General features: G+C 36.0%; 1 protein-coding gene across 1 annotated transcript; it reads left to right on the top strand.

The window, feature by feature from the left end:
* The first annotated feature begins 27428 nt into the window (after positions 1–27428).
* S1PR3 (sphingosine-1-phosphate receptor 3) lies at positions 27429–58344 on the top strand. Its single transcript, XM_021009516.2, has 2 exons — positions 27429–28022; positions 54617–58344. The coding sequence occupies exon 2, from the start codon at positions 54775–54777 to the stop codon at positions 55906–55908; it is 1134 nt and encodes a 377-aa protein (XP_020865175.1). The 5' UTR covers positions 27429–28022; positions 54617–54774; the 3' UTR covers positions 55909–58344.
* The last annotated feature ends 13745 nt before the right edge of the window (positions 58345–72089 follow it).

The raw sequence follows: 72089 nt of genomic DNA, 5'->3' as shown, positions 1-72089 counted from the left end.
ATGACAATCATTTTTAGGTCTTGAGTTACTGTTCCCAAAAACTCTAAGGGAACAGTATTGTTTCAAATCTTGGGGGTTGTACCCACACTGTGGGGCACAGAACCAGAGTTCTGTGATGAAAACAGGAGTGCAGTACCTGTCAGTCACAACCATTATTACCTTTTTCTTTACAAATCAGGACACTGGGGCAGAGATAAAATAACTTGCCTAAAATTACACAGCTAATACATTTCTGACACTGGAACAGAGAAGGGTGGGCTTACCAAAGGCAGAGGCTGGCTGGCTCCCTACCTCATATTGCCATGCTAGTCACTGCTGGGGGTACCTGGACTCTCCCACACTGACTGACCGGGCTTCGGGGGTGTAGCAGAGGGCACTGCTTAGGGGCTGGGATGGTTGATGCTAGTTTGCATCAGACACACAGTTCACATCCAGTTCTAATAACACAAAATTTACATTTCTACCTGACCATGCAACCTCATATATATGGAAGTTATCATTATAAACTAGTAGTTAGTTGAAACTCACATTTATATAGTATTTTCTGGTTTCAGAGTACTTTTATATAGATTGTCTCACTTTAGGGGTATTAAAAATTATGATACAGAAAAAACTATGATAAGTACATAAGAAAAAAACAGACAAGGTATTATGAGAATTCACAGGAAAGAGAATTTCTAACTGAAGAGAAAACTTAATAACATAACCCTTCTTTCTACATAAAGAATTAACAACACTTTAACATTTAATTAATAACTATAACCCATATGAGGAATTGGATTAGACATTATTATCTATATTTTATAGCTAAAGAAACTAAACTGCTGTATGACTAGAGAGGCAGTATGGTTTAGTGGATAGAGCGGCTAGGCCTGAAATCAAAGAGATCTGGCCTTATATTCTCTCTCCAGCGTAAGTTATAGCTAAGACACCTCATCTCTCTCAGCCTCCATTTCTTCTATAAAATAGAGATAATAATACCAGCAATATAGGGTTGTGTTACTCATGTGAGATAATGTATGCAAAGCATTATATTAACATAAGCTCATATTATTGTTCAAGATAGCAGCAATGAATCCAAGTTTCTTGACTAGCAAGGCCAGGTACCTCCAGTTCTGAGGGAAACACAATCTTATTTCACTGTTCCTTCTAGTTTCTACTATGTCCTTTCAATTCCATGCAACAAGCATTTTCATAAACACTGACTATATGCAAAGCATTATGCTGGCACTAGAAATACCAAGACAAAAGTGCTGTGGTCCTGAAACTTACATTTCACTCTTCTATTTTTTTTTTAGGGCTAAAGTTTTTGAACACTTAATCTATACCCAGTCTTACGCATGCCTACCCTAGTTCCTTGCCTTCTTTAAACTTCATTAAGGCTTTTATCATAACTTGAGCAAAATATTTTTCGCTGGGTCATCAAAGGACATTTTCTTATCCAAATTTAACAGCTGCCTCTCTGCTCTCTTTCCTTGGGACATGGTAGAGCAATAATCTTTTCCTCCTTAAACATTCATAGTCTTAGCTTCAGGAGCACCATATTATTATATGCCTACTTTTACATTTTTAATATAATGGAAAGATCCTTGACTAGAGTCAGAGGACCTGGCCTCTAACATTTACTACTTGTTCCTTGGTTTCCCTGTGCCTCAGTTTCTTCATTTGTAAAATGAAGGGGGTTAGACAAATTATCTCTGAAGCTGTTTCTACTTCTCAATCTTTGCTCTTTGAATTCTCTTCCTCCCCTGTCTTCTTTGCTGACATTCTCATCCATACAATTTACTTCCTAGCCACAGCTATAATTAGTTATAAAAATGTTCTTCAGTTTCTGTTATCTGACTGTTTGCAAATTTTCATTTATTTTTGTTGTATTGCCTCTTGTTAATGTTTGTGAAATTAACTGGACCTGGCATTGTATCATAGACTGTTCTCCTAAACCTGGGAAAGTTTCAACCCTGGCTCTGCTATTTCTAAGACATGCAACTTTGTTCAAGTCACTTCTACTCTTTAAGTCTCAATTACTTCATGTTTGGGGTTGGCATTAGATGATTTATACGGTCCTTCAGGCTTTAAATAATGGGAATATCTAGGCATGCAACATTCAGAGGTGAATTCCACTCAAATAATTATTGCCTTTCCTTAAATTTTTATACCTTTTTTTAAAAAAAGTTATTAATTTAACCATAAGTAAAACAAACTCTCCTCTAAGAGTTTCCACTAGGCAAAAAAAAAAAATTTACAGGCTAAGTTATTTTAATTTTAAGACCTTATCTTTTTAGTAATGTCAATTTAATGCTTTACATTAATCATTTTTGTTTTGAGGAGATAAAATCACAAATATTAGAGAAGGAAGGGAGATTATGTAAAATTCCTCATTTTGCACATAAAGGAAATTGACATACAGAGAAGGCAAATGACTTGCCCAAGGCCCCATGAAGAGTAAATTGCAGGGCTGAGAGCTGAACCTTGGTCTTTTAAGTCCCAAGGTAATAATGATCCTTAGGCTTCATCAGATGAATATAGGAGCCCTAAGTAAGAGCCCCAAATGTCATTATTTCATCATGTGGTTAAGTTATTTCTCTTTGGGTCTTAGTTTCTTCATCTATGAAATGTAGTTAGTAAGAACTGATAACATACCATTGTGCCAGCTTTCTCCCTTTGCCATCAGATTCAATCTCCACCCTTAATAATCGAACAAATTTGATAGCTCTAGAAACTATTCTTTTTCTCTTTGAAATATAGTTCTTTGAAAAGGCACACAAGTTCTTGCTAGCCATTGGTACAATATAGTTTACTAAAAGGAATTATCAGGACCATAAATTATATGGTTAATGGATAAAGCATTAGCTTGTGAGCCAAAAGGCCACATTCAAAGCTTGTCACTCACTAATTATATGATCTTGGATAAACACTTAACAAGGCTGTCATCTAAAAAATAAGGATAACAATCTGGACTTTCCATATAGGTTTTATAGGGTTGTCAAAATTGAATAAGATAATGAATAAGAAAACACTTTGTAAAGTGCTTGTGACAATTTAAGATTATAATACTGGTATTATCCATTCTGTCTTACTTTAAGTAAGATGACAACACTAAAAAATTCCCTCAATTGTTTTTTGTTTTAATGAAAAACATTAAAAATTGAAAATAATAGACATATGAAGCAATATTTCCAGGAATATGGAGTCAAGGATTAAATATGAGAATTTTTTAAAGGAAAATTAACTGTGATGTAATAGCTTGGGAATTCTAAGATATATCAGGAGATGTGGGTTCATATCCCACCTCAGATTTTTTTGTCTGTGTGATCATGGGGACATGATGATGGCAACCCTTTGGAGCCTCAGTTTCCTATTCTTTAAAATGGTGATAATATTTGCCCCACCTACTTCACAGGGTTGGTGCAGACAGATTGCTTTGAAAACTTTATAGTGCTGTATAAATGTGAGTTATTACTATGTACTAATGAGTAGGGTTATGGGATGCTTGAAAACATTTCCAGAGCCAGTTGGAGCTATGACACTTGTACTCTACTCCTCAAATCCTTTGAGGACTACACTACTGTTTTCCATAAAAGAAGCCAGTTATCTTAAATCTAAACAGAAAGAGCTGGGCTTTTAAAGGTTTGTAAGAGCAGTGCATTCCTAATTTCTCACCATGATAAAAGTTTATAGAATCTGGGGAACATACAAAACATGCATGTGTCTGTCCATTTGTGGAAGATGCCTTTAATGAAAAATTCATTTAATTTACAGACTAACTTGTCTCATTTATCCAAGATCCTATAGACGCTTATCTAATTTCTCAAATCTTACCTCAAAATATCAAGTTTATCATGCATACAGGATTGTGATAGCTGACTAAAAAAACCTTGCAACTGGAAGGGACTAGATTAGTTATGTCAATGCTGCCATTTGTCCTTCGTTCTTGAAGAGGACCATGACAACAGGGAGGCGATGCCATGACATGCAAATGAATTGGATTTAAGTGAGGAAGGGCTGGACAAAGTCACCAGCCTCACTTTCTCTTCTAGAACTATCTGGGTCCAGTAGCTAGATATGAATCAGGACAACTGGATATGGCTTATGCATTTGCTAAAGGACAACAGGCTCTCTGACATGCAAACAAAGAGGAATTCATGGCGGTTTTCAGTATAATACAAAATGAATACCCAAACAGCTAATGGAAATATCACTTCAGTCACATCACTTATCATCTTTGCTTCAGTTTCTCAATCTGTGCATTGAAGATGATATAATTTGTTAGTCAATGGTTTGTTATCATTGGAAGGCATTCTGGAAATCCAAGGGTAGAAATCCCATTTCAAATGTCAAGTTAATGCTTGTTTCAAAACCAATGATGGATACCTAGGCTAGAGCAAAGGATTGTATTCTCCCCAGTTCTGTTTCTATTTTTTTTTACATTATAATGCCATGAAAGTCCCTTTCTTCTGTGTCTGCTTAATGCAACAGTCAGTTGTCAAATGAAAGTTTATTTCAACTAAATTGGGTATTTGGGTTATGCAATCCCAACCATCCTGATATTTTCCGGTCACATAACTGTGCAGGCATTACATAGATGAATTTCAGTTTTGATTTACTGGCCAACAGAAAAAAATGTTTTGATTAATGTCTGTCGGTTGTATTAAAACCCTCTTATTTTTTAAAATAATATTTTATTTTCCTCCAATTTCATGTGAAAGGAATTTTTAACATTCATTGTATTTTTTTGTAAAGTTTTGAGTTTCAAATTCTATATCTCCCTCCCTCTCCTCCTCCTTCCCTGAGATGGTAATCAATCTGATGTAGGTTTTACATATGCAATCATGTAAAATATTTCCATATTATTCAATTAAAATCCTCTTACAAAAAATATACCCCAAAAAGAAAAATCCCATATATGGATTTTTGTGTGTTTGTATGCACAGGCATGAATATTCACAGCTGTAATTGTTGTGGTGATAAAACTTAAAACAAAGGAGATATTCATCTCGTAGAGAATGGTTGAACATATTGTATTATATTAATGTTTGTAATACTATTGAATGGTGATAAATAAGGAATTAGAGGAATGTAGGAAAATTTGTATAAATAGATACAGAGCAAAAAAAAGCAGAACAAAGAGAATAATGAAAACAATGGCTATGATAATGTAAAAGAAAACAGCTCTAAAAGGCAATCAAATTCTTAGCCATCACCAATCTTGGTTCTAGAGAATAAATAATGAGACATCCTTCCTTCCTTGAAATACAGATGATGAAAACATGGTTACGGATGGTGTCATACACTGCCTTTCTGTCTGCCACTTTTCCTTAAAATTTTCTTTTCAGCAACCTTTCTGCAAGCTTCCAGTACTGAGGAGATAATCCTTTGAAGGAAGGGAGTTGGTGGCTATAGCAATGCAGGGTCAGTTTTCCCTCCACCCATCTCTCAAGATCCCCCCAAAACCTCAATTAGCCACAAGATATCTATCTTGCCCCCCCAAATCCCACACAACAATAATCATCAGCCCTCTCCACTGAGGCAACCATCTCATTCATCCATGGAAGTTTGCAAGAGGGCCTACATTTATTACAAGAAAAGATTCAAGAAGGAAATGACTATGCTATAAAATAGAATAAATAAATACATAGGTCACAGGAAAATCCATAGCACATAGAATTACTTATTTGCATGCCATCATAAATTGGAATGGTAGGAAAGTAGCAATCTTTAAATTCAACTCTTCCTCAATCTAGCAAGAACTCATCTTCTGGCTAGGTCAGATAGACTTCCTCAATGTCCAAGTCTCATGACTTCCATTCCAATGTGTTTTTCTGGCTGTTTTAAATGATATGTCAGATTGATGCTTTCAAATATTTACTCCACAGAAGAAAATAATGATAATGAGGAAAATATAGTCTTAAGTCCCATCCACACGAAGATAAGCCTCGAATTTAGACTGTAAACTCCTTGAGGTTAAGGGCCTTGTCTTTTCTAAACTTTGCATCTCCCCCAACAGTATTTCACATACATTAGTCAATAAATATTGTATATGGTATTGATTATTGTATTACATTGCATTGTGGTGTATTGCTTTGTTGGAATAGAATAGTTTGTTCAGGAATGGGCACTAAATTGGGGATTTTTTTTCTTTTTCTTTTTTAGTCACAAGCTTTATTTTCTCTCCTTCTCACCCTAAACTGGAAAAAAAAAAAAGAAAATCAAAACCTTTATAACAAATATGTGCAGTCAAGCTAAACAAAACTCCATCTTGATCATGTCCAAAAATGTGTGTCTTATTGTGCATATCACCTCTCTGTCAGGAAGTCTTCATCATCACTCCTTTGTTATCATGGTTAATCACTGCATTGGTCAGAGTTCTTAAGTCTTTCAAAGTTGCTTGTTTTCAAAATTCTGTTGCTATAGTACAAATTGTTGACCTCATTCTGCTCACTTCACTTTGCATGAGTTCATTCAAGTCTTCCCAGGTTTCTCTTATACCATTCTTTCTATCAATTACATTCATATACCCCTATTTCCTCAGCATTTTCCCAACTGATTTGTTGTTGTTTAGTCATTTCAGTCATGTTCAACTCTACATGACCCCATTTGGGGTTTTCTTGGCAAAAATGCTAGAGCTGCTTGCCACTTCCTCCTCCAGCCTATTTTATGCTGCCGTTTGCTGCTTTTTGTCCTTCATTCTCAAAGAGGACCATGACATCAAAAAAGTGATGCTGTGACATGCAAGTGAATTGGATTTAAGTGAGGGAAGGCTGTGAAAAGTCACCAACCTCACTTTCACCTCCAGAATCATCTGGGTTCAGTGGCCAGATATCGATTAGGATGACTGGAGATGGCCCAGGATGCAGTGGGAATCCTTGGCCTTTTCAAGCTAAGGTCCTTAACAGGTCTCAGTTTGACTGCGGCAAAGCCTATTCAGTGATTAAAGCTTAAGAAATGAAGCAAAGATAGATGAGAAACTGAGGCAAACTGGGCTAAGTGACTTCCCAGGGTCACATGAGCAACTAGTAAGTGTCTGATACAGGATCTGAATGCATGAAGATGAGCATTCCTGATTTCCTAGCTGCTCATTTCCAACTGATAGATATACCCTTATTTTCCAGTTTTTTGATGCCACAAAAATACTGTAATAAATATTTTTATTTTTTAATATTTCATTTTTCTCCAGTTATATGTCAAGAAAATTTTAGCATTCATTTTTATAAGATTTTGAACTTCCAAATTTTTCTCCCTCCCTCAAGTCTTCTCTCCCCTCTTCTGAAAATAGTAGGCAGTTGGAAATAGTTTATTCATGTGCTTTTATGTGAAAATGTTTCAACATTTGTCACATTTGTGAAAGAAACAGATTAAAAGAAAAAATGTGAATAAAGTAAGCAAAAAAATATGCTTCAATTTGCATTCAGAGTCCATCAATTCTTTATGTGGATATGGATTAGCATTCTTCTTCATTAATCCTTTGTACTTGGATCATTGCATTGCTGAGAAAAGCTTAGTCATTCATAGTTGATCATCACACAATGCTGCTGTTATTGTGTACAATGTTTTTCTGGTTCTGCTCATTTCATTTTGCATCAGTTTGTACAAATCTTTCCAGGTTTTTCTGAAATCTACCTGTTCATCATGTCTTATTGCACAATAGTATTCCATTGCATGTTCATAGACCTCAGTTTGTCCAGACATTCCCCAAATGATGGACATCACTTCAATTTCCAATATTTTTCTACAACAAAAACAACTGCTATAAATATTTTTGCACATGTAGGTCCTTTTCCATTTTTTATTATCTCTTTGGGATACAGACCTAGTACTGGTATTGCTTGATAAAGGGCACACTCAGTTTGGTTGCCCTTGGATACATAGTTCCAAATTACTTTCCAGAATAGTTGGATCAGTTTGCAACTCCACCAACAGTGTATTAGTGTCCCAATTTTCCCACATCCTCTCAGCATTTATTACTTTTCCTTTTCTGTCATATCAGCCAATCTGATAAACGTGAGGTGGTACCTCAGAGTTCTTTTAATTTGCATTTCTCTAATAAAAAGTGATTTAGAACACTTCTTCATATGCCAATAGAGAGCTTTGATTTCTTCACCTGAAAACTGCCTGTTCATATCGTTTAACAATTTATCAATTGGAGAATGGCCTATGTTCTTGTAAATTTGACTTAGTTCTCTATATATTTGAGAAATGAGGCCTTTATCAGAGACACTTGCTGTAAAGATTGCTTCCCATCCTTCTACTTTCCTTCCAATCTTGGTTGAATTGGTTTTGTTTATACAAAAGCTTTTCAATTTAATATAATTAAAATTATTTATATTACATTTTATGATGGTCTTTATCTCTTGTTTGGTCATGAATTCTTCCTCTCTCCATAGATGCGGCAGGTAGACTATTCCTTGCTTTCCTTAATCATGACAAAGACATGTCATATCTAAGTTTTCTAATATTCCATTTACCTGCTTAGTTTCTTTCTTGTATATTTTTGGTTGGATTTATCAAGTTCTGAGAAGGGACAGTTGAGGTCTCCCACTAGTATAGTTTTGCTGTCTATTTCTTCCAGCAACTCACTTAACTTTTCCTTTAAGAATTTGGATATTATACCACTTGGTGCATATATGTTTAGTATTGTGTAACTTCATTGTCTATAGTACCTTTTAGCAAGATGTAGTTTATTTCTTTTAATTTGGTCTATTTTTGCTTTTACTTTGCTTAAGATCAGGATTGCTACATCTGTTTTTTTTTTCTTCAGCTGAAGCATAATAAATTCTGGTCCAGCCTTTACCCTTACTTTGTGTGTGTCTCTCTGCTTCAAGTGTGTTTCTCATAAGCAACGTATGTTAGGACTATAGTCTTTGATCACTCTTCTATGTGCTTCTGTTTTATGGGACAGTTCATTCCATTCACATTCACAGTTATGATTACTACTTGTGTATTTCCCTCTATCCTATTCTTTATCCTGTCTGTCCTTTCTCTCCTTTCCCTTTTCACCAATGTTTTGATTCTGTCTACCACTTTTCCTGATTTGTCTTCCCTTCTGTCAGTCCCTGTTTCCCCCCTTTACTTGATCTCTTCCCCTCCTACTTCCCTCTCAGGCAAGATCAATTTCTTTGTTCAACTGATTGTGTGTATTACTCTGTCTTTCAGCCAATACTGACAAGAGTAAGGTTCAGATGATGCTCATTGCCCACTCTCCCATGTTATCTTCCCTTGTAATAGGTCTTTCATAGTTCTTCAGGTGAAATAATTTACCCCATTCTACCTCCCCCTTCCTTCTACACCCATTGTATTCCTCTTTCTCATCCCTAAATTTTTTTTTGTTATTCCCTCAAATTTGTCTTATACCTGTATCCTCTGTCTATGTATATTCCTTCTATCTGTACTATTAGTGATACAATTTTTAAGAGTTAAAAGTATCATTTTCCCATTTAGGGATGTAAATTGTTTAGCTCTACTTAATCTCCTATATTTTCATTTCTCTTTTTACATATTTATGATTCTCTTGGGTCTAGTTTTAGAGGTCAAATTTTTGGTTTTGTTCTAGTCTTCTCCTTATCAAGGCTTGAACTCCTTAGTTGAATGACCATTTTTTCCCCATGATGTAGTATGCTTAATTTTGCCAGGTAAGTGATTCTTGGTTGTAGTTGTAGCTCCTTTTTGCCTGCTGAAATATCATGTTCCATGGCCTCTGATCCTTTAATATTGCAGCTGCTAAGTCCTGTGTAATATTGACTATGACTCCCCAATATTTGAATTGTTTCTTTCTGGACACTTGTAAAATTTTTTCCTTGAGCTGATAGTTCTGAAATTTGGCAACGATGTTCCTTGGGGTTTTTATTTTGGGATCTCTTTCCTGAGGTGGATTCTTTCAGTACCTATTTTGCTCTTTGGTTCCAGGACATCAAGGCAGTTTTCCTTGATAATTTCTTTAAAAAGTGCTGTCCAGGTCCTCCTTTTGATAAAAAGTTTCAGGTAGTTCAATGATTCTGATATTGTCTTTCCTGGATCTATTTTCCAGGTCAGTTGTTTTTCCCATGAGGTATTTTATATTGTCTTATATTTTTTCATTCTTTTGAATTTGTTTGATTAATTCATGATGCCTCATAGAATCATTAGCTTACACTTGTCCAACTCTAACTTTTAAAGTGTTATTTTCCTCAATTAGCTTTTGTACTTTCTTTTCCATTTGGCCAATTTTACACTTTAAAGAGTTGTGTTCTTCAGTAGATTTTTGTATCTCCTCTTCCATTTGGCCAATTCTACTTTTTAAGCAGTTTTCTAAGCTGTTGATTCCTTTTTCATAATTCTCTTACATCACTTATTTTTTACCAATTTTTTTTTTCTTCTACCTCTCTTATATGATTTTAAAGCTCTTTTTTGAGCTTTTCCATGAGTTCTTTCTGGGCTTGAGACTATTTCCCATTTTTCTTTGGGGTTTTGCCTGTAGGCATTTTGACATTGCTCTCCTCTTCTGAGTTTGTGTCTTGGTCTTTCTGGTTACCATAATAAGTTTCTATGGTCAGATACTTTTTTGTTATTGTTGTTTTCTGCTCATCTTTTTTTGGCCTTTTTCTTTTCTTTTAAATTTGGGCTCCACACCTGTGGGGTGAGGGATAGAGAAGGAACATTATCTCTGGTTTCTTGTACATGGCTACAGCCCCTGACTGTTTACCTGGCATTGTGCTATTGCCCTAAGGTGCACAAGGGACCTTTGTAACTGGTGCTGTGCTGAAGGGCTGGAGTGGTGGTTGGCTAGCACTGCTAGAAGCTGTAGGAGTCTGGCCATTTACCTGGTGCTGAGCTGGAGTCCTAGTGGTGGTGTCTGGTGTGTGCTGAGGCTTGGTAAGGTGTTTCTGTGTTTCCCCAGGGCTACACTGAAGTATGTGGAGGTCCAGCCACTGGACAATGCCTGTTTGCCTGAGGCTGTGCTGAAGTACATGGAGGTCTGGTCACTGGGGGATGCCTTTTTGCCTGGGACGACACTGAAGTACATGGATGTCTGACTTGCTTTCATGTCATGCTGGGGGATGCCTGTTTGCTTGGGGCTTCACTGAAGGAAGGGGGGATCTGGCCACTAGAAAATTCATGTTTGCCAGGCTATTATGAACTACTTGATGGTTCTCAGAGCTAGAGTCTGCCAGTTCCTAGGCTATGCTAAAGCACATGGAGGGTCCTGGTGTTTGCCTGCTCTACCACACTGGGACTCAGGATCTTCCACTGGTTTGCTGAGGTGGGGCTTGCTGCTTGTTTGCTGGGATGCTTCCAGTTCTGGAATGCTTCTACCCAAGTGAGATGAACCTTTCTTGCTGATCTTTCAAGTTTCTTGGGCTGAGATTTTTCATCCTGTTTTTTTGCTGGCTTTGCTGTTCCACAATTTGTTTTGGGGAACTATTTTATGGTTGTTTGGAGATGAACATGGGAGAGTTACAGTGATTTGCTGCTTGCTTCACCATCCTGGCTCTCAATATAAGTATTTTTGTACATAAAGGATTTTTTCATTTTTCTTTGATTTCTTTGTGGTGTAGGCTTAGTAGTGTTATCTCTAGGATAAAAAGTATGTACAGTTTAGTGACTTTGGGGGCATATTCCAAATTGCTTTCTAAAAGAGCTATATTAGTTCAAAACTACACTAACAATTCATAAGTGTTAGCACTTCCAATATTTGTCATTTTCCATTTTTGACAACTTGATGCCAATCTGATATATATACACACACACACACACACACACACACACACACACACATATATATATAAGTTGAAACTCAAGAACTGCTTTAATTTACATTTCAACATATTTACATTACATTAGTCATTTGGGGCATTTTTTTAAATATGGCTACAAATTGCTTGAATTTCTTCCCTTGAAGAATATCTGTTCATTTATCTTTTTCTCTCAAAGAAATACTTTTAATCATTTATCATCAGGACATTTCTCTTATTCTTATGAATTTAAATCAATTCTTTGTATATCTTTGAGATCTTTATCAGAGACATCTTCTACATTTTTTATGGGCATTGGATTTTTAAGAGCAAAACTGGACTAGATGCTCACATGATAGTTTTTCAGCCTCTGCAAAGTGAGCTTCCAGACAAAACAAGTTATTGAACTCTAATGAAAACAGTGACATGGTATATTGGTGTGTTCCACCCCTTCTGAAGCAAATGACTCCTTCTTGACTTTGTGCAAATATGACCAGACTGATAGTTATTAACAATGAACCATAACTTTGGAGCTACCACTTTGGAAGAGGCCAGGCCAGCTTTATTGGGTTCAGGGGAGGTATTAATACATTCTCTGCTACCCTATAAAGCTTTTTCCAATAGTTTTAGAAAACCCACCTATGCAAAAAAATTTACTAGCTTTCCTACCACCTTAATAAACTGAAATATGGCCCTTTGCCAAGTGTTTTTACATACATTATTTCTTTGGAGCCTCACAACAGCCCTGTGAGGTAAACAGAATGGCATTATTATGCCAGTTTTACTGGTAATAAAACAGAATTAGAGGGGTTATGACTTGCCCAAGAAAACATAAAACATAAGCCAGGATGGGAAACTTGGCTTTCTGACTCCTTGTCAAATTATGTCTCCCTAATACCACTTGCAAGTTAGAATATCAACTAACCATACCTTTTCTAGCAAATATCCTTCCTCTCTTAGTCACACCATCTCTTTCCAGGCTTTCTCTCCAAACTATCCTCATCTTATCCAAAGTCCTTCATATTAAAGATTGATAAGTTCACCCTTCCATGAAGATGCTACCTGCTGCTGTTAGAGCCTGTAGAATTAAAAGAAATGTGAGCACAGACCTAATGGGGAATTAAATTAATGAAAGCTCTCTGGATTCAGAGGACCTGTTAGTCCAGCTCTGCTACTGTCACTTACAAGATTTTGGGCTAGTTACTTAAAAAAACAAAACAAAACTTAGGACCTCTGAAGATTTAGAACCAGGGGAGACCTGTTTGGCAATCTGGTGAAATCTGTACATCCCTCCTCAGAATATTATTTTTTAAACATAAGATTACAAAGGAAACTAATTACATTGAAAAAAAGATGTACTTGTTTTCCATCCACATTCATAGACATGTCTGAAATCTGTCCATAGATAGTATATGACCTCAGATTAAGAACCCTGACCTAAGAGGTCACTTATTTCAACTCACTTGTTTTTCATATAACTTTGCTTCTGCCTGACATGGTTTCTCTAAGGGAAAGCTCCCTGCTATGCACTGCTTAAACACAGGAAGATGTGTCCTATGATTAATTGAAGGAGTGTTAAACACAACACAGTCCTTTACCTGTGTAAAGGACTTACTGAGTTTGTTTCAAAAAAAGGTACTATGGAAACAGGGGACACGCATGGAAAGAGGATCTGGGGTGAGGTTCAGATACTTTTCAATGTCAGGCTAGGTGGAGCCTTCAGAGCCATAAACATGTATAGGAACTCACCCCATCAAATTATTTAACCTCACAGGGCTTGCAATGCTAGAGAATACTGAGATTGGACTTCTGAAGTCAATCTCCATTTCCTAACTTGTGCTATTCCTCTATCTCACTTCCAGGTGAAGAAATCAATTATTCTGACATACTTTTTGGTATATTCTAATCACAAAACATCTCCAAATTCTGACTGATATTTTGTTTAGCAAATTATGTTTACTCGCTATTGTTATTAATGATAATCTTTTGTATAACTGACACTTGTTGAGAAGGGGCAAATTTAAGCTAAAGAATACTTTCCTTCAACCCTCAGAGGAGACCAACCAAGATGATGGAATAGGAGGAAGCACAGCAGTTCACTTCCCCCACAACTATTCTATAAATATCTAAGAAGTGCACAAGACTAAATATTGAGTGGGAAATCTAGAAGTAAACACAGAAAGTAATTTTTTTTCAAGTCAGAGAGCAGGATGGAGCCAATCAACAATTGTATTTCAGAGTTGGGTTGTTGTTCTAGTAGGAAGAAAAACTGTAATGAGATTCAGGGCTAGCCTAAAGTTTGAGGGTGGTTACGGATCCAGCAAGGACTGAGTATATTCTATGTATTGTAAAGGAAGTAGGAACAGGAACAAAAAAAAAACTGCATTGCTCTGATCCTAAAACTGAGGTGAGGATCCAGTGTCAGCTCAAATGAGCCAGAGGCTGTGTACTGGGCAAGGTTCAAGTACTTAGAAGCCACATTCAGGATTGCATAAGACTTAATAGCTATTACCACAAAGACACAGAGAGCTTGGAATACAATAGAGAAATCTAAAAAGAGAAATAAGAGTGGATCATCAGAAAGGATTATACAAGGATGGAGTGTTTATATTTTAATGGAAGAGAAGATATATATTTCCTCAGAATCTTAAAGTGAGACAGAGAACCTGGAAGTGGTTATAGTAAGCTTTGATTATATTAAAAGAAGAAAGGACAGAGAAAAGGGAATGAAAGGATGAGGAATGCATTATCTCACATAATCATAGTGTATAAGTAGAAAACTATACAAACAAGGAGGAAGAGGTAAGAACATGTGTCATTTGAAACTCATTTTAATGTGAAGTGATCAAAGAAGGTTAGAAAACACAAAAACACAAATAGTTTGGTGTAGAAACAGATTCTATTCCATGGGAAAAAAAGAATGGGAATAAGAGGGATTTAGATCAAGATTATTCATAAGCAAAATAAATGCTACACTGGGATAGTGGATTGGGAAAAGGAGTTCAAAAGGAAAAACAGAAAGGATAAGAACCTATATAATCTCTGGGTGAAGAAAAGAGAAGTGGGGTATGGGAACAGAAGTATACTGTATCAAGCATGGAGCACTGGTGCTGAGCATGTTATTCCATGAAAGTCTCCTTTTTCATAAGAGAGGTGGAGTCAAGATGGTGGAGTAGCGGCAGCAACTCAGCTGAACTCTTCCAACATTTCTCTCCAAAATCTTTAAAATAATGAATCAAATGGAATTCTGGAGTGGCAGAGCCAACAAAACTTAGTTCCAGTCCAAGACAACTTAGGAGGTCAGCAAGAGAGGTCTGCAACACTAGAGTTGGAGCCTGCCCAGAACACACACAGCAGCAGTACTGGTGGTGGTCCTTGGAAGTGGCTGTAACAGAGTCAGCAGCTGTAGGGACTCTGCCTATAGATGGGAAAAGTGTTAGACAATTGGGCAGGAAGAAATTACAAGGGACCCTGGAGCTGAAATTGGGCACAGGACTTTGTTGCATTAACCATACATGGTTCTAGGGTATAGTTCCAGAGCAGAAATAATTTAAGAATTATATTGGACTACCTGAAATCCATAATAAAAAAGTTTTAAAAAATCAAGAAATTATAAAGGAAAATTGCCCTGATATCCATTTCACATCTATCAGATTGGCTAGCATGATTAAAAAAGCAAAAGGAAAATGACAAATGTTGGGTGGGTTGTGGAAAAATATTTGTAGCAGCTCTTTTTTGTGGTAACAAAGAATTGGAAATTAAAGGGATGTCCATCAATTAGGGAATGGCTAAACAAGTTGTGTTACGTGATTGTGGTAGAATACTGTTGTGCTATAGGATATGATGAGTGGGATCATTTCAGAAAAAAACTGGGAAAACTTATGTGAATTGATGCAAAGTGAAGTGAGCAGAACCAGAAAAACATTTTACATAGTAACAACAATATTGTAACTATGATCAACTATCAATAACTAATCTGAACAATGCAATGATTCAAGACATTTCCAAAGAATTTATGATGAAAAAAGCTATCTATCTCCAGAGAGAGAACTGATGAAGTCTGAGTGCAAATGGAAATATACTTTTTTCTACTTTCCTTATTTTTCTTGCTTTCTTATAACATGGCTAATATGGAAACCTATTTTGCATGATTTCACATGTAAAATTGATAACTCATTGCTTGCTTCTCAACTAGTGGAAGATGGGAAGGGAAGAAGTAGAGAATTCAGAACTCAAAAAATTTTAAATGGAAGGCAGCTAGGTGGTGCAGTGGATAGAGCACAGCCCTGGAGTCAGGAGGACCTGAGTTCAAATCAGGCCTCAGACACACAACACTCACTAGCTGTGTGACCCTGGGCAAGTCATTTACCCCCAATTGCATTCCTAACTTGCACTATTCTTCTATTTTACTTCCAGGCGAAGAAATCAAAAAGATTTAAATGAATGTTAAAAGTAATTTTTTTTAAAAAAAAAGAAGGGTAAGAGGCAAAGAGAGGGAAAAACAGAATAGAATGACATGTAATATATAATTAACTTCACAATTGTGCATCTGAATGATGTGACATCACCCATAAAAAAGAAAAGGAGAGATTTATTAGATGGCAGAATCCAACTATGTATTGTTTACCAAAAACACATTAGAAACACATAGACTAAAACATGATAAAATATGAGGTTGGTACAAGATCTGTTATGTTTTGTGATCTCTCTCAATTGTTGAATTGGAATAGGAAAGAGTATGCATATTTCTTAGTTCTATATGGCACCTTCACAAAAAATGATCATTTATCATAGCATAAAAACCTCACAAACAAATTAAAAAGCAAAAATGTTAAACACTATATAATAAAATTCATGTTCAATAAATGGCCATTGAAAAAATGATTAGTATATATAGACAGAAGGCACAGTTGTGAGTTGAATATGAAGGGATGATATCTAAAAAATAAAATTAAGGGGTGAGAGATGAATGTACTGAGAGAAAGAGAAAAGGAGAGTTAGAATGGAGTAAATTATCTCACATATAAGAGATAAGAAAAAGTTTTTACAGTGGAGGGGAAGAGGGAGGAGGTGAGGGGTAGTGAGTGAACCTTACTCTTATCAGAATTGGTTCAAAGAGGGAGTAACATACAAATGCAATTGGGTATAAAAACTTATCTTACCCTACAGGAAAGTAAGAGGGGAAGGAATTAAAAGAAGGGGGGTGATAGAAGGGAGGGGAACGTGGTAGTCAGAAGCAAAACACTTTTGAGAAGGGACAGGGTGAAAGGAGAGGGAGAGAATAGAATAAATGGTGGAGAGGATTAAGATGGAGGAAAATACAATTAGTAACAGTAATTGCAAAAAAAAAACCTTTGAAGCAATTTTTTTCTGATAAAGGCCTCATTTCTCAAACAGAGAACTGAGTCAAATTTATAAAAATAAGAGTCATTCGCCAATTGATAAATTATGAAAAGATATGATCAGTTTTCAGATGAAGTAATCAAAGCTATCTATAGCCATATTTAAAAAAATACTCTAACTCACTATTGATTTGGAGAAATGCAAATGAAAACAATTCTGAGGTACTACCTCATATCTGCTAGATTGTCTAATAGTACAGAAAAAGTAAATGACAAGTTTTGGAGGGGATGTGGGAAAAATGAGATATTAATACACTATTGATGGATTTGTGAACTGATCCAACCATTCTGTAGAGCAATTTGGTACTATGCCCTAAGGGCTGTAAAACCATGCATATCCTTTGACCTAGCAACACCATTACTATGTTTGTATCCCAAAAGAATAAAACAAAAAGTAAAAGGACCTATATGTACAAAAATAGTCATATCACCTCTTTTCTGGGGCCAAAGAAAGAGAAATTGAGGGGATGCCCATCAATTGGGGAATGGCTGAACAAGTTGTGCTATGTGATTATGATGGAATACTATTGTACTATAAGAAATGATGAGCAGAACACTCTCGGAAAAAAACAGAAAGGGCTGATGCTAAGTGAAATGTAGTGTGTGCAAAGGAACAGCAGTATATTGTAAGATGATTAGCTGTGAATGACTTAGCTATTCTCGGCAATACAATGATCCAAGACAACTCTGAAGGATTTATGATGAAAGATGCTATCTATCCTCACAGAAAGTACTGATGGTGTCTGAATAGAGATCGAACCATACTCTTTTTTACTTTATTATTCTTGAGGGTTTTTTGTCTATGTATTCTTTACAACATGGCTATTATGGATATGTTTTGCATGACTACACCTGTATTACCTGTATCAAATTGCTTACCTTCTCAATGTGTGTAGGGAAAGAGAAATGGAGAGAATTAGGAACTCAAAGTTTTAAAAATGAATGCTAAAAATTATTTTTACATGTAACTGTGGAAAAATAAAATACTAAATAAAGAAAAAAAATGGTTAAAATTAATTAGCTAATAACTTAATTTTAAGCAATTAGTGAATAAATGAACAATCACAGATACCATTTTATATATATATATTTTTTTTCATTTAAAATAGTGATGGCAATAAGTAAATATACTGTGAGTTTTAGGATGCAGCCAAAGCAATCCATAGAGGCATATCAGAACATCTTCATCAACAAAAAGGGGAAATAATAAATTAAATAATTGAATGTGCAACAAAATAAGCTAGAAAACCAATAAATTAACTCTAAATTAATAACAAAATATATATTTTAAAATCAAAGGAGAGAAGCAAAAGTGAAAGGAAAAAAAGCAATTGAAGTAATATAACTAGGAGTTGGTTTTTAGAATAGACAAGCGATTAGCCAATTTGATTTTTTTAAAAGAAGAAAACCAAATTATCAGCATCAAAACTGAAAAAAGAGAATTCACAACAAATTTAGAAGAAATACAAGAAATTATGAGAAATTATTCTATGGAACCATAGAAGTGATTTAAGCTTTGTATGTATAGACTGGGGGACTCTGTTCTCATTAAGCAATAATGATCAGGAGTTTAATTTGAACCAGGGGTGGGGAATCTGTGGCCTGAAGGCCACAGGTGGCCTTCTAGGTCCTCAAGTGTGGCCTTTTGACTGAATCCAAACTTCACAGAACAAATTCTTTTATTAAGATGATTTGTTCTGTGAAGTTTGGATTCAGACAAAGGACCACACTTGAGGACCTTGAAGGCCACATATGGCCTTGAGGCCACAGGTTCCCCACCCCTGGGCCTTGAATCTAAAGATTATTTCCCCTAGAATAATAATATTTAAGAGAGAAGGTAGATATAATACTGGCCCAATATCCCCTCTTTCTAAGTAGAGCAGAGTAGCCAACCTCTGGCTCTAAAATCTTGTTTCCTCTTCTGGCAAGAATCAGTCTCTCTTGGAGAAAAATAGGGAAAGAGTTGCTAGATATATTTATTCTTACTCCCCTCTGCCGGGAAGAATATCTATGGACATACGTAATTCATATGGAGAAACAACAATATACACAAACTCAGAAGAAGACAACAAAATCAAAACATCTGCATTCAAAGCCTCAAAGAAAAATGTGAATTGGTCTCAGACCCCCAAAAAAAAATTCCTAGAAAAGCTCAAAAAGGATCTTAAAGATAAACTAAGAGAGGTAGAGGGGAAAAAATTGGGAGAAGAAATGAGAGTGAGCCAGGAAAATTAGAAAAGAGGGTCAACAACTTTGTAAAGAAGAACAAAAAAAAAAACTGAAGAAAATAACACCTTATAAAGACAAATAGGCCACATGGCACAGGAGGCACAAAAGCTCATTGAATAAAGTAATTCTCTAAAGATTAGAATTGAGCAAGTGGAAGCCAATGACTCTGCAAGATACCAAGAAAAAAATAAAACAAAATCAAAGAATGAAAAAATAGAAGAAAATGTGAAATTTCTCATTGAGAAAACAATTGACCTGGAAAATAGATCAAGGACAGATAATTTAAGAATTACTGAACTACCTGAAAGACATGCTAAAAAAGAGAGAGAGAGAGAGAGAGAGAGAGAGAGAGAGAGAGAGAGAGAGAGAGAGAGCCTGGACATCATATTTCAAAAAATTATCAAAAACTGCCCTGATATTCTAAAACCAGAGGATAAAATAGAAACTGAAAGATTCCACCAATCCCAAAAAGATTCCAAAAGGAAAACTTCAAGAAATATTATTGTCAAATTCCAGACTTCCCAAGTCAAGGATAAATTATTATAAGGAGCCAGAAACAATTCAAGTATCATGGAGCTACTTTCAGGAGAATACAAGATTAGGTAGCTCTATGTTAAAGGATAAAAGGGCTTGGAATATGATATTCCAAAAAGTAAAGGAATGAGGATTAAAACCAAGGCTCACCTACTCAGCAAAACTGAACACCTTTTGGGGAGGGGGAGAATGGATATTTAGTGAAATAGAGGACTTTCAAGCATTCCTGACCAAAAAAAAAAAACAGAACTGAATAGAAAATTTGAATTCCAAATATGAGACTCAAGAATGCATAATACAAGGTATAAGAAAGTAAACAGGAAAAAGAAATCAGAAGAGATTCAATAGGGTAAACTGTTTACATTTCTATGTGGGAATATGACACATGTAACTCCTAAAAACTTTATCATCATTAGGCAGTTAAAAGGAGTTTACATAAAAAAAAATAAAAGAACCTTTAGGAATAATCATATGTTTGAAGGATCAAAGTGACATGTATACTATTTACTCTTTTCTATTTTTTTTTAGTTTCCACTTCTTTTGTTCTGTTGGCACACTACATGGAACCAACTAACACTAAGTAATATAACCTGATTACCATGATACTTATAGTATCAAAAGTATTGAACATTATCTCATTATTTTAATTTTCTAGTTCATGTTCTTTGAGAATCCAATTTTTTAGGATTATTTAATCTACATTTAACATTGAATCCTTTCTTCAAAGGCCAATTTATTAGAATTTTTGTTTTGTTGTAACCAGTAAATGGCATATTTAACATTTATGCTTTTCAGCATTTGTTCATGACTTTTTATACCACAGCACAGTCATTTTTTAAAAATATTTTATTTGCTTTAATCAGCTAATATCCACCTTCTAACCCTCCGACTCACCCAACTCCACTGAGAACACAAGGAAAACAAAACCCATTATAAACATGTATACTCAATCAAAACAAGTTTCCACATTGACCATCTCCCCGTCACCACAAAAAAAGTCTTATTCTGTGTTCTGAGTCTTTCACCTTTCAGAATGTAAGTAGCATGTTTTATTATTGGTCTTCTAGAATCCTGATTGGTTATGACACTGTTAATAATTCAACACGATAGCATTCCATCACATTTATATACCATAACTTACTTATACATTCCCCAATTTATAGACACCCTCTCAAATTTCCATTCTTTACCACCTCTAAAAAAGCTATAAATATATTTGTATATCCCTAGAGTTTGTTTTGCTTAGGACTTGTCCCCCTGTTACTGTACCCTCCATCTAATTCTTCCCTTTCCCCTTCACCTCTTTCCCTGTTAGGTAAAATGTATTTCTATATCCAACTCTGTGTGTGTTTCTCCACAGCTCTAATCATTTCATCAAGAATGCTTAGTAGTCCTCTATTTCATTAAATATCCATTTCCCAACCTGTTCCATATAGTCCCCTACATCATTCTCAGTTTTGTTGTGTAAGTTATTCCTAGCTATAAGCCCATATCTTTTGCCTTCTGCAATATCATATCCCAACTTCTCTCTTTCTTTATAGTGGTACCTACTGAATTATGTGTGATCCTCACTATAGTTCCTTAGCACTTGAATTCTTTCTTTCTGGCTGCTTTCAGTTTTTTTCTTTGACTGGAAGCTGTGGACTTTGGCTACAATGTTCTTGGGAGTTTTCATTTTGGGGTTCCTTTTAGGAGATGACCAGTGGATTCTTTCTATGTCCACATTGCCCTCTGGTTCTAAGCAACCTGGGAAATTTTCTTTTAAAATTTCTTGAAATATAACATCTAAGCTCATAGTATTCAGAAAGTCCAATGATTCTTAAAGAAAAAGAAATTTTTCTTCTCCTTGATCTGTTAGTTGTTTTTGTATGAGGTACCTTATCTTTTCTTCTGGTTTTTTTTTCAGCCTTTTGGCTGCGTTTCAATATTTCTTGTTGACTCAAGAAGTCTTTGGCTTCTATTTGTCCCATTCTAATTTTCAAAGAAATTGTTACTTGAGCGAGGTTTTGTACCTCTTATGCCAATTTGTTAATTCCCTTTCCAATTCTTTCTTCCATGACTCTCATTTCTTTTACAATTTTTTCTCAAAAGCTCTAACTCCATTTATAAAAAGAGTTTAACTCATTAAAAAAAAACTTCTTGATTCATCTTTTCCAGGAATTCCAGTTGAGTTTGTGTCCAAACCATGTATTTCTGATCTATTGCTTGTAGATCTTTTAGGGTCATTCTCTTCTTTTGTGTTTGTGTCTCAAGTATCCCTGTTACCATAATAGTCCATTATTGAGGGGTTCTTTTTTGTTTGCCCATTCTTCCAGTCTACTTCCTAACTTCATACTTGGCTGGGCATGGAATACTTCTGGAGGGAAGGTCTGTGCTAGTCCTGTTTCTGCTTTCTTAGGATTTTGAGAGTTGTGTCATTCCAAGATCTCAAGGATAGACAGATTTCAGTGCCCTCAAAATGGTCTGATCCAGAGCAAGTTTTGTTTGTTGCTCTGCTAATCTGAGCTCTGCAAGTTCCTGTCCTGAGTTTCACTCTGTGCAAGAGTAGCTTGCTACTGGACTCCACCTCTCTGAGCCAGCTGGAAGCTCTGTTGGTTCAGAATGGCAGAATTGTTGACTCCTAATTGGTCTGGGATTCCTGTCTTGGTTATTCCTCTGCAGACTGGGCTAGATTCTGGATGTGGACCTTCCTGTAGGATCTGAGCCACACCACCACTGCTACTGCTATATTTTGAACTTTCTTCTTTCTCTGAACAGAGTCCAGTAATTCTCTACCCAGGGCGCCACTCCCTTCTGCAGTTCACCTTAGTCTTCCCTGGAACTGGAATTTAGTTTTTAACTGGAACTGGGTAGTGGGTGACAATACGGGTAGTCCACAACTTTCTTCTAGTTTAGGTATTGGGGTGCTTTGCACATTTCTGGGAACTTTTCTTACACTGGTGCACAGCCTTTTCCTGAGTACTGGAGTGCTCTTCATTTGGCATGCTCCTGCCCAAAAGCCATTCCCAGTGTACACAGACCTCCTTGTCTGGGTACATGGGCTGAACAAATGACTCCCTATGACTTTTTTCTGGATTTCCCCATAAGAATTCAGTGTATTTTATAGATTTTTTTAGAGAAGTTTGTGGAGGGTAGCTCACCACAAGGCTTCCTATCATTCTGCCATCTTGTCTCCACTCCCATCCTAAAGCCACCTTGTCAATTTTTGTATATGTGTCATGCGTAGCTTATGTGTAGTCCTTTCTATTTTTTCAGTAACTGCCAGAGAATTATTATATACAAATTTTCTAAAATTCTGTTCTGGATGAGTATAGTGGTACATGCCTCTAAGTAAAACTACTGTGGAGGTTGAGGCTGGTGGATCTCTTGAGCTTAGAAGTCTGAACTACAGGGGACTAAATCAATGGGGGTAATAACACTAAGTTCAGCATTAATATGGTGGGCCTGTAGGAGAGAGGAGCCACCATGTTGCCCAAGGAGGGACAAACTGGCCCTGGCTCTGAAATGGGATAGTTCAAAGCTCCCATGTTATTCAGGGCAGGACCAGTATTTACAGCTTGGGCAATATAGGGAGACCTAGGCCATAGATAGATATAGATAGATAGATAGATAGATAGATAGATAGATAGATAGATAGACAAAAAATGAACAAATAATTGATAAATAAATGAATGAATAAGTAAGTTTACATTCTGTTCCTTGACTTTTTCCTCTTCGTTTTGGTTATGTTTCAGTTTGAAAGGGGTACATTGAGATCCCTAACCATTATAGGTATGTTGTTCATTCCTCCTGTTACTCAAACCTTTTCTTTCATTACATAGATGTTATTTCTTTCAGAATCATTTATATTAATGCAACAACCTGTGACCCCACCATTGCGCTAAATGTTGGCATTGTTTAGTTGTATATTTTTAAGCAAAATATAGTTCCCATGTTTATCTCCCTTAACCACATCTATTTTTATTCTTGCCTTATCTAACATCATGATTTCTACTCCTGCTCTTTTGTTGATAATCATTTGGTTCCAGCCACTCATTTTAACTCTAAGCTGTGTTTCTTTTTTTAATTCTTGGATTTTTTTTTCAAGCTTTAATTATAACAGTAAAAGCTAGTCAATAAATCTTTAGACTTGAAAAATTGTTGAGAATCCCAACATCATCACTGGCATTTCCTTTACTTTCTTTTTTTTTCCTTTTTTGTTTGTTTTCACAAGCATTTATTATGTTTGTCTCCTACCACCACCCTCAATTAAATGATAAGAAAATAAAAATAAAACCCTCATAAGACATAATCATAATCCAGCAAAACAAATTTCTACACTGGCTATGTCCAAAAATGTCTTTCTCAATTCTGCTTTTTAAGCCTATCACATCACTGGCAGAAGTTGGATGGCCTGTTTTATGTTCTGTCTTTTGTACTCATGATTTTTCATTACATTGATCAGAGTTCTAAAATCTTTCAAAGTTGGTTTTTCTCTATAATTTTGTTGCTATTTTATAATTGTTCTTCTAATTATGATCACTTCACTCTGCATTGGTGCACCAGTTTTCCCAGTTTCCTTAGAAACTGTCCATTTTGCATGGCACAACAATTTTTCATTAAATTCATATGCCACAATTTTCTTAGCCATTCCTAAATTGGTGGACACATCATTAGTTTACAATTTTGGGCACAGAGATATTATAAACAAATATAAAAAAGCAGAAATAATAAACATCCTTTACAGGACACAATGTAATAAAAAGAGTATGGCGTTCAGGAAGCACAAACAAAAGACACAAGAATAATTTATCCTACAAGACTGAATGTAATCTGGGGGGGGGGAGTGGCTCTTTAATGCAACAGAGGACTTCTAAGAATCTCTAAGGAACAGAGCAGAGCTGAGTAGAAATTGTAAAATGTAAACACAGAAGTTAAGAGAAAACTAGAAAGGTAAATACACTTGAATAATTGAAGGGTGCTAAATGATGAAGTGCTTACAATCTAATAGGGAGAAAAGATAAGAGTTCCTGTTCTTAATCCTAATGACTTCCAGTGTCACAGACACACAGAAAGCTTGCAGGTGATTTTGTTATATTTTGATAGTCTTAAGAGAGGGGAGAAAAGGATGGAAAAAAGAAATACACAAGGCAAGAAATCAATTAATCAATGAGTATTAAGTGACTAATATGTGCAAGCACTATGCACTATGCTAGAAGCTGAGGGTACAAGTACAAAGGTTTTACAAAGCCAGTAAATGTAAGGTGGATTAGGAGAGAGGAAATGTGTGGTTGTGGGCATCAGGGAAGACTTCAAGCGGAAGATGGTGCCTGAGCTGCATCTTAAAGGAAGAAAAGAAAATGAAGAAGAATCAATCAATAAATCAACAAGCATTTATTAAGTATTTGCTATTTATGAGATACTCTACTAAGTACTGGGGATACACTCCACTACTTTACAAATGTGGGACAGCCACAAGTGTGGTACCTTGTACATAGTTATAAATATTTTTTTCAATATATTGATTAGTTCTATTTAGCTTTTCTCTTTTTGTCTTTAAAAATACCATTTGTTGTACGGGGGCTCTATGTGGGAGTAGGGGATGAAAAAAGAGAGGGATGCCAGGAAAAATTTTGAGGGTAAATTTTTTAAAAAGGCAACAGGCAGATAGATGGTGCAGTGGATAGAGTGCCAAGCCTGGAGTCAGGAAGACCTGAGTTGGTTGGTCAGGAAGAGCTGAGTTCAAGTCCAGATACAGACACTTACTAACTGTGTGACCCTGGGTAAGTCACTTCACCCTGTTTGCCTCAGTTTCCTCATCTGTAAAATGAGCTGGAGAAGGAAACAGCAAACTACTCCAATATCTTTGCCAAGAAAACTCCAAATGGGGTCATAACAACAAAAAGCAACAATAAATGTTTTTGGTTTTGTTTTTTAAAGAAAGAAAAGGCACTTTCCTTTTCTGCTGATCTCAAGATATTAGGATAACTCCCTGAGTTCCAGATAGGCAGTTGGGAGTCCAGTGAGTGCAAGGCCACTTAGGCAATCCTGTGTATGGTATCCTGCCTCCCATTTCTATTTTCTTTCCTTTTTGATAAAAGACCTTGGGAGATTTCAAAAGGTCAGAAGAACTAGCAGAGGTTCAGTGGCTGAGGCCGTAAATGAGCCAATCCTGAGGAGTAACCTGCTTGAGTCATCCCAGCAGTGGATTGACTCAGCAGGTGAGATACCTTTATGCAAGAGAGCATCTTGTCCATTGCCTCTATTGCACCAGGAAGTGAACTCAGTGGGAATAATGTTTGTAGCAACTACCTTAAACTTGAGCCTAGTTTCCACAGGGATTGAGTTGACAGAAGGGAGAACGAGCTTTAGTTTGGGAGATGTTTCTGCATTTTGATTCTTGCTATAACTTTTCAATCAATATCCCTTTTTGAAAGGTAACTAAGGTTAATTGGTTAATTGATGTGGGGAAGGGGATACCCAAATGGGGACTTGAGCTGAAAGCATTAGAAAGATACCTAACCCCCTTAGTCCCCTCTGTGGTCCTGACTTGCCAATGTGGATGGGAATTGAATTAAGGAGTCTAAGTCTATGTAAATTACAGTGGAAAGGGACTAGGTTATAAAAAACTTTAACTGCCAAAGAGAGGAGTTTATATTTGATCCTGGAAGCAGTAGAGAACCTCTACAACTCTTTGACCTATACTATAAGAAAATTCCTTTGTTAGCTGAATGAAGACTGAATTAAAATGGGGAGAGACTTAACTCTTAAGAAGATAAAATAGCCTTCTAAGTGGCCAGCACATATCTAGCAATTAAAAAATATTTGTTATATAAATTTTTAAAAACAACTGGACCCTATTTTGTTACCAGAGAAAGTCTAGATATTGTGATAAAGGAGTCTCTGTGATTTGGACTTTCCATGGATCCTCAAAGGAAGAGGGTCTATCAGCTCACAGGGAAAAAGAACTGTTTTGTCACAGGAACAAAGTATAGAATCTTCTATATGGAAAAAAAATTTTGAAAAGACTCCCACTAACAATGCATTTTAATTTTGAATAAAAGTGCTCCAGAGCACTGCAGAAAAGCAGAGTCAACACATCTTTGTTATTTTTCCCCTAAGGGTTTTTATACATAGGAGCAATCCCCATCCAGACAGAACCAGCCAATGTAAAAATAATAATAATTAAAAGTGATCTCTGATTTGATCAATCCAAAAAGCTGCTCTCCACTTCCTCCTCCCACCCGCACTGTTAATAGCCTGTACCTATGCCCTGACCAGGCACTCTTCTGGCACCCTTTTGAAACTATAACTTGTGGCAGCCACTAGAACCAGGTTACAAAGGAAAAGCAGGCAACCCAAACTAAAAACAGCAAGATCTTGAGGCAAGAAGGGAGAAAGAGTTTGGAAGGAGGAGCTGGGGAGAATTGAACAAGCTATTGAACACAGTACAAAAGGTGGTAGGGAAGGAGGCATGGAAGAAGGTTCAGCAAATAGGAATGGATTGAGGAATCTAAAAAAGAGAAGGAAAAAGAGACGTAAGGGAAGCAAGGAAAGCAGAAGTGGGGGAGGAGGGTGAAAGGGAAGAAGGGAGAGAGAAAGACAGACAGAGAGACAGAGAGACAGACAGAAACAGAGAGAGTATTGGAAGAAAGAAGTGAAAGAATAAGTGAATCTGGGGTAAAGGAGAGGGAGGAAGAAAGGAGTTTGGATTGAAAGATGAATAGACTGGAAGATGGAAGTGGGAGGTAGCTTAATAAGGGAGATAAATAAAACAGTAAGAAAAATAGAAAGGAGACCTGAAGAGTCCATGCCCCGGGAGAAAAGGAGGAGGAGGAGGAGAGCATGCTGTGCAGCTAGGGAGGTGCTTGAAACAGCTTTTGTGACTCCTCCCCTGGTAAAGCTCGGCTCCCAGCCTTCCAGAGCAAAGTCAGTCCAACTGACTCCTACTGGCTTTGAGACTGGTTCACCCACTGGACAGGACTTAACAAAAGCGGGGACAAAAGCAAAGGGTTTAACCTCGCGCCCGCCCGTGCTCCGCTATCGTGATCATTTCAGAACTTCCCGGGACTGTTCTCTACCTACCCACTCCCCAGAATCTTCTGACCCAGAAAAAGAGAGTGGAACCCCTCCTCCCAGGATGCCTGCAGTTAAAGTGCTTCCCAAAGCAGAGGTGAGTCTGAGAGAGATAGAGAACAGTAATGTGTGAGGTGGTGGGGGTGATTTCTAGTGAAAGCATAAAGTACAACCGCTCACTTGGAGATTATTAACTTTGCTTTGGTCTCAACCCCAATTCAAGAAATGAACCCCAAAACCACAGGGAAGCATGAACTTTTCTGTAGTCATTTAATTTCCCTGGGCGCCTCCACAGCACACTCTTGCTCAGTCTGCATGTACCGAGTTTCTTAGTCGTGAGTTAATATTCATTTTTTAAAAAATCATTAATTAGTTGTAAGTGTTGATGGACAGCTTACCCTGAATGGAAAGCGAGAGGGCATCCTCTATTTGACCGAGAACCTGGTCTAAGAGACATTTGGTTTTGACATTTTTAAAAGTTGCTGGCTCCCTTTGAAGCACTTATTGTTATGTTGTTACTTTCCTAGTGAAATCATACTTTAATGAAATTTGCCTCAAAATCTCTTTTAACCTTTTTATTCTTAATAAGAGGAACTGCACCCGCTGGATCAAGAGAGATGGTTGGGGGCTTACTGTAAGTTAATAAGGTCCCAAGAGAAAATATGTGAGGAAGGCAATTGTGCATTTAGATTTCTTTTTTTTCCTTATCAATTTGGCTTTCTGTGGTTCTTTAGGGGCCATTGAGCCGCTTTTCATGGCGAATTACTTGTCTTTTTTTTTAACTTATAGATGGGAAGGGGTCAAAATTGAATTTGAAGGTAACTTTTTTCAATACTTTTTTTAAAAGAAAAAAAAAAAAGAATGGGGCTTTTCCAGTGTTGGCTAACAGTCCCATAAGTACTGCTACAGTAGTCTAAGTTTAGAAGTGGGTTATCACAGTTAATCTGAATTCTTCTAAGATTCTTGCAGTGGGAGGTGCAAATTGATTGTTAAAATGATTTTTAAAAAAAGAAGTCACATTACTTTTTGTGATTATTTTATCCATAGTCAAAGATTAAAAATTTTGCAGATGTGGATGAAAGATTTAATTTCCAGGAATAAATAATATGTCCTTTAGGCATGCATTTCCAATTTAGGTTAGCATGATTTGGTTTGGTTTGGGATTTAATGACATTCCTATCCTTGACACAGAAACCTACACTGGCATTAACATCGGAATTTGTGACATGGAAGAACTATAAATTATGGTTTTCCCTCCTTGTTCTTGGCTTTTAATGTTACTTTTTTCTTTTTTTAAAAACAGAATACAAAATTTAGATGAACTCATTTACGATCAGAGGAATAGATTAAATGTTTCTTTGAGATAGTTTTATTGCATGTACACATTATTTTGTCTTCACACAGTTTGCTGAAAACACGGGTCTAAAAATTTCATGAACTGAATACTTTATTTCCATAACATAATAAGAACATCTTAATAGAAAACTCAAGTACAGAGCTATGGTCTGGATTTTATTTTTATTTTTTTGCAACTCAGAGTAGTGATTCTCAACCTTTTATAAGGTGTACCATCCTTTTACTTTATTTAGTAACATTTGTCATCCCACCTTAAAATTGAATGCATTTATCATTAGTAGTATTCTTTGTTTAACGAAAATGAATTTTGTTTGAGAATCTTTGAAGAGATGGACAATGCCTTCTGAGATGACTGAAGATAGTACAGCTACCTCAAAATCAGGAATTGGATCCTTTATCTTTGGTGACTGGGACCATCACCTTTTAATATTCTAGTTAAAATGAGAATTTTGAAATCTATTACAAAGATTAGGCTGGAATGGTTCAACTATTAGGTAATCAGTCTGCTTTTTGCATTAGTGGGAAATGTGTAATTTCCATTACCTGTCATGACATCTGAATTTTTCTTGCATTTGATCTCATCAATTCTGAAACCACTGTCATCTATCAGGCAAAGGATATTGTTTTGAGGGCTATTTCATCTGATTTTGGAGTCTCTGAGATATACAAATAAAAAGTAAGGTAGGGTAAAGTCATGATATAATATGATTAGGCTTCTATGCATTTATAAATAACACATTTTTCTATGTTATTGACCATCACCACCCTGTACATAATTTTTTTCAGTGTGGTACAAGGGGGAAAACACAGAACCCATAATTAAAGTAACTAGGTTCAAATCCTTGGGTCACTACTTTCTATTTGACTATGGGCAAGTTCCTTTACACCTCTGAGCCTCAATTTCTTTATGGGTAAAAATGAAAAGAATGTTTCTACTACTTCTCTTAGAAGCTTGCTGTGAGTCTAAAATGAGGTCATGTACATTTTTTTTAATTGGAAGATAGACTGAGGTTGTGATTTCATGGATTTATATACTTCCTGTTGTGGAAACTCCCTCTACTGATATATTCCAGCAACCAGCCTGCAATTTATAGTCTTGGAAAGTTATTTGGGGCCACTGAGAGGCTATGATGTGCCTATGGTCACACAGCTGATATGTGTCAGAGGCAGCATCCCTTGAACCCAAGTCTTCCCTATTCCAAGGCTAGATCTCTGTCTACTGAATCACACTGCAATGACTGGCACTTTAAAACTGTAATGCACTATGGAAACGTAAGCTATTATTTCCACTATTTCTAAAGAAGATACAGAGAGATTAAAGCTCTTATGACACCAAAGTCAATTGGGAAGGAGAGGTATAGTGTAAGGTCAATAATAATCATTATGGCTAGTATTTATATAGTGCTTTAAGGTTTGCAGAATGTTTTACATACATTAACATACCTCTTTTTTCTTTTTTTATTATGATTTAACAAGCATGAACAAAAGTGAACATTTCAATGTGAATGGGAAAAGAGGACTATATATAAAATTTTGAAATTTTATTGCATGGTTTTAAAGCACACATTAAATGTAACATAATGGTAGCAAAAATGCCATACATATTTACATCTTCTTCTAAACTTCTTAGTGTTGTTTCTGTGAATTTTAATATTTCATTTACACTCTTTTCTTTATTTTTTTCCCTTCTTTCTTTTTTCCATCACTATTGTTCCTCACTCCCTGCTACTATCTTCCTGAAAATAAAAACATACCCTCATAATAGGTAAATATAGTCAAGTGTAGCCTTGATGTGTGTACTCATGATCGGAGGGCTACTCATTCACCCAAACTTGAACTCATCCTGACAGGTGTGAAATTTCCAGAGCAAGGTACAACACACAACTAAAACAATCCTCTCTAAGGGTACTAGGAGTGACCTTGATAGAAGGGTAAGGGGTATAATTCTACTACTCACCTCCAAGGCTCCTGAATCCCTACTGGCATGCTTCCCATTTATGAGAAATCAGTCACCATGACATCATTTATTCTTAATCACTTTCAAAATAAGACAAAAGCACAAAAAAATCACAACTTTTACTCAATAGAAGCCCAAATCAAGATTAATCCAAATGAGATGCTAAATAGAAAGCAAATGGAAAATTCATTAAAAACACAGCATCCCACCCATAAACCTGGATAATATTCTCTCACCAGTATACACAGTGTTTGTGGGAGGAATTGGGGACAAAGTTATAGAAACATATCGAAGAGACATATGCATGAAGAAACTCATGTGTCAATGACAACTCACAACTCTAGACTACAGTCTTTGATGCCCCCTTATTCTTTGCTTGGGAACAGTCTACACCACAGAATGCCATGACTCTGCCAGCTGTTCTCCTTCTAGTCCTCACTATTCTCCTTCTAGGAAAAGCCACCTGTCTTCTGCTCTTGATCTCAGGAAGCAGTAATAAGCCCTTTTCATTCACAGCCTCCCTTAGCTGGATGTTGAGGGGAAAAGTGCTCTGCCCTTTCAGTGATATCAGATGTTATTAAGATTTTTGATCTTGCCATTACTCACAAAGGTGCCACTTCTGTTTATAAACTCTGAAATTCCCTCATATGATCACAATCTGTTGTCAATCTACCTTTCTTTCACTCTTTCAACCCCAAACTCTGTTCTTCATCATCACAGTAATATCTGATACCTTAATCCCTAAGTTCTTTCAAACCCACTATAGGGGTTATTCAATTCATAACCTCTGCAGTTGCTACACTGTCCTTCTTTCCCCATCTTGACTTCTTAGTGAATTAATTCAGGTCTACACTGTCCTCTTCTCTTGAGTTGCTTTCTTTATTATCCTGTTACTGATCTTGCCCTGCTGAGCTTCACAATTGGATTACTGCTACCATCTCTTGGTTCACACCTCCTCACATAAAGCTGAATGCACCTGGAACAAAATCACAAAGCCAAGCTGACGATCTACTACAAATTTATGTTAAATAATTCTATTTGACCTTATTTTAACAAGACAATTCTTTTATACTTCCCTAATCAATTCACTTTCCCGTTCACCATTTTATCTTTTCTAGACCTTTTCATCCTTCCTCAAACCTCCTATTACTCCATTTTCCCACTCTCTCAACTGAGAATCTTGCCTCATCTTTCACTGAAAAAAAAAACAACCAAAAACAAAAACTGAGGGCATTCACCAAGAGCTCCCTCTTCTCCACTCTCCCTCATCTGTCATCAACCAGATGTCCTCTGCCACTATTTCCTCATTTACTGCTCTCATGTGACAAAATGGCCCTTCTCCTTGCCAAAGCCAACTCTTCTAATGTACAAGTGATCCCATTCCTTTCTGTCTTCTCTAGAAGACTGTCTCCTCAATCATCCCCACTCTCACACATATCTCCAATCTCTCTGTATCTACTGGCAGCTTCCCTATTGTTTACAAATATACCAGGTCTCCTCCATCCTCATAAATAACCTCACTTGATTTGTCCATCCCTGCTAGCTATTGTCTCATATATCTCCTGTGGCTAAACATCCTGAGAAGGTCATCTATAAGTACCTCTGTTTCCTCTTCACTCATTCTCTTTTCAGCCCTCTAAAATCTGGCTTCAAACCTCACCATTCCACAAAACTTGTCCCTCCAAAGTTGCCAATAATCTCTTAATTGCCAAATCCAATGGCCTTTTCTCAATCCTCATTCTTCTTGACCTCTCTGCAGTCTTTGGCACTGTTGATCACCCACTTCTTCTTGATACTGTCTTCTTTCTATGTTTTGGGGACACCACTTTCTCTCTCCTGGTTGCCCTCCTACCTATCAGACTTCTCTTTCTGCCTCCTTTGCTGGATCCTCCTCCAGGTCATGCCTGTTTACTGTAGGTGTCCCACAGATCCTATCTGGATCACTCTTATCTTCTCCCTCTGCTATTTCAGTTGGTGATCTTATCTATCTACTATCAGCTCTCATGGAGCTGATCCCAATCTCCATCCTCTTTCCTAACGACTAGACTCACATCTCCAACAGCCTATTAGATATCTCTAACTAGACCCCCTACTGACAATTTAAATTCAACACGACCAAAACTGAACTGATTATCTTTTCCCCAAAAATTTCCCACCACTGAACTTCATTATTACTATTTTTAAATTGTTATTTGTTTTATTCTAGGCTTAAGAAAGAAAACAAGCATTTGCATAACATAATAGAATAGAAAAAATCGGTTGTAAATGAAACTGCAAATCTATTATGTACAACTTGCTATTCCTTTTAAATATATAATAAAGTTATCATGTAACTTTATTTTTTCCCCTTTTTTTCCCTCCCCCCACCCTGCTCTAGAGATGGCTACCATTAGACACAAATATGTATGTGTATATGTATGTATGTACATATATATATATATATGTACATACATACATATAAATGTGAAACCATTCTATATATACTTCTATTTATCAGTTCTGTCTCTGGATACAGTCAGCATCTTCCTTCATGTGTCCTCAGTAGTTAATTTAGGTATTTATAGCAGTCAAAATGATTTAGTCACTCAAAGTTGTTCTTAAAACAATATTGCTATTACTGTATACAATGTTCTCTTGGTTCTGTTCATTTCACTTCATTATTTCGTGCAAGTCTTTCCATGTTTTTCTCTAAAACATTGAGCTCATCATTTCTTATAGCATAGTAGTATTCCATCATGATCAAATATCACAATTTGCAGAGCCATTTCCCAAGTGATGGGCATCCCCACAGTTTCCAGTTCTTTGTCACTAGAAAGATAGCAGCTATAAACATTTTAGAACATACAGGTTCTTTTCCTTTTTCCGTAATCATCTTGGGAAACAGACCTAGTAATGATATTGCTGGGTCAAAGGATATAGGAAGTTTAATAGCTTTTTGGGCATAATTCCAGATCATTCTCCAAAATGGTTAGATCAATTCACAGTTCCACCAATAGTGAATTAGTGTCCCAATTTTTTCACATCCTCTCCAACATTTGTTGCTTTCCCCTGCTATCATTTTAGCCCATCTAACAAATGTAAAATGATATCTCAAGGTTGTTTTAATTTGCATTGTTGAGGCTATCACCTCACCACTAAAGCTTACTCTTCCCTATTCCTAATTTGTTGCCAATTGCTATTGATTTTACCTCCACAACATCTCTCATATGTACTCCTTTTCTCCTTTGCTGCTGCTGCTACTACTGTGGTACAGGTGATCAGCACCTCATGCCTACTACGTTACTCTCCCTGTCTATAGTCTCTCACCATTTCCTTCCATCCTCTATTTTGCTATTAAATTAAACTTTAAAAAGTGTGGTTATGATTATGTCACCTCCCTATTCAATAAATTCCAGTGGTCTCCCTTCACCTCCAGGATCAAATATAAAATAATTTGTGTGGCATTCAAAGCCCTTCATAACTTGGCCCCCTCCTACCTTTTCAGTCTTCTTATATCTTACTTACCCCATATACTCCACATTGCATTAATACTGGCTTTCTTCCTGTTCCTCGAATAAGACATTCCATCTCCCAACTCCAGCATTTTCATTGGCTGTCCCTCATGCCTGGAATGAATGTTCTTCCTCTTCAATCCAGCCAGCTGATTTCCCTGGCTTTTTTTAAGTCTCAACTAAAATCCCACCACTTATAGGAAGCCATCCTGAGCCCTCTTAATTCTAGTGCCTTCCTACTGTTATTTCCTATTTATCCTGTTTATAGCTTGCTCTGTATGTATTTGTTTTCATGTTGCCTCTCCCATTAGATTATAAGCTCCTTGAGGGCAGACATTGTCTTTATATCCTTTTGTATCCTATCCATTGTTATTGATTCATTATACGTATTTGTTTGCATGTTGTCTACCCCATGAGACTAAAAGTTTCATGAGAGCAGAGGCTGTCTTTTTGTTTCTTTTTCCCCTTTCCCCACCCCCCCAGCATTTAACACAGCAACTAGAACATAATAGGCACTTGATAAATGTTTGTTGACTGACTGACTGGAGAGCTACCAAACTCCTCAGATCTGCAAACAGAAGAACACTCTACTTTGTCCAATCAACTCCAGTATTTTTCTCACAGCAAAGCACAACCAGGGACCCCCTCTTCTAAGGCTATACCTGACTCTAGAGAACAGTAAATTAGGGAGCTCTATGCATAGCAACAAGTTACAGATTATAACAACAGGTTATGGCTTCTATCTGAGATATACATAGCATGTGTGTGTGTGTGTGTGTGTGTGTGTGTGTATTCAAAAGAAGGAAAATATATACACACATATATACATATATGTGTATGTGTGTGTGTGTATATATATATATATTCAAAAGAGGGAAAATATATGCACACATATATATACATATATGTGTATATATGCCATCAATCAATAAACATTTATTAAGCACCTACTGTGTACCAGACACTATGCTATGAGCTAGAGATACAAAAAAGGCAAAAGACAGTCTTTCCCTGAAAGAGCTTACAATCTAATTGGGGAGACAAAAATGCAGGCAAATTTATACAAAGCAAACTATATACAGGATAAATAAGAGATAATTAAAATAGGGAAGGCACTGGAATTAAGAGGGGTTGGGGAAGGCTTCCTGTAAAAGGTGAGATTTTAATTGAAACTTAAAGGAAGCCAGAGAGGTCAGTAGTCTGAGCAGAGGAGGAAGAATGTTCCAGGCATGGGAGACAACCAAGATGATGCCCAGAGATGTGTCTTGTTTGTGAAACAACCAGAAGACCATTGTCACAATAGAAGAGCGTGTGTTGGGAAGTAAGGTATGAGATTACTGGAAAGGTAGGATGGGGCTAGGTTATGAAAAACTTCACATCAAAGCCTCGTGGTGGGTAATGACTCATTTATTTACTTATGAGATAAAATGTCAGATATCCTCCCTTCTTTCAGACAGGAACCCAACAGTCCTTATATATTCATCCCATAGTGCTTAAAAAGACATATGATTTCCAATATTGTCAATTATAAACTCTACAACTCTAAAAATTAATCACATCTAAATGAGCTGTTGGACCATACATCTTTTATGCCATGTTATCTCAGTCAAACCTGCCATTTCAGGGCATTTATGTTAAGGGAAATTGTCTATCTGGTCCTCTGGATCTCTCCTCAAAAATTTATCACATATTGATTTTTATGAGTTTTTCTTTATACAAATATTCACTGTACCTTTAAGCAACCAGATTATATACATATGAAAGGGGCAGCAAAACACAGCCCACAACAAAACAGGGGACAAGCCTGTCTTGGCCCTCTGTTTTTCACTCTCAAGCCATAGAGAACACAAGGAAAACAAATTCACACATTGACAGTGTCTGAAAACATGCTATGTTCTGTATCTATAGTAAATTAACTCTGTACCAAAATGGGGGAAGCATGTATAATGGAGGCTTAGTGTATGCCCAGACCACCTAAGCTAAGGGCATCCACTTGAGACACACTTGGAAACTGCTACTGGGGTGCAGTAGGACCGTCATAGGCCTGGACCTTCTGGTTGACATGGTTGGGAGCAAACTCTTTCCATTGGCTGCAGTTTCCTTTCTCTTTAAAGGTACCTGACTGAGGCACAGTTTCTCGCTGTTTCCAGCATGTCTAGTGGTGGAGGACTCCTTAACTCACAGTGGGGAGGAAGATTTTAGGGTCTTCCTTTAGTCTGGGTGGCCTTGAGAAATGGGCTTAGGTGATGCAGAGAATAGAGTTCCTGACCTGGAATCTTGGTTTCTGGTTGCAATATCTGGCCTGAATCCTGGGCCCCAAGACTCCCATGTGTGAAGTATAAAAGATTAAAGAGACATAGTTTCTGGGGAATTAATCATGTAATTAATCATGCTAGCATATAATTAATAAAAGGGGTCAGTGCTATTCTTGAATACCAAAGACCCCTCATGAAACCCACTCAACGCTTATATGGCCTTCGAAGAATAGGTGTTCCCGAGGGTGACAATCAATTCTGATTGGTTAGCAAGTAATGAGAGAATGAATATTATAATGAGAGGTGAATCTATTCTAATGAGGGACTGTGGGAATGTGACTTTGATTATGTCATTTACTTCCAGACCACCCCCAACCATGGGCAATCTAGGCAAAGAATTTATCCCCACTAGAGCCTGAATAGAGCACAGTGGGCTGGAATTCATCTTAGATTAAATTCTTTTTAAGGTTCTCTAGTTGTGTGGGGCAATAAGTCCAACACTTTATCTCATCATTCAACCTGCCCTTCAGAGAACTAAGCTTTGACTTAATCTCCAAATGAGAAAAGGAAAAATCTAGATCTCCCCAAGATTTAGTTATTTAATAATAATTTCTCTCACATACTTGAGCTCCCTAGTTGGGGTCTTCAATTCCTGCAACTAGAACAAAAATGACAAATGAAGCAAATGAAATTTCAGCCCATTTCTCAGGGTTACCTCGACAGAGGCCCTCAGGCCTTCCTCCCTTGTCTCATGGTGTCAGTGAAATGCTTCCTGTGAGTGAAAGAGTCCTTGACCACTGGAAAGAATGACTGTGCCTCAGTCAAACAGATTTTAAAACTCAGAAAGTAGCAGCCAATGGAGAGAGACTGCTACCAATCATGTAGTAAAGTCAACCCAGAATGTCCATGTCTTTGCCAGTCCTCATGTATACCGAAAATAGGTTCTGTGGGTACCTCCTTATGAGATGGTTTAGGCATGTGCAAGGTCCCTGTTGCACTCATTTTATCATCTGTCTTTTTGAGCCATAGTTCATCATTTACTTGTTTAAAGTCCTTAATTCTTTCTAAATGGTTTTCCTTTTGATCATTATAACCATTGTAGAAATTCTCTTCCTGCTTCTGTTCACTTTACTCTGCATCAGTTCATTCAAGTCTTCCCACTTTTTTTGAATCCATGACTTTTGTCATGTTTTACAATTCAATGTTTTTATATTCAAATTACAAAAGTTGTTCAAACATTCCCAAATTGTTGAGCATTCACTTTGTTTCCAGCTCTTTCCTACAAAAAAAGTACTAATTATTATTAAATCATTGGTATGAATTATTAAAGTACTTATTAAAAGTAATTATTAGTATCATTTTTCCATTTTTGCCTTCTTTGTCCATATGATGGTTATGAGGTGAAGCCCTAAATTCTTTTAATTTCTGGTTATCTTTTTATTAATAATTGTAGCATTTTTAATATGACTGTTGGTGTTTTATTTTTGTACTTTTAAAATTGTCTCCTTTGCCCATTTACCTATTAGGGAGTAGCTCTTATTTTTATCAAACACTATTTCATCTACTGTGCATGTACTGACATGAGCATGTAATTTTTATTATCCTTGTTATCAATAGGGTCTATCATGTTTATAGTTCTCCACATATTGAATCAACCATGAATTCATGGTATAAATCAAACCTGATCAAGCTGAATTATATCATTAAAATATTGGCTTTTGCTAATATGTTATTCAATATGTGTATAGCAATATGCCTCAGAAATATTGTTTTATAGTTTTATTCCTCTACTTTATCTGTCCCAGGCTCAGCTATCTTATTTATGTCATGCAGGATCTTTTGTAGGAAGTCTTCTTTCTCTTGTTTTGCAACAACAAAAACATATTAAAGTTCAGAATGTGGGAGTGAGGGAGTGTCATAGGAGGTTTTGGGAAGGAGGAAAAGGTTTAGAAAAGCTACTGTGATAAATAAGATAGTGAATCATTCTGAAATGAAGGTTCAGTTGAGATTATGTAACATAAATTTATAGTGAATCCAATCAGCACAATTTTGAATTTTTCTCCATGTTCTTTCAACAGCATATGAAGTGGTTACTAGAGGTGTTATCATTTCTCTTTTATAAATGAAGAAAATAAGACTCAAAGAAGTTAAAGAACTTTGCCCATCATTACAGTTAAACTGACTAATAATAAACTTACTAATAGCATATAGCCCAACCAATCCATTGATTTTCCATTTTTCAATCAAAATTTTGTTTTATGCTGACACAGCCATGGGAAGCAAGCAAGATCACCCCTTTTATCAGTGAGTGAATTCCAAACTTAAGTCTTGAGGACACCATTCCATTACTCATCATGAAATTTCTTAATAATAGCCCAAGTAGAGCAAGTCATCTTAATATCTTCAGTTAGAATAATGTCACAAGGAGCAGGATATTTCTGCAGAAGAGCTAAAGTTCCTGCCACTTTTTCAGGTTAAGGATTCATAAAGAGGGTCTGCACATTTAGAAACTTGAATCAGAGAATCCTTAGGGATCATCTAACCCAAACACTGACTAGATGTATAATCTTAGACAAGGCATTCTCTGAGTCTCAGTTTCCTCATCTGTAAAACAGGGATACACATTTTAAGTAATGATGTGCCCCTTTGTAGCTCCAACTCATTATGCAAATATAAGCTTTTATCATTACTAAATATAATTGATGTCAATATTCAATCTTACTTAGCCACCTAAGTAGAGCCACCATAGAATTGTCTCTAGTTCCTGTTTAGGAACAGGAGACTTGATGAGATAGAATACATAATGAGGCATTGAAGAAGAGAAGAAGAAAATACCATATGCTCATTTTCATTGAATTATAATTGTGATGTCAACGACCAAAGTTTAGCTCATTAAAATGCTATTTCAAAGATCAAAGTTTTTAAGAAATTTGACATTTATGCATGTTATTCTTTTCTGAGAAAGTAGGGAACAATCTTGTTAATCTTGTTAATAAAAGCAAAGTTATGTCTTCTAAGAGAGAAACCAGAAACCACGATTTAGCCATTTTTTAAAAGTTACATGCCAATACCAATTTTTTATTTCTTTTCAAAATTATGTGAATTAAATGAAACAGAAATAGCTTATTCTAGCTTTCTAGGAAACATTACTTGGGAGCTATTGTTGATATCCTAAGAGTCTGGATGAGCTGTTTAACTTCAGATAAAGAATGAGGCCCTCGATTTCTCAGATACTTGTCATTTTCTGACATATGTCAGCCAAAGGATATTTTCCCATCATTTCATAAGCCTTTTCATTTTTTGAAGGAACTGGCTAAATTTTAAATAGAAATATTTGTCTTTCCCTCCTTTTTTGGTTTGTTTATTATTTTAAGTTGCCCCATATAGAGAAAATGAACCATTAATACATAATGGAAGATGGACATCTGGAATTGATTCTGGATAAAACTATTCTCCTCTGCCTGGCTTTTCTTTTCTCAGGATTTTAATTTAAATTTTTTGTTTTCTGAATGTGACAGACTTCAAAAAACATGAACATATCTATGTACAGAGGAGAACTGTGAGAAAAGATTATATATGAAACTGCAAATCTCTTATATACAGCTTGATTTTTGAAGTATAAAATAAATTCAACATCTTTGTTCCAAAGCTATGTTTTGTCTCTCTCTGAACTTTCATTTATTCCTTTCTGTGCATTTAAAAAAATATATTTCATTGATATTCTTTTCTTTCTTTTCTATTTATTTGGTGATGCTTTCACTTTTCACCTCTTTCTCAATTCTCTGCCCCTATCTCCTACCCTCTCTCTCTCCTCCCAAAAACTGCCCTTGTAACAAATAAATTCGGTGAAGCAAAACATATTGGTCTAAAAATATATGTTTCATTCTAAACCTTTAATCTATGGCATTTCTGTCAAAAGGTGGGAAGCATACATCATCATCAGTCCTCTGGAGTGCTGCTATAGCATTAATCAACATTGCATTTCTTTGAGCTCTTAAGTGTTTCAAACTCATTGCTTGCTTAGAACTGCATATTTGACAAGTTTAACCATACTGACTTTTCAATTAAAGGCTTCAGACCAGCATCCCCCAGCCAATTAAATAGCTAGCATTTATATATTGCTCTGATGTTTACAAAGTGCTTTACATATGTCATCTTGATGAATCATCATAGGTCAATGTTATTAAGATCCCTAATTTACAGATGAGGAAACTGAGGCTGAGAGAATTTAAGTGACTTGACCAGGGTCACAGAACTAGTAATAATTTGAGACAGGATGTAAACTTGAGTCTTCCTGAGTCCAAATCTAATTCTTTATCTGTAATTACATCTCCCACCTGCCCACTCTAACTGGTTTTCTTGCACTGTGTTGTCATAACTTCTATTCCCCTGATGCTCTGTATTCCCAAATAAAATGACTTTGGCCATACTTTCATATCCCCGTAGGTTTGCTGTAGGCTCTTTCTGTTGAGTCAATGTGACCAGTGGAGGTTTCCGCCTTTCCTTCAGTGGGCCCTCCACAAGAAATTTTCCCAGGGGTACTTAAAGCTGTGTTTTCCTGAGTGTCAACACTTTTCCCACAACCAAACCAGTCATCAAGGTTTTCAATTTTTCTTATCAACTGCTTACAAGTAAATTGTTTGTGGACTTTGATAATACTTAACAAATGTGTTGCCAAGGCTTTGGTCCTTGCAAACCTTTGTCCACATATCTGACCTTGTCTACTTTTGCAATTTTACCACATCTCCTACTATAAGTCTCCTAGATTTGAGTCACAAATTCAGCAGACCTTTCCCTCTGTGCTACGTGGTTGTGGTTGAGACAAATGAAAAACCCAAGAAATAGAGTTTCTGGGTAATTAATAATCAATTTATTAATTAGACTAGCTAAAAATAAATCGATGGTCAGTGGTTTCTCTTGGTAACCAAAGATACCTAATGGAGACACTGAATGCCTTAAATATTTTTTGAAGGGGAACATCCCAACAAGAGAAATCAACCTGGATTGGTGGACAGTTAATGAAAGGGTAGACTTTTCTTTTTGGCTAGGCCATTGGGTCAGATTTGAACTCAGGTCCTCCTGATTCCAAGGCTGGTGCTCTATCCACTGTGCCACCTAGTTGCCCTGAAAGGGTAGACTTTTAAATGAGAAGGTGGGTTAAAAGCCTTCAGCTCCTCCTGCTGAGAACATGGTTCAATCATGAGACTCAGTCACCTCCAGTATTTATTATTCTTATGGAATATATACACAGATAAATACAGATATACTTATATGGATAGGTACATGTATATGTGAGCTTGTAAACATATTATACAAAAATATTCAATTTGAGAAACATTTATTATGTACCTACTATGTATCAGGCACTGTGCTGGAACCAAAGCAACCAAAGATTGTCCCAGCCTTCAAGGAGCATACAATCGTATGTGTGTGTATGTGTGTGTGTGTGTGTGTGTGTGTGTGTGTGTGTGTGTGTAATGTATGCATAAATATATAAACATACACACACACACACACACACACACATACACACACACACACACACACACACACACACACACATACAGACACACCTTGAGGGGAATTTGGAGAAAGAGTAAACTATTGACTGGAAACTTCTGTCCAAGTTCTTTGCTCTAAGATGCCTAGAAGGACCTGGATCTTTCCTTTCTCTACCATACTTGAGTCTTCCCTTTCTCTCTGTCTTTCTATCTCATCTGTCTCCATTTTTCTAGACCTTGACTTATTGAATTCCAGGTAGGGCTGAAGACTGTCATTTTGCTTGGATCATGCAGTTCCACTTCCCTTCCTTCAGTTCATCCCCTCACAAAACGTTTATATAATTTTAAAATTCATTGGTAGTTCATCTTCTGACTCAGAGATCATGATGGTCCAAATCACTTTCAGGACTGAGAAGCAATGCTTGTTCCTCTGAACCCCAAACCCCAGAATGACAATCACTTCTGCATGAGCCTCTGGAAACAACAAGATTGTCGTTCTCCTCAGGAAGGTCCTTCCTCTATTGTATCAGAAAATGAGGTCGAAAATCTAGTGAGGAGGAATGATAAGCATTCACACAGCCAATATTCTGGGTGAGTGATTTGATTGCGAGTTGGACAAACAAAAGGAAGGAGGCAGAATGGAGGCTAGACAAGCAGATTAGAGATGGGAAGTGACCTGTGGGTTTGGTATTGGAGAAGAACTAGGCTCTACTGTTGCCACAGCAACCTTTATCTCAGATAGAATATGAGACCGATGCTACCTCTAACAGAGAATAGCAGATAGTAGACAAACTGAGATCTGGGAAGGACCTTCACTTAAAAAGGTCAAGGTCTCCTACTACATCCAAGCCATGGCCAGTTGTCCTGACCTATGTCTTGCTACTGGTCTCTAATGACTCTGATGACTTTCCACACGCAGCTCTGCCTCACTTAAATCCAATTCACTCTCAAGTCAAGATATCACCCTCCTGATGTCATCGGTCCTCTTCAAGAATGAAGGACAAATAACAACATGCTGATGGTAAAGTCTCTCCCTCTTTTTGTCAGAGATGGCAGATGTTAAATCCATGTTAAATAATGTGCACATTATTATTAAAGTCTATGTGCACATTCCATTTTAATTAAAACCACTACCAGATTCAGTGAAGATTTATCATCAGTCTTAACTGGTTTTGATCTATATGCTTCACTGTTGTGTAGGGAAAGCCACAGGGAAAGATGCTGTGATGGCTAGGTATACAAATGAAACAAAAGGGGCAGAAGTTTAGATCCTAAACCTCTCCCTTGGGCATAATCCAGGTAAAACAGTGGCCTTAGGGGAAAGAGCCTTGGAAAACAAAAGAATGATTCAGGCAAGTTACATATATGTTCAGAGAACTTCAGAAATGGGAAAGCATCTTAAAGGTTATAGATGAAGGAAGAAGCCAAGAGAGATTCCTTGCAATATGACAATCATTAAGTCCCTACTGTATTCAGAACACTCTACTGGGAGCTGGCTGATGTTCAAAGCTTAGATAAGACATGAGTCCTGGCTTTAATGAATTCACGATCGTTATGATATGATTATTAATTGCTTCTTATTTATTCCTTCACACCTTTTCAGAGTGTCACAATAGGTCTCCTGAAGTTCCACAATTGAAGTTGTCTGAACTTGCAGGAAAAGATGTTCAGTTAAAAAGCAATGAAGCTTTTGGAATTCAGAAATCCTGTAACCCTACATTGTGACTGATGAGCATATAAACACCAAAAAGACCAGAATATTTTTACAAATTCGTAAGTGACCTAGAACAAAGCCCCCACTATATATCTAATTTTTTTAATTTAATTTTTTTTTTAGGCAATTGGGGTTAAGTGACTTGCCCAGGGTCACACAGCTAGTAAGTGTCAAGTGTTTGGTCTGAGGCTGGATTTGAACTCAGGTCCTCCTGACTTCAGGGCCGGTGCTCTATCCACTGTACCACCTAGCTGCCCCTCCACTATGTATCTAAGAATGACCTTGGCATAGCTTTATAAATCCTAGTAGGGTTTTATAGACCATTAAAACCTGTTGGGTTTTTCCTTTGCTTCTAATGCCCTCAGCCTGAATCAAAATATAAGACTCTTACTTCCTTCAAAGGGAAATCAGTAAAGTCATTATAAAATTGGCAGTCATTGAAATGCCCTATACTTCTCAGTGATGGTGGTGACCTCAGTGGATGAAACCTCCAAATCTGGCATATTTTAAAAATGCCAGGCCCAGCAAGGAAAGAAGAGTCATCCTTGTGACTATGATTCAAATTCAAGGCCTCAGTTTGTACAGGCAAGAGTTCTGTTAGAGCTAGTAGTTAACTTCTTTCATCATAATACACAGTGGGATGTTTCAGGGTAGCTTCCTTTTGTTTTAATTCAAATTCTAAATACATAAGGGACATTAATTTAAAATGAGTCCTTTTTAAAATATTTCCCTTTTGATGGATATGCTATGACACTAATACTGTATTTATTATTCTGCTCACCAATTCTGTGAAAAAAATGCATTATTTTATCCATTCAGTAGAGGAAACAAAGGGGATTAGGGTGGGAAGTGCCTTACTCAGGGTCATAAAACAAATCTATTGTAGAACTAGAATTGTAGTAAGTCCCAGTACTCGTTAATAGCCTACTTACTAGTGGGCTTCCTTCTCGTATTTTAAAAATGAATTTGAAGGTACTTTTTTCAGATTAGATGATCTCCTTTTTTGCTTTGTAGTTATATTTGCGGTTCATTATGGTCATTTTTTAAAGTGCTTAAACTGAAATTTGAGTGATTTTACTTAAGACTTTGGCATCTATGTGACCTTGGAAAATAACATTCCTGTTTCTAGGCATGATATGTAAATTTAGCAGCTTAACTAAATTACTTTCCAACTCTAAATGAGGTGATCTTGTACTCTAAGGTAAATTTGCCTTTTTCCTCCTTTAATCTTAAATGGTAATATAATATGGTATATTACATACATAGCATATGGCATAATATAAAATGATAATATAATATAAATTTCATTTTAATTTTTACTTTTTTTTTCTCCACACAGTTTTAGGGCTAATTCTTAACCAACATTACTAGTGTCAACTATGGAGGACCCACAATGGTTCACACTAGCAATCAAGAAAGCAGGCAATATGAAGGAGTTGAGTCTCTGGATGCCTTTTTCTCATTAAGTAATGTAGTCAGATATAAACACAACAAATGCCATATTAACTCCAATATACAGCCCATCCATCCATCCATCTACAATGTTCTATCTTCAGGAATGGCATTAGATGAAATGATATATTAGATGTGAAGCACCTCTGGAGAACATTATAGCATTTTTCAGCTTTGTACCTCAGCACCTACAGCATAGTAGATGCTTAATGAATGTTCATTGAATTTTCCTGCATAGTGAGTGACGTGATTTCCTGCATTATGTCACCTTAAAAGTTTAGGGGTCTGTGGCAATGATGCGTTGTTACTGTTAATTCTTTGAAGTGGAGCACTAAGAGTACAATGTACATGGATTTAGTTCCCATCTTCACTATTTCTTTGATATGAGAAAATCTTTCATTTCTTTCTTTGTGAAATGGAGATGATAATTGCCAGCTACCTCGGGGGTATTCAGAGGATTAATTAGGTAGCATTTGTAAGCTTTGAGATCACCAGATGAAAGGCTCTATTTAAGTGTGCATGCCATTATATGATTAAATGGGCTTGGCACTCATACTGTCAATTTCCCAATCCAGAGCAGCTCTAGACAGCGATACTAAATTATGGTTAATGGCATCCTTCAATCACCTATAAGCTTGATGTGTGTGTATAAAATAATTTTATTGATATCTTTTGTTTATACAATACCTTTGTTCCAAGTATGTTACTCTCTGCTACCCACACCCACAAAGCCACCCCATTACAACCAAGAATTAAAAGATGGGGGGAAATAGCAGTTTAACAAAACCAACACATCAATCAAAACCAACTTTATAAGCTATATTCTACCTCCATATTCCCCCATTTCTCCAAAGGAGAGAGAGAAGCATGTTCTGGTTTTTCTTATTCGGGAATCAAGGATAGTTATTATAAACAGATATTGTTTAATTTTGATTTTTGTTATTCTTTCCATTTACATTACTGTAGTCATAGTGTATAATGTTTTCTTTGTTCTGCTTGCTTTGCTCTGTATCATTTCATATTAGTATTTTTGAAGTCTCCCTGTATGCTTCTTATTAATCATTTTTTAAGGTACAATAATATTCCATTAAATTCATGAACTATTATTGACTTAGTCATTCCCCAGTCAATAAGTATTTACTTTGTTTCCAGTTTTTTGCTACCACAAAAAATAATGCTATAAAATTTAGATATACATAGGGCCTTTTATTTTTGTCATTGACCACCCATATTCTTGGCAGTGGAATTTCTGGGTCAAAGGATAAAAAACATTCTGGTAATTGAGTAATTTAAAATTTCTTTCCAGAATGGTTGGATTGAATCACAATGCAGCCAACAATTTGTGTGTCTGTCTTCCTAAAACTTCTATAGCATTCACTATTCCCATCTTTTGTCACGTTGGGGCTCTTTTTGGAGGTTTGAGGTGAAACCTCAGAAGAGTTGTTTTGATTTGTACTTCCCTTGCTACTATAATTTGTAGCAACCTTACATATAGTGGTTAGTATTTTTCAATTCTTTTTTGAGAATTATTTGTTAATTTATTTTGGCCACTAATTCTTACTTGGCCACTTACTGACCATTGTGAAAAGGCTTTTTGGTGTTATATATTTGTGTTCTTTCCAATATGTATATGAATAGTAGATACATATCAGAGACAAAGGATGAAATTTTTTTCAGTCTCCCCACTTCACTTTTTAATCTAGATGTCTTCACTCAATTAATGGAAAAGCATTTCAATTTCATGTAACTGAAATAATCTTTTATCCATTCCTTGCTTATTTAACAATTCCTTATTTACTTAGCAATTATTCTCCCAAATGAATTATTAACCAAGCAAGAGTTAGAAGTAACCAAAAACCATTATCCAATATATATGGGGCCAAAGAATATGAGTAGTTATCAAAAATTGCAAAATATCAACATTCATACGAAAGAATGCACCAAATTACTGGTAACAAGAAAAATCCAAATCAAAACAGTGCTGAGGTTTCACTCTACATTGACAAAGATGAGAGTTGTGGAAAGATACATTAACGCATTTTGGGCAGGGCTGCATATTTGTCCAACCACTCTGGAAAGCAATTTGGAATATGAAAAGAGAGTGTTACTAAAATATCTATACCCCTTGACTCAGTGGTTTTACACCTAAATGTATTAATAAATCAAATTGTTATTGAGTGTATATATCAGGTACTCTATTAGGCACTAGGGATACAAATTCAATGAATGAAATAATTCCTTCCTTCAAGAAATTTATATCCTATTGTGGGAGACAAGAAGACAATATGTGTCTGTGTATGTGTATTAATATTTTCTTAAATTTTTATTCTGTATATTTACATATAATCACAAAATAAATACATAGAGAGTAAAAATGGAAAAGTACAAGGTAGTTTAAGAGGAAGAACACTAGCAGTTGGGAAGTTCAGGAAAAGTTTCATGTAGCAGGTAAGGTCTTTGTGCTATGTTTTAAAGAAGAGTATTTTGTGGGGTGGAGGTGAGGAAGAAGTGCATTTGAGGCATAGGGAAAAGCCATTTCAAAGGCACTGGCACAGGAGATAGAATACTGCATGTAAGAAACAAAAAGAAAGCCAGTTTAAATGAATAGCTCAAGCTTCAAAGTACTTCAGAAAAGGTACCGGAAAGTCTATGCTTCTGATAACTCAGAAATTAGGAGCTGAGAAATTGCACTAAATGAGAGGTACCTTCTCAGTGTGCCTCAGTCCCCTCCACTTGGGGGTTAGATCCTAAAGATGGCACTGAGTGTGAATCCAACCAAGCCTGCAAAGAACCTATCACCACAGTACGTCTTGAAATTCATACAGTCAAAGCCAAAAGAGGGACTGCTTTCAAGGGGCATCATTTTCATCTGAGATTCACATCCTCATAGTGCCAAAGGAGGAATTTCTTCCAGAAAATCAAGACAGCCTAAGCCCTAGGGCAGCAGTTCCAGCATCAAGAGGAGACCCTTCAAGGAAAGGTCTCCAAAATCTAATGGTCCACTGCAGCAGCAGGCAGGTGGCTAGAAAGAATAAATCAGTGTGTAAAAACTTCATTCAGGTTGTATTCCAGTTTTCTGAGGTACAGCCCTTATAGTAAGTCTAACATTGACTTGGGGCCAGAGGAATGTTTGTGTTATTTATTGTTCTTGCTACCAGTGTCTCTTTTCTCCCCTCAAAATTTCTTACTGCCCCCACATCCACCATATACCAGAAAGAGGCCAATGTCAAAAAGAAAGGAAACATATCCACCCAAATATTTACAATAGCCATTTCAATGATATCAAAGAACTGGGGGAAAAAAGATGCCTTTCAACTGAGGACTGGCTAAACCAACATTACATAAATATAATGGAATAGTATTGTACCTTGAAAAGTTATGAATAAGATGAACACAAAGAGGAGTGGAAAGCATTATAAGAACTGATACAAATCAAACAAAACCAAGAAAATATCATACACAATGACTAAACACTGTGCATAGAAAGAATTACAACTTCTCCAAAATGAAACTGAATGCTTTGAAATTTTTATGATCATTTTTGGATCCAAAAAAGACATTTGAGAAGACATTTTCCCCTTTTCAGGGGTAGGGAAGCCACCAGTATAAAACATTAAATATAATGTTAGGTTTGGGGTTTTTTGACACATTTTTTAGTTTGGGTGAATTTTTTGCAATTATTTTAAGTAATTAAAAGTTATTTTAATAACAGAAGATTTTTTTGGACATCATAGGGCGAGAAGATACAGTAGAAAATGTGGGTGACATAAATAGAATTCTCTTTTCAAGCCATAACTGTGAAAGATGCCTGATCAAGTTATCTTCTAATTTTTTATGGTATGATCCTTAATATTTAGGTCACATACAGATTTTGAGATTATGGTATATAATGTATATTGTTTGTCTAAATCTTATTTATATCAAGCCTCTTTCCATTTATTCTACCAATTCTTGTCAATTAGGGAGTTCTTATTCAAGTACTTTTATCTTTTTCTCTACCTCAGCTTATTGAATGCTTTTTGTCAGTCAAATCAGTCGGTAAACATTTGTTAAACTCCTACTTTGTGTCAGGCACTGGGCATAAAAGAAAGGCAAAAGATAGTCTCAGCTTTCAAGGAGCTCACACTTTAATGAGAGAGACAATATACAAACATTTCTGTACAATCAAGCCACATACAGGATAAATGTGAAATAATCAACAAAAGGAAGATACTAGAATTAAGAAGGATTGGGAAAGGCTTCCTGAGGAGAATAGTATTGTAGCTGGGACTTGAAAGAAGCCAGGAGGCAGAGATGAGGAAGGAGAGGATTCTATGGATGGGGGACAGTCAGTGAAAATGCATAGTAAGGAAATAGTCTTATTCAAAAAACAGAAAGCTGGTGTCACTGGATTGGAGGGGCAGAGGTGTTACAAAGCATAAGAAAATTGGAAAGGTAGGGATGATGGGGGTGGTTGAACACTAAATGGAGGATTCTGTATTTGATCCAGAAACAGGAAACCATAAATGTTTATTGAGTAGAAAGGTGGCATGGTAAGAGCTGCTTTTCATGAAAGTCACTTTGACAGCTAAGCAGAAGATGAACTGAAGTGGGAAGAGACTTATGGTAGGTAGAGCTGCCAACAGGCTATTGTAATAATCCAGACATGAGATGAGGGACTGCACCAGGGTGGTATCTGTATTTGCAACAGTTAAATTGACAGGCCTTGGCAACAGACTGGATGTGAAAAGTAAGAGAAAGTGAAGGGTTGAAGATGACACCTAGGTTGTGAGCCTGGGGGACTGGGAATATACTGGTACCCTCAAAAATAATAGTGAAGTTTGGAAACAGAGAAGGTTTAAAATTGAAAGATTATGAATTCAGTTTTAGACAAGTTGAGTATAAGATGTCTAATAAGCAGTTGAAGATATGATACTGGAGGTCAGCAAAGATTAAGTCTGGATAAATAGATTTAAGAATCATCACCATACAGATGACGATAATTGAATCCATGAGAACTGAGGAGATCACTAAGTCAAATAGCATAGAGGGAGAAGAAAAGAGGACCCAGGGCAGAACCCTGTGAGACAAACATGATTAATGGGTATGACTTGGAGAAAGATCCAACCAAGGAGACTGAGGTGCATCAGATAGGTAGGAGGAGAACCAGGAGAGAGAATCGTTCCAAAAACCTAGAGATAAAAGGGAATAAAGGAGATCAATAGTGTCAAAGGCTGCAACTATCTCAAAAAGTATGAGGATTATCAGTTCAGTTTTGGACATGTTAAGTTCAAAATGTGTACCATACATACATTTCAATAGGTCTTTGGTTGTTGAGTTCAATTGTTTCTAACCTATCTCAATCTAAACCATTCCATGGGTCTGGTTTTCTATTTTTAAACCATCTCCAAGTAGATTTGATGATTACTGTTTTATCATATACTTTGACATGTACAAGAAGGAAGGTATCGTTCCCCTTTCATTCCTACATTTTTCATTATTTCTCCTGAAATTCTAGTCCTTTTTCACTTCAAAATGAATTACTTTGTCTAGCTTTACAAAATATCTCATTGTTAGTTTAAATAATATATCACTAAATCTGGAAGAATTGTAATTTTTATTATATTGATGTGGTACAGCAATTAGCAATGAACATCCTTTTAGTTATTTAAGCCATTCTTTACTTCTTTAAAAAATATTAATCATATCTATTCTAATCTTGAGTTATGACTTAGTAGATTGATTCATATATGTTATGTATTTTGTACTTATTTTAATGTTAATTCCCTTTCTCTATTTCCTTGTGGGTTTTGTTATTGGTAGATAAACTTTGCTATTGATTTTTTCATGTTTATTTTGTTACTTATCACTTTACTGAAGCTATTAAATTTCTGAATTATTCTTTTTGATGATTCACTGGATTTTGGTTTTTTTTTTAAGTAATGTAAACCATCATTGGAATGATGCCATTGGAAAACAGGTGTAAATTTTTTTCTTTTTGTCTTTACCTACATTTATTCCTTTAATTTCTTTCTCTTCTGTTATACCTGTTGCTAACATTCCTAGGACCATATCAAATGACAACAAAGGAAGCTTTTCTTTTTACATACATAATTTTATCATATTAACATATTATTCTGTACTTATGCTTTATGAAATTTTTAGCATGCATGCAAATTTTACTTTGTCAAAGGTCTTTTCTGCTTCTATTAATATAATTGTGTGGCTTTAGTTCCTTTTCATATGATTGACTTTTTCCTAATTCTATCTGTGATTAAGCTGTCTCTACATATCTGGTATAAATTTAACTTTAGCACAGTGAATAACTTTTAAAAATATTGCTATTGTCTTTTTTGGCAGGTTTTTAAATTATTATTGCTATTGCTAGCATTTATATAGTGTTTAAGATTTGGTATCTCATTTGATCTTTACAACAACCCTGTGAGATAGGTGGTATTATTACCCCTATTTTACAGATCAGAAAATTTAGAATGAAAGAGGTTAAAGTGACTTTCCCAGAGTGATACAACTAATAACATTTGAATTCAAGCCCAGGAAAGTCTTCATGACAGCAAGTACTCATGCTCTATTCATTGCACCACTTTTTAAAATTGATATTCATCAATGACACAGACTAACTTGGATATGAAGATTATATTTATCTGATAATGGGTGCTTTGTAAGTGTTTCTTGTTTTTTGAGGATAGTTTTTATAGTACAGGTACTAATTATTCTTTTTTATGTTGTAATTTTTATTTATTTTATTTTAATTAATTAAAGCAAGCATTTCCATAACACAGTAGAATAATAAAAAGATGATTGCACATGAAACTGCAAATCTATTATGTACAACTTGCTATTCCTTTTAAAAATATAATAAATTTATCAGGTAAATTCCTTTTCTTCTTCTTCTTCTTCCCTCCTTCCCACCCCATCCTAGAGATGGCTACCTTTAGACACAAATATGTATACATATGATTTCACTTGTAAATCCACCTGGATCAAAGGTAATAGTTCCTTTATTATTAGTTCATTTACTTTCCACAATTAGATTGTTTAAATTCAGTATTTCATGCTCTATTAATCTGGTTATTTTGTATTTTTGTAGGTACTCTTACATTAAAAAACATTTTTAATTTTGTTGACATAATTGTATAAAGTAGATTCTGATAATTCATTTTATTTTCTCTCTGTCTGATGTTATTTCACTGTACACTTTTTTTATGACTTAAATTTCTTCCTCTTCTTTTAATTAGTTTAACTATTTTAATCAATTTAACTATAAGGTTTTTTTAGTCTTTTCAAAGAACCAGCTTTAAATTTTGCTGACTAATTCTACAGTTTAGTTTTTAATTTATTTCTCTAATAATTAAAAATACAGTTTGTTTTTACCTTGAATTTGTTGATTTTTAAAATTTCAGTTCATTAATTCTCCCTTTTTCTATATTTTTAATGAGTGTTCTCAAAAATATGATTTTGTCTCTAAAGACTGCTTTAGCTGCATCCCAGAAATTTTAGAATGTAGTCTCATCATCATTCTCTCTCAAATAGTTATTAATTGTGTCTATGTTTTGTTCTTTGACCCACTCATTATTCAGCTTTCATTGAGATATGTGTTCGTTTGTATGTGTTTCTAATATTAATTACTACATTATTCCATTGTGGTCTAGAAAGTGTTTTTGATTTTTTACATTTATAAGGTGCCATGCCATACTGAAAAACATAGTATATTATTTAATACTCTTTCAAGTTTAAATTCTCCAACAGTTTATTTAGCTCAATGTTTTCATTTTTGTTTATCTTTGTTATATTTGTCTAGCTCTGAGAAAAGACTATTTAAAATTCCTACAATTATTTTTATAGCTTTTTTCCATTCAGTTAACTCTTCTTTTATAAATTTATTGTCAGTTAATACGTATGTTTAGTGGTCATATTGATTCATTGTTCATGGTTCCTAGAACTACGGTATTTCCCTGTTTGCCTCATCTTATAATGGGGACTTTAATTTTGTTGTGCCTGATGGAATGATTGTAACTTCTGCTCTTTTGTATTATTCTTAGGCATAGTAAATTTTGTTCCAGCCTTTCATTTTCATTCTACATGTGTGTATTTGTTTTTACACATATTTTTTGTATACAAAAAAAAATTGTTGGGCCTTCTTTTCTGATTCATTCTGTTACACTTTTCAACGGGTTGTTTCAACCACTCACATCTAAAGTTATTACTATTATTTGTATTGTCCATTTATTTATTTTGTATTTTGTCCTTGCAATTAATTTTGCTTATACTACTTGGACATTCATCTTTAACAATCTCTTCTCCCCTTGCTTCCATTTGCCCTATTTAAAGCTCTTTGAATTTACCTAAATTGTTCTGTTTATTTGGTTTATATATTTCCTCCCCTTTCCTCATTAAGCTAAGTGACTAGTCCAAAATGGTCGCTACTCTTCCAACCTCTTTCTTATCTTTAATTACTTCTTTTACTACTCTTTTAAAAGATGTGTTCCATTACTTTGTGCCCATTATTTCTCTTCCCTTCCAGTCTAATTCTGAATTTATTTTCTGATTCATAAGCTCTAGCCTTATTTGTTCCTTTTTTATTCTCTTAGTGTCCCTAAGTGGGGTTAAAACTTTTGAAATATTAAATTCAAAATCCCTCTTTAATTTCTGTTAGTGTCTTTGTAGATTTTGCCTCAATCTCTTTTTTTCCTGCTGTGCTTTACTCTAAGAATTATTAGTCCACACGGAGAGCAATTTCAGATGAGAGCAATACTACATAAGCAAGATAAAGATCTTGCCTTCTGTCATAAAGAGTTTTCAACCCCAAAGTTATATAATTCTTCAAGATTGAGATATGTTTTTAGCAACCTTTAAATGACCAGTAAATTCCCGTTTTTCTAAACTTGAGTATACATATGTACAACTTGTGGTTCTTTAGTGGTATTTTTTTTTTAAATTCTATCTGTGGTTTTCCCCCTTTTTATAGGGTCCTGGTTTTACTGGCACTGCTGAAATTTGAGCCGCAACACTTACTGAAGCTAGAGCTACTATTGATTTGCCTTGAAGGAAGTGTACATCTTGGGGAATGTTACATAAGCTCCCTGCAGTGTATACAGTCTTCAAAAAAGTACTTGAATCAAAACAATGGCAAATGCCCCTCCTCCACTCAATAATTCCTTCTATGAAAATGGGACTGTGTCACTTCATTACAACTATGTAGGAAAACTGAAAGAGAGATTAAAGGACAATGAAGGCAATGAGCTGACAGATGCTATTTTCCTAGTCATCTGCAGCTTCATTGTCCTGGAGAACTTGATGGTTTTGATCGCCATTTGGAAAAACAACAAATTTCACAACCGCATGTACTTTTTCATCGGTAACCTTGCTCTTTGTGACTTGTTGGCTGGCATAGCTTACAAAGTGAACATCCTGATGTCTGGAAAGAAAACCCTGAGCCTGTCGTTAACAGTCTGGTTTCTGCGGGAAGGCAGTATGTTTATTGCACTCAGTGCTTCCACTTGCAGTTTATTAGCCATAGCTATTGAAAGACACCTGACTATGATTAAAATGAGGCCTTATGATGCCAATAAGAAGTATCGGGTATTTCTCCTCATTGGGATGTGCTGGCTTATTTCCTTTTCCCTGGGTGCCTTACCCATCCTGGGATGGAACTGCCTTGGCAACCTTCCTGACTGCTCTACAATTCTGCCCCTCTATTCCAAGAAGTATATTGCATTTTGCATCAGTATCTTCATAACCATTCTTGTGACAATTGTGATTCTTTATGCACGCATTTACATTTTGGTGAAGTCCAGTAGCCGTAAGGTCACCAATCACAACAACTCAGAAAGGTCCATGGCACTGCTTAGGACAGTGGTGATTGTAGTCAGCATTTTTATTGCCTGTTGGTCTCCACTGTTTATCCTCTTTCTTATTGATGTTGCCTGCAAAGTTAAAGAGTGTGCTATTCTCTATAAGGCCCCATGGTTCATTGCCTTAGCTGTTCTCAACTCTGCCATGAATCCTATCATCTACACCCTGGCCAGCAAAGAAATGCGGCGAGCTTTCTTTCGCCTTGTTTGTAACTGCCTGGTGAGACACAAAGTGACTCGCTCTTTGCCCAGCCAGCCAGCTCTGGATCAAAGTAGAAGTAAATCATGCAGCAGTAACAACGGTAACAATATACCAAAGCCAAAGGAAGACTTCCCACAAATCAATGCCTCCTCAAGCATCATCGAAAAGACTGAATCTCTATACAATGGGATTTTTTGCCAGTGAAGCACCTGTTTTGAGAAAAGAACAAAGAGAAACCCTTTCCAATTTCTGCAGACTTCAGTCAAAAGGGGAAACCCTATCCAGCTCTTTGACTGTTTCTATTTATTGCATGAATCTCTTCAGTTTTGTTTCTTTGAAAGTTATGACTCAGGAAGATTTGCTTTATTATACCCAAAGCCTATAAGCTGTGGGAATATGTACGTGAAGGAGTTGATTATACACTATTGACTATCTAGCCAAATGTAGGCAATGTCAGTGTTAGCATCGCTCTCAAGGTTCTTCCAACTTTAATATGCACTGCAGACAACAGTGGAAACCGTACTCTATATGCCGCACTGCACTGTTTATTATCATCTGGGGACAACCTCAATGTATCACATAATATACAGTGCATTTCGTGGCTTGCCTCTAGCTATTGTTCTGATAACATCATACGACACTTACTCCAGAAAGTATAACTGCTCATATTTGTACATTAATATGTTAAATAGCAATTACACTACAAATGTTTACATTATGATACATATAATATTGTAGCACACAGTGTTTGTTATGAAACAGGCCATACAAGAATATTGCTGTTTTAAATAGTACGTATGACTATATAGGAAGAAATAATTGTGAACTTAGTTGGCAAGTACCAGCTTATAAACTGCCAGAGATTAGAATTCACCAAAGAGGGGCAGCTAAGTGGTGCAGTGGCTAGAGCACCAGCCCTGGATTCAGGAGGACCTGAGTTCAAATCCGACTTCAGACACATAACATTTACTAGCTGTGTGACCCTGGGCAAGTCACTTAACCCCAATGCCTAGCCAAAAAAAAAAAAAAGAATTCACAAAAGAAAGCTTGCCTGGTCTCTCAGACTCAATATGGAGGCTAGGAAGCACAGGGAATAGAGATTTGGACCTAGTGTCAGGATCAACTGTTCAACTCTAGCCTCAGATTCTTAATAGCTGTGTTACCGTGGGAAAGCACAGCCTCTGTCTGACTCAGTTTCCTCATCTGTAAAATGGGGATAATAATAGCACCTACCTCCCATGATTGTTGTGAGGATCAAATGAGATGATATTTGTAAAGTGCTTTGCAACCTTATATTGCCATGTAAATGTTAGTTTATCCCCATGTTATAGTTTAGTCAAGCCTAAATCTGGTGATATGTTTATATCCTGGAACAGATCTGGTCATATTGTCTCTGCCAGAACCCCAGCCTGACCCACTTGTTGGAAGGTAGATGAAGAACATAATATGGTTCTGGGATTATTTTAGGGCATAATGTCATCTCTTGGCAGACCCAGGGATCCAGGTCAATCCAGAATTCACAAGGGTTGCCTAGGAACACATCCAAACCCCAACAGAAGTTTTGAAATCAGGGTAGAGACAGGTATAAACGAGTCTGTATACCTCCCATGCCCCTTTGCCAGACCATCTCAGAACAGAATGGAACTAGTTGCTAAGAAGATGAGGGCAGACAATTCCATATCTGAAAGCCACCAAGACAATATGATATCTCAGCACCCATTATTGCTGAGGTAGACAAAATGTAATATGTGAGGCTATGATCAAAATTCCATAGCTTTCTAAAAGCAAAGTGTAACAAGCCACAAATAGTGACTGTTATTTAAAGTAATCTAATGTCAGGTTAAAAAATGTGACTTGGCAGTTTCTACATGCATCAAGGGTATACATTTGACCAAGAAGTTATTGTTATTTTTGACATGTTGAGCCGTGTAAGTCTGTTTCCCTTATAAAGGAATTCTTTTTTAAATGCTTCCATTATTTCTCAGTGATTTTCCATGTAAAAAGAATATATTTTACATGTAAAAAGAAAAATAAAATACTGAATATATATTCAGTAGGTCATAATATTTATAAAGTTAGAGTTAATGTGAGTTTCACAGGTTTTTTTGGGGGAAAAAAAGAAGACATAGTTGGCATATGTAATTTGTGGTTCCAGTGTAGAAACATTCTTCATGTAAGAGCAGCAACTCACCTGTCTTAGAGACATGCCTGGGAGGGAGGATTGAGATTCTAAGTGAGAGGCTTATAGTTACACAGCCAAGTCAGGGTCTTATGTGTCATAACTTAAACTCATCTTCCTTGCTTCAAAGCCAGTGTTTCATATCCATTGTATTATATTTTCTCCCCAGCAAACTTGACTTTTTTGAAAAAAAGATGCTAACTCTTGGTTATTCTATTAACTCTTCTAAGTTGACTATGTGTAAAAAAAATCCATATGTTCACCGTGTATAAGCTATTTATTAGCAAAATATTTCCTAAGTGCATTGATTTTTAAATTTTCATTTAGAAAATAAAGGCCTGTTTGTAAAGGTGGCACCAGTGGCATTTTCACATACATTTTCTAAACAATAAAATATAGGATAGGGGTTTTTTTTTCAATTACAAAATGTTCCCACTAAATAAAGAATTTACTGAAATTAAGTATGCTACGATGTATATTTTCAGTATTGAGTATCTAGCAGAAAAGAATCAAGAATACATATAAGAGTGAAAAGGTTCACTGATCTATTTTCAGTTGGCTAATGAGAGGGTGTAGGTCTCTATCTGAAACAATTCAAACCAGAGATCTCTCTTGTGCAGTCTGGTATAAGTAGTGCTTCATATTAAACTGACCTTCTTCAGCAGATTTGTAAGTATTTGGGAACCCCTCCTCCTGACATTTTAGGCAACCCACTATCACCACGCTCAGAATAGAGCTTTCTAGTTTTGCAAATGAGCAAACTATCTTTGTTTTAAGCTAGTTGGTTCAGTATTCCCAACTTTCAATGTAATGTGCATTTGTTTTAGGCACATAGAAATTTTGAAAATTGTAAATCTTGTTCCTAATATCAAATTCTATGGCAAATGAGTGAAAAATCAGGGTCTCCTCTTTGATACCTTTTTTCAGTAGTGCCCAATTGTTATTTTAAAAATAAACAAATGTGAAGATCCTTTGTCTCCATGAAATAGGCCTATATTAATTAGCAACTCCACTTCTCAACCCTTGAAATCTGTCTTTAGTCTTTACTTTGAGAAGAAACATAGGCTAATTGTTGAGAAAGCCTTCATTAGGCAGCCTGGATCCTTTTCTTGTTTCTTTAGGAGAGGGGACAGCAATGAGTTAGCTCTGAGAGCCAAACTCTAGAGATCTGAGTTCTAATCACATCAGCTATGTAACAGGCACTATGCTAAGCATGAGGGATACAAATACCAGCAAAAAGAGGGAGTTGTTACCCTCAAGGAGTTTATATTCTAATGGGGAAAAACAATACACAAAAGGTAACTGAAAAGCAGGGGGAATGGGGCTAGGGAAGGAGGAGGCAGAGTGGTAAAGTTTCAAGAATGAAAGATGACTGCTCTGAATCCCTCAAAATGGAGGTGGCAGGAGGAACTAACCAGTGGAACAGGGTGGCAGAATCAGAGAGAGAAGGCTTTCGTTTTCCTAATTTTGACCTTACAATTTCTAGGATTGTTAACTAACTTTGAATAAATCACTTCAGTTCTCTGGGCCTCAGGTTTCTTATCTACAAAACTCGGGAGATAAAGTTCATGATCAGTTATTCCTTTTAGCTCTGTCACAGAATCACAAACTCTGAAAATTAGAAGGGACATCAGAAGGCATCTAGTCCAACTAGTAACTTTAATGGTGATTTTTAACAGTTCATAGGATAATTTATTTTCAGTTGGAAGGAGCCTTAGAGGTCATTGAGTTCAATCCCCTCATTTTACAGATGAGGAAACTAAGACACAGACAAATGACCTGCTTATGGTCATGTAGGTAATAAATGGCAAAGCTGAGATTTGAACTCTGGTCCTCTAACCACGGTTAGCTCTCTTTCCACTGCATTATGGTACATGCTATAATTATTTCTCCTAATACTCTATTATTCATTTTTAGATATTTGTTTATTGAGAGATATACAATATAGCAATCAAATAATAGGTCATAACAGTCAGTGAACACGACAGCTTTTCTTTCTCTATTGCACACAGTTTGTATCTTTTAATGTATGTAATAAATTAAAGATGTTAGTGTCGAAGCTGTACTGCTTTTCTGTACCTCTCTGAACATCCTTCTGTTCTCTTATACATTTTAAGTGTTTCAATAACAATCTCCTTTCCTTTTTTTCTGGCTTTACTGTCACTAGCTCCCCCTTCCTTCAAATCCCCATCTAATTTTTTAAACTGCTCTTAAACCTAGCCAATCAACATAAATTCACACATTAATTGAGTCAGTCTGAGAATGTCTCTTTCTGCATTTTTAGTTCATCATCTTCCTTTCCAGAGGTGAGTAGCATAATTCATTATCAATTCTCTGGAATCACGTCCTAAATGCCTTTGTAAAGTATATTCAAAGTTTAGCTACTTATTATGGGCAAGAAAAATTAGAGAATGAAGTAGAGTATAATTATGGCTGCATGGGTATAGGTGAATTGGACTGAATCATTAAAATATTGGATATACCCTGGCTAATTTGTAAGATTGTGCCCTGTAGAAGAAACTAGAAACATCAGTTTCTCTGTTGTTAAAGTCTCCATGCAAATTGCACCAATCAAATATTTTGTTCTTGTTCTGATTTGCATAGGGTTATGTAGACCTAAGTGACTTCACTATGCAGTTACTGGCAGAAATGAAATAAGGAACTAGATCATGCTCAAAGGTGGAGTTAGTTAACTAATGCATATTCTATCTGTTGGAGACATAGATACATTGCTTCCTAATACAAGAAGAAAGCCAAAACTCGCATTGTAAGAAAACAGACAAATGAATCCATCAGACCTAGGCTATTCTGCTTTCAGAGGAAATGCAAAAGTAGCCATCTGAAAGAAAGGTTTCACTAGTTACTTTATTGCCAATGGTAATACAGTTAAATTCACTTAAATATTTGAACATTTTAGGAAACTTTTTTTAGTTTCAATGTTTTTGAGCCATTGTTGTTATGTACATTGAATAGATTTTCAAAGAAATTTAACAAGGCTTAACATTTTGTAGAAAACCTATCACTGGATTACCAGTACCATACTTTAGGTATCTATTGACAGCTGTAAAATTCAAACACCCAGGTGCTGAAAACATGAAAACATGGTTAAAGGTGAATACCTAAAGGGCTGTTATATAATCAGAAATACCACTATTCTACTAAAGATATATTTCCCAATAGTCAATTATGTTTAGAAGTGAAGTAGTATCTAAAAAGTTGTCAATTTCAACAATTGTGTTATATAACTGATATGTTTAAAATAGTATACTATAAATTACACTCTACAATTATGACATAAAAGTCGTAATGTGTAATGAAAGTCACTAAGAATTAGACCAATGACATTATGATCAAGTATTTAGTGAAAATGTTGAAGTAAGTAGGAATTTGTTTCATCAAGGAACCTTTTTTTTTGCTTTTTTGTAACCTCAGATCATCAAAATAATGGTTAAATAATCACCAAGTCTATCATTCCTTATAAAGCAAATACAATTTGGGAATCCGCAAGTCAGCTTTGTACTTCCCAGTACTCATGGATTTTCTAAAAAGTCAATTCTGCTTCAAGATCAAAGCAGAAGAATGAAAAGTGGAAAAAGCTAAAGAATTAAAGAATCCACAATAATTATTTTTATTCATAATATTTAGAGGAAAGACAGTAAACTATTTCCACATAGCATTCATGTATCAGTATAAACAATTTGCCATCTAAAATGCTTTAACAAATATCTTCATGTTAAATTTACCTCAAATTTTCCTTTCAAATGTATATTTAAAATGCTAAATGTTAATGTATTTATTTCTAAAACCAAGAAGCATTAAGCACTAAGACATTTGCTGAACAAATTATATCTCAAATTCAAGATTACAAGAACATTCTATTCACAACAAATAGCTGTCAGGGATATTCATTTCCATAAGGCAACAAATTATTTGTCCAGTAACCTTGTTATTTTCCAACAGTTTATGAAGAGCAAAAACATTAATTGTATTCCTAGATATTTCTGAGTCACTTAATTGCCCTACCGGAGCAAAAGACTATAAAATTTCTAAGTACTTATGTTCCATCTGGAGCATGTCAGGGAGGAAAAAAGAAATGCAAATAGAAATCTAACATTTCTAAACTTGAAAAACTTATGAATTTCAAATTACAATTTCTTATACTCAAGTAACCATGCTATTACCACAGAACCAAAGGATTGGGCTACCTGAAAATAAAAAGTTAAGAATGCTACAAAGAAAGGAGTAAAGTAAGAAATTTGGCAGTGAGTGAAAGTATGTACATTAAGATGAAAACAAATTTTGACTAAGATGACTAGAGAGTGTTAGAAAAGCAAGAATTTAAGTACTTACCCCCAAAAGACATAAACACATGCACATACTTTCACATATAGGCTGCTATTGATAGCCAAGGCTTTCATTTTGTCCTGGAGATCATAGAGAACAGACCTATCTTTTTACACATTAAAATCTAATTATGTGCAACTATATAAACTGAGATGTGTACATGTTGGGGTGGGGTGGAGGTGTTAAATTCCCCCTCCTTTGTACTTAATACCTTGTGGTTATGTTCCAGGTTTTCTGTGATTCCAGTCATTGTGAGAAAATGGAAGTTACAAATGTTTGCTTAGTGCCACATGTCATTACATGTTAGTACAGAAACCCTGTAATTTGCTCCTCAATTCCAAATGCAACCTTTGAATATTAAATTTCTACCACTTTAGTTTTGCCTTTCAGCTGGTTTCTTCTGATGAAGTCAACCTCATTTAGAAAATAAAGCACAAAATGCCTTTTGTTTATTTTCATTTTCCTAGATCTGATTATCCACAGTATAAATCTCTGTAAGTATAGACTTCAAGTCACCCTTCCTTACTTGCCTTATACATTTCAATTACATTTTCATTATGCACAATATCATCAGTTAGTCTGCACTACTAACTACATATGGAGATATATGTGTTATACCTAAAATACTTATATTTATTTTGCTTCCAATGTACAAATATAGATCAGCCCTCAATTAAAACCACTTTTTCAGTTGGGACTTTCTTTTTCTTAACCAAATTTCAATCCAACTGAGAAATATATAATGTAATACTATACACCACAACTCTATATCCCTTCTCCTTTTCCCTTTTCTTGTTCCACCTTCCACTCTCTTTATATCCTTGCTTTTTCCTGTCTTCACCTAGAACCATAACTATCATTCGATGAACAAGGCTTTGCCCCAGAATGTTGGCATGTTTCATCCAGGGAGAGGGTGGAAGTCCTTCTTCCACTTGCAAATAGCACCCTTGCACCTTACTTTATGGTCTGCTACTTGCCTTGTTATGGATCACAATAGTTCCTGAGACACCATTCACAGGGTCACAGCATCTTGATATTTTTTTTCCAACATCCTGCTTTCACACCCACAACCCCAACAGTGGTACAGTGTGGATTTTTCTGACCATCTTTCAATCTGACTTTACCAAGTGCCTTACTGTACTCTGTAAAAGCTGACACCCAGGCACCATCCCTCAAGTGAATTTGCCCTGGAGGGTAGAGCCAAGATGGTAGAGTAACAAGAAGAAAAAAGATTCTTCTCACTCCCACAACTCTTCCAAATAAATGCAGAAAGTGTACCAGACCAAATACTGATCAGGAAATCCAAGAAAAACACAATCACAGTGAGGTACTTTTTCAGCCCAGGTCTGCATGGAGAGAAAGATGCTGTAGATGCTGAAGACAGAGTCTGGCCACAAGAATGCTATGACGAGTACTCCACCAGAGACAGAGGCTTGCACACAAGGTAAGAAGAGGGCCCATATCCAGCACTGAAATGCCTACACTTGTATAAGGTGCAGGAACAAGTGCTAACTGGTAACTATCATACTACCCAATCAGTTCCAGATCACAGATTCACAATAAACCAAGGTGAGAACCTGAATTTTGGGGCAGCATTCCATGGTAAGAAGCAGGCATAGGCTGTGTGGCTGACAAGGAGCAAATTCAGAAGCAAGAAATAGCTGTGTGCTTCCAACTCCAGAGGTAGAGAGAGGTCTCAGAGCTTTTTTCTTTTCCATTCTGAAACAGCAGAACTTTCTAGCTGGCTGATAATAGCCTCTAGTGAAACTCCAAAGGAGGCAAGCCCATGGGTCAGTTGCTTAGTGCCAAACCCAGATCTGTAACTGGCAGAGCTTGGTCTAGTACAGCAGCAATGACATTTGGAGAGTACTCATAGTGCATAGGTCTCCAGCCTGGGCTGTCAATGAGATCTTGGAATAACAAAACTCTCAAAACCCCTCCACCCCAAATTAGCAGCAGGACTAGTGTAGATATTTCCTCCAGAACTGTGCAGAGTCTAGCTCTAACATAAAGTCCAAAGTCAGGAAGGAGGCTGAAAGAATTAGTAGGGGGAAAGAATCCTACCATAAAAAGTCATTATGGTGACAAGGACAAAAAAAAAAGTTTGGGGACAAATTTAATTAGAATTTCTGGAAGAGATGAGCAAGAGTTTGGTAGTTTTTTTAAAGAGTTGAATATGTTTTGACCAATGAAATGTGAGTACTAGAGGAAAAATGGGGATTGGGGGAAGGGAAGTTGAGAGCTATGAAAGAAATCATTGAAAAGAGAGTTGACAGCCTGGCACAAGAGATACAAAACATTACCCACACAATAAACTCTTTGAAAATTAGAATGGACCAAATAGAAGCTAATAACTCCATGAAGCAATAATAAATATTAAGAAAAACTCTGAAACAAATAGAAGAAAATGTTAACTATCTATCTCATAGCAAAGTACCACTGACCTGGAAAACAGATTAAGGGGAAATAACTAAAGAATTGTTAAGAGTATCTGAAAGCCATGGCCAAAACACAGAGCCTAGACATCATGTTTCAAGAAATTATAAAAGAAAACTGTTCAAATCTCTTAGAACCAGAGGGCAGAATAGCAAAAGGAGGGAAAATTAGTCAAGAAATGAAAGAAAACCTAAAACGAAAACTCTTAAGAAAATCATAGCCCGAATCCAGAGCTTCCAGATCAAATTAAAAATACTGAAAGCAGCCAGAAAGAAAGAAGTCAAGTATCAGAAAGCCAGTTGGGATCACACACAATTTAGCAACCACAACTATAGAGGAAAAGAAATCTTGGAATACCATATTCCAGAAAGCAAAGGATGTAGGCTTATAACCAAGATTAATTTACCCAGAAAAACTGAATATAATCCTACAGAGGAAGAAATTGATCTTTAATGAAATGGGGGACTTTTAAGCATTCTTGATGAAAAAATCAGAACTGAGTAGAAACTGAATTACACAATAATCAAGAAAACTATAAAAAGGTGAACATGAATGAGCAATCATCCCTAAACAAAGATAAACAGTTTACATTCTAATATGGGAACATGATGTATATGTCTCTTTGGAACCCTATAATCATGAGGGGGGTCATTGAGGGAGTATAATTTAGGGGCCGAGGAGTATCTCTGTTCAGTTTTGATTATCTTAAAAGAGGAATGGGGTGGGGGGGCAGCTATGTAGTGCAGTGGAGAGTGCATTGGCCCTGAAGTCAGGAGGACCTGAGTTCAAATCTGGCCTCAACCAAGCACTTGACACTTACTAGCTGTGTGACCCTGGGCAACTCATTTAACCCCAATTACCTAAATAAAAAAAAAAAAAGAATGGAAAGGGAGAAGAAAAGAAATAAAATTAAGGGTGGGGAAAGAGAGAGGAGGATTAGGGAAAATTATCTCACATAATCAATGTGTAAGTAAAAGTCTATACAGACAAGGAGGAAGTAAGAATGGACTGTGACATGAATCTCACTCTCAGCTCAAGTGGTGAAAGAAGGAAGAAAACACACTTAGTTGAGTATACAAATATACTTTATTCAACAGCAAAACAAAAGGGAAAGTAGAGAAGAGAAAGGGGGAATAAGAGGAAGTTGCAAAGAAGTGGAAATTGGTGGGGGTACGGAAACCCATCAATTGGGGAATGGATGAACAAAATATGATATATAAATAAGATGGAAATGTTTTTGTGTTTCAAAAAATTATAATGATGCAGAAAAAACTGGGAATACTTATGTTAACTGATGCAGAGAGTAATTAGCAGAAAAAGAAGAGCAGTTTATAAAAATAAACAATTTGAAGGATTTAAGAATGCTGAAAAATGTGATGGTCAATCATGATCCCAGAGGACTAATGATGAAACATAGTACCCATCTCCTGAAAGAGAAGCAAAGGACTGAGAATGCAAAATGACTCTTTTTTTTAACATGGCCAAAACAGAAATCTGTTTTGTTTGACTATACATTTGTAACAGGGATTTTGTTTTTCTTTCTTCCTCAACTATGAGAGGGGAAAGAGAAGGCGATTGAAAAATTTTAAAAAAAACAAATGGGGGCAGCTAGGTGACACAGTGGATAGAGCACCGGCCCTGGATTCAGGAAGACCTGAGTTCAAATCTGGTCTCAGACACATAATACTTACTAGCTGTGTGACCCTGGGCAAGTCACTTAACCCTATTGCCTAGCAAATTAAAAAAGAAGAAAAAAGAATAAATGAACTTGCTTTTTGTGCAAGAATTATTTTTACAGTTGTCTTCTCCCCTCCATTTCCCTTCCCCCATCCCATGCCTTCTTCCTTCATTTGACTTCCCTCTGTCCCTTTCCTTTTCCCTTTTTCACCCCCTTCCCACTTCTATCTCTTAAACTGCTCCTTCTCTTTCCTATCCCTTGTTCTCCTCTCTCTTCTCTTAATCCTGGCCTCCCCTCCACCCTCACCATTTCTCTCTTCCTTGACATAAGCTCCCTATCTTCTGCTCCTTATCTTTCAAATGATACTGTGGAAATAGTCTTGAACTCTTTCAGGTCAATGGATATGATTTTCAGTGCCAGTTCTGTCACTCACTACCTATATGACCTTGGGTAAGTCATTTAATTTCTTAGTTTCATCAGCTATAAAATGAGGATCTTGTACTAGATGAACTTTTATGTCCCTTCTAAAAGTAAATCGATAATCCTGTGATGCTAATGTTATTCTCCACTCTAGTCCATCTACTCTCTACAAACTACTTTCCATCTTCCATTTCCAATTTTTAGATGCCCAATAACAGCAGGTCTATTTTATGTACAATTTTGAAGCTAGTAGAAACTAGATCTTTCCTTTTATAGTTGTTCCTACCATCTAGCAGCAAAACTAAAAATGATGCTACGACATTGAAGAAGCCAAGCTCCAAATATTGTGCATAGACTAATTTTATATATAATGTATATGCATAGATACATATATTTATTTATACATGAGTGTATATATAAAGCATATAGTTAAGTAGCTACCTCTAACTTTTGCTAATATAAGTGAGTGTGTATATAATTAAAATTCACAAATTCTGGTATAAAGCTGCAAATATCCTGGCAGCTAAAAAAATCCAGTTTTAAAACTGGGCAATTCTTACTTACTAATTTTAAAATGTGCATAAATATCATTACAACTAAATTGTGATTGCCAGATGGAATTTTATCTGCTTCTAATAATAGCATCAAGTTGTAAAAGCTTATTAATATTCCAATTTTCAATTCATAGCATTGAGTCTGCTGTACATGATATTAGGGCTTAGGAAAGTATAACCATAAAGTAGAAAAAAGTAATATCTGTAAGATACAGGAAGTGGATGAGGTTTGGCAGCTACCATCTGTCAGAGCCTCTTTTAGCATCCTTTTTATCCACTTTATATTTCTGCTGCTTTAGTTACTTCATTTTTACCAAATTTTCTAGCACTTCAAAAATGTCCTTTCTTGGACTTAATTAGAAACAAAACTGTTTGTTTCATATTTCAAATCCCTCTGAAATTGGGTACAAACTCTGAATCCAAATTGAACTATATCTCATCTCTTATCGTAATGGGTACAGTTCAACAAGCAAATGTTGGCTCAAAGATGTTGTGTTAGCTGTTAACACTGCTCCTGGAGGGAAAGGAGGGGAAGCATGATACTGGTCTATTTAAAATGTCATTCTTGAAATGCTGGCTTTCTATAGTAAAATCAGCAGAAAGCATATATTAAAATAGTGCATGGTGAAAACCTTGAGGATTTTTAGGATAGATATATTCGATGTTTAAGGAAGCTAAATGCTCTCCATCAAAAAGAAGTAACAGTCAAAAATCTAAAATGTTTAAAACATGGGGACAAATTTTACAAGATAAAATTTTATAAGATAAAAGGCTCTCAATGTTTTAAGGCAAAGTGTAAGGTTTTATTTTTATCCCTACTATATTTAATCTTTTAATATTTTTAAAAAGATTAGGTAGCCCTATCTTGCTCATGGCTGGTCCTACTCATGGGAGCTTTGACTAGCTCCATTCTGACTTGGCCCAGGTCTCTCCTCCTCAGGCAAGTGGCAGCTTTCCTTACTCCTAGTCCCAGGGCTTTAGCATTCATTAATGCTAAACTTAGTGCAGACACCCAATTGACCTAACCCACTTAAGCTCAGAATTACCAAGCTCAAGTAGCAGAGACTATAGAAGTGCACCATCACATCAACCATCTTATTAAATTTATTAAAATTCCACATGTACAAGATGAAGATGTGGCTAGACAACTCTTCCTGTGAAATATATTTGGCGGTTTTAAAAGACTATAAACTTAATGTGAGTCAACGGTGTGATATGACAGCTAAAGGTGCTAAGAGGCATAGTGCCCAAAATGAGGAAGTGATACACACACACCCCACCCTGGTATTTTATACTGGTCAAAAACATATCTGAAGAACTGTATTTAATAAAATTTTTAAAAGACATTGATGAGCTGGAAAGCATCTCAACAATGGTGCCCAGGAAGGTAAAGTAATCAATATAATGCCATGTGAAGATTTGTTGAAAAAACTGGGAATGCTTAAAGAAGAACAGAGAAGACTTAAGGGAGATAGCTATTTTCAAATTTTTTAATGTTCTCACTTGGAAAAAGGATTAGAAGTACATATTCTATTTTACCTCTGGGAGTAAAACTAGGAGCAAAGGATAGAAGTTTCAGGGGGGCAAATTTTGGTTCATTGTAAGGAAAAACTCCCACAATTAGAGCTAGTCAAAAATGAAATTGACCACCTTAGGAAGTAATGACTACCCTTTTAATGAAGTATTAAAACACAGGCTGGGTGAAAACCTGTCAAGAATGTTGTAGCAGGGATTTTTTTTTTTTACTCAGGTACAGGTTAAACTAGATAGTCTCTGATATCTCTTCCCAATTTGAGATTCAATTATTTATTTTACATATTTTGATATGTCTCCTAAAACATCATAAATTGAAACCATAATGAGAAATAAGTACTTGTTTGCATCATATAATACAGGTTTAGTGTTGGAAGAAACTTCAGAAGTGATCAAGTCAAGTCTCTCTTTTTTTTATAGATGAGAAAACTGAGGTCCAGAGAGATTACATGACTTAATAAGTAGCAGTTGGAATTTGAACTCTTCACTACAAATTGATTCTATTAGAAAAAAAAAAGATTCACACACATACATATTCATATATATGTGCATATGTGTGTGTCAATAGATGCACATGTAATATGTTATGTATAAAAACTAGAATTTCTTTCATCATGCCATCATAGTAGTATTATGTAGTAGCATGATTACAGCAAATAGGTCATAGCACAAAATATGCTATCATAATGCAGGAGTTGACTTGCTGTAAGCTATGGTGGCATAGAATCAGCCTCCTCTTCTGTAGTTGGTATGGTCTTTGTTTCTACTTCCATGGGTGCACTATTTAAGCTGGCACTGGTGTAGAGATATGGTATCCTCTGGTCCCTATAGTGAATCTCTTTCAATTTTAAAAACCTATGGGACCCTGAGGAAATACATTAGTATCAGGCCTCTCTTATATGCCACTCCAAAATGTTCTAGAAAGTTTCAGCATGGCCCATGACTTCCTTATGAAATTGGCTAATATTGCTTCCAGAGAGATAATTCCCCATTAAGTTTCTTTTGGGAAAGAAACTAGAAGTGATGGGTCCAAGGGCCAGATTATTCCCCTGTCCTAAGCCTCCCAAAGGTTTAAGATGTAGTCAGAATGCTGACCTGGAGAATTCAATCAATCATGCCCTACAATCCTCATCTTCTTTCTTTGTCCAATCCATCTCCTTCCTAACCATATGCACATAAAACTGAATGCTGGCTTTAAAATGCCCATCCCTGCCACTTTCCTCAAAAGAAGAGCTAAGACAGACAAATTATACTAAATTTCAGTTCTAAATGAATAATAGCATACAACTTACTTTTTAAGATATGACCACTGGTTTTTTTTTACCTTCCCTTCTGTTCCTCACCCTTAAAGAGCCCAAAAATACTTATTAAAATCAAGCTAATCTCTTAGATCTTCCTAGAATTCCTTTCCATTAAATAAACTGAGATTCTATATTCCAAGTAACTTCACTTTGGTGAAGTTCTTTATAATAGTATTTGATACAGTATAAATATGAAATTGTTCTTAGTGTTATCACTGTTATTCCATTCTTCTCATCTTTATGATAGGGTTCAGATAAACATGGTTCTAGGAAAATTTACTGTCCTATTATTCTTTCATATTTAAGATTTTGTGCATTATTGTGTGGTTGAATAGATGTCTGGTGAGGTTTGTAATTGAAGAAGACTCTTGGTATGTAAATTTATCTTATCAGAGACTCATTGAAAGCATCTCAGAACAGCTCCAATAGCAGAGATGACATGTCCTTGCCCTGTTCCTACATGGTTTTAATTTCATCCAGTATGTTTCTATATTTTGAAAACTTTTCATTTTATGTAGTTTAGAGCTTTTGAGTATTTGTTATGGTGAGATCTAATGAAAATGTTGTCCTAAATTTGTATGGATTGATCTTGTGTCTGTATGGCTACAAGCAACAGTTCTATGTGTAATGATGCTCTGGTTTTTGTACAATGTATTTGTTGAATACTGAAACAAACTTGTAGAGTGATGTTTGTAGTATGGGGATTTGTCATCTGATGATGATTTAAAAGACCTAGTCCTATATTTCTTGATATTTGGTAGATGCTAAATTTTTCCAACCTACAGTTACATGTTGCATGGTTTCTAATGCTTCATTCATCAGCAATTCTACCTCCTTAAGTATAACTTGTCTGTACTTTCTGTTGGCAACTGCTTGGTCCCAAATTACTATCATAAACCTCTCTCTTTCTATAAACAATTTGTTTGATGCTTCTTTGTTAGCATGTTATTGATTGAATTCACATGATTCCATTCTTTGATCTCAGATATTTAATAGGCTCCATCCTTTTGGATTATGGGCAGTTGGGGGCACAGTGAATAGTGCACCACTGCTGGAGTCAGGCAGACTCATCTTCCTGAGTTCAAAACTGGCCTCAGATACTTATTAGTTATGTGACCCTGAGCAAGTCACTTGAACCTGTTTGCCTCAGTTCCTCATCTGTAAAATGAGGTGGAGAAGGAAATGGCAAACCACTCCACTCTCTTTGCCAAGAAAACCCTAAATGGGGTCACGAACAATTGGATGCAAGTGAAACATCTAAACAATAACAATAATAATCCTTTTGGATTACATCTGGGAAATCCAGCGGCATAGATATGTTGTCAGTTTTTACTGTTGCTTGGCAAAGTGAGATTTTGCTTGACCCCAAAAGTATTTTTGTAAATTTTTAACTCGTTAAACGTGTTCTTAGAAGACATCAATTCTCATCAAGAAGTATTAATATTTCCATACCTGTTTTGATGAGTTCTCATTTTCACTAATATTGTATAAATTTTTGTTTAGGCACCTACTAGAGCCATTGTCATCAATTTTAGTGTGCCAACAATATACATCAAGGCGGGTATCACTTAGCTATTAGTTGTTCTACATGTATTCTCATTGAACCTTGACTTCAAGATGCCAATCCACACAGGCTGCTTTCTCCTTGGTAGTTTTTTGTCTGATGTATCTTGTCTGACATAAAGAACATAAACACATAATTGACCTATATTTGGAGAAATCATTGGATTCCTTATCTATTGGTAATGACTATGTGATAGTTTCTGTTAAGAAAGATAAGATTAGGCTTGTAGCAGAGGGGAAGCTGCTAAAATACCTTACTGGTAATTCCTTTAAAGCTATAATATCTTGGGTGCAATAATTAGAGATCTCACCTGGACTTGCTGTTTTTTTAGTTTGTAAAGAAGTTCATTTCCATAACCACCACCTCCAATGACTCA

This window comes from Phascolarctos cinereus, unplaced genomic scaffold (assembly GCF_003287225.1).
Source record: "Phascolarctos cinereus isolate Bilbo 61053 unplaced genomic scaffold, phaCin_HiC Scaffold_4;HRSCAF=312, whole genome shotgun sequence".
NCBI classification, from domain to species: Eukaryota; Metazoa; Chordata; class Mammalia; order Diprotodontia; family Phascolarctidae; genus Phascolarctos; species Phascolarctos cinereus.
This window is presented reverse-complemented; position numbering and strand designations above follow the sequence as displayed.

Coding starts and splice junctions, on each gene's coding strand:
- S1PR3 (XM_021009516.2), top strand. CDS start 54,775: ATGGCAAATGCCCCTCCTCCACTCAATAATTCCTTCTATGAAAATGGG.